This window comes from Pogona vitticeps, chromosome 4 (genome assembly GCF_051106095.1).
Source record: "Pogona vitticeps strain Pit_001003342236 chromosome 4, PviZW2.1, whole genome shotgun sequence".
Taxonomy (NCBI): Eukaryota; Metazoa; Chordata; class Lepidosauria; order Squamata; family Agamidae; genus Pogona; species Pogona vitticeps.
Window position 1 is genome coordinate 28266460 of NC_135786.1, and position 72089 is coordinate 28338548.

Below are 72089 nucleotides of genomic sequence, written 5' to 3' on the forward strand. Positions count from 1 at the left end.
CAAATAAGCTGTTTGAGGCAAATGGAAGAGAGGATTCATATTCTCATATTCCTGCACATCAGTCCCATACTCAGAAGATTTTCCAGGGATACAGGTAATCAACAATAATGTACAGCATCATTTTTAAAATGGTGTTGTATTCTAGTTTTGAGATTTTGAGGCCTATTGTTTCATTTCTGGCTGGTTGTTTGTAGTAGTAAGAAATAGCATAAACAGGAGTGAGTTCACAATGTCATTTTATTGTAGTAAGATATGAATTTCTCATGAGTGCTGAGAATTTTGACAAAAAAACTGTCATAAGACACTACTGACTTATTTTATTTAAAATTTATTTGTTTGTTTGTTTGTTTGTTCCGCCAAATATCGTGGTCCTAAACTGTTTAGGGCCTTATAGGTAAGCATTAGAACTTTGAATTATTTATTAATTATTAATTAATTAATTATCCCACCTTTCTCCTTAAAAACGTCCCAAAGTGGCTTACAATATTTAAAGCTAAAAACAATGTATATACAAATGCTAAAAAAGGATCAAACAAATACCACTTTGAGGAATGGTAAACAAAAGCAATACTAAAAACACATTCAAAGCAGGAAGGCATAAGAATCCATTAAAAAACTCCACTCAGGCAGCCTGCCATTAAGAGAAAGCTTGCCTGAAGAAAATGTATTTGCCTGCATGTGGAAGGATAGCAAAGATGGGGCTGGGCTGGCCTCCTGTGGGAGGGAGTTCCAGAGTCTGGGAGCAACAACAGAGAAGGCCCTCTCCTGTGTCCCCACCAAAGAAACCTGTGAAGGTCATGGAACTGAAAAAAACCTGATGATCTGAGCAGTCTCATAATGAGAAATGTGTTATTTGAAATAGCTCATACCTAAACCATTTAGGGCTTTATACGACTTATTTAAAAATACATTACTTCTGAAATCTGAATAGATTTGGATGACATTAACTGCCCCGTTCTCTTTGCCACTGCATATTTTAATTAGAACTAAACATATGCATCATTTTGATACATGCAATGATTTTAATTATTCAGTTGTAACCGTTTTATATTTCCTGACACTATGAGGTGAGTTTCCTTTACTGTTGTGTCTCTCCTGTCCACACACACACTGTGGAATAAAGCATGATGTGAAACTGAATAGAGACTCACTACAGAAATGCCCAGGCCTGAAATTCCATGCAAGCAAAGCAACAGCAGTTGTAATTGTGTGCAGTTGCTTAATTTGTGCAACTTAAATAAAAATCATTGTCAGCAGTGCAAGAACTATCATTGAAAACAAAAGCCAGCATCTCCCTTTTTGCAGAATTTTGAATTAGTGGTCAAATTCCTCTAGCTGCACAGCAGAAATGAAGGGATTCAGAGAGCAAAATAACTTTACATTCCACAGAATAATCCACTCCTTTTCTCATTAACTGGCACTTACTGTCTCGATAGCTCAGTCTGAGACATTAGTAGGAGAAAGAAAATACAATTTTCAAATCATTACAGTTGAACAGATCAAACAGCAAGCGACAGACCTCAACAGACTCACTATTTTCAATGAACTCAAGAGTGGGGAAAAGAGACGGAGCAAAGAGGTAGGGCTATTTTTTGAATTCAGAGGGAGGGGAGAAACAATTGGTTAGTGCTGGATAGATTAACAGTCACCCCAGCCAAGAAAAGTCCCTCAGCCACACCTTCTCCAGTCAGCATGTGAGATTGTAAAATCACTAACATCCACCTCTTGAGCAAGGATGAAGCAAGGAAGGATTTAAATCTTTAGAATACATAGGAAACAAAAGCAGAAAGGACAAGGTGAAGGTTTTCGCACTTTGCATTTTCTTGTTCATGTTTAATTCTGATTTTCGAAATCTATTTATATTTACTGTTACCACTCAAAACCTCTGTCGACTGATTGCACTAAAAAGACACAGTCGAAACAGGAAGGCAGTGGTTTGTTTTTATTTCTGTAACAACACATCAGTGATGCAACAGTTAATGAGTTTGGAAACAATCCTTTGTTAGAGACACATACGTGCATGCGCGCACACACACATTTTATCAATCATGCCCTTCTTCCTTCAATCTACATATTTGTTCTGAAACTTCCCTTTAAAACACGCAACTCCTTAAATCAGTGGCACGCCTGGGAAAAAAAAGAAAAGAAAACACAAAAACCTTGTGGGCTTTGTTTCCATAGCAATTAGAACTAAGTTGGACAAATGAATTCACCAAACAACAGAACACTTAAAATATCAAGCAGTGGAGAGGTTAACCGACTCTTTCAGGGTTATGGTAATCATCATCTCCTTCAGAGTTTAAAAAACAGCAGACCTTTTGTGCTGCACATTCAGCTGTAGTTTTGACAATTTAAGACTCTGTAAACTAGAGCATAATGGGCTGTGGGGTCAGTTCCAAAGACGATGTTTTGAAAACAAAATCTACCCATCATGGAAAAAGAACTAAAAAGTCATGCTCCTCCCAGTGGAGTCATAAATAAGAAGAGATAAGGGTACAAAAGATGCTGAAAATATGCTCTTCTCTGGGCAACCACATGCTCTGTTTATCATCGCCATCCTTCATGTGCAATCCCCAAGGATTCAGTCATGTGCCACTGACTCACAGGATGTTGATGTTGGTGAAAATTAAGAAGGAATTAATGTTCCCACCAACCTCCTGCTGTTAACCTCTGTTTTGTGTGTGTGTGTGTTGGCTTTTTTCTTTCTTTTCTTTAAATCCTTAATCATATGTAATGCACTGAGTTGATGACTGTGAGCTTCCAGGAGCTAAACTCAAGTTCATGTGTTCATGATAAACTAGGGATGCTACTTTTCTGTATTTCTGTGTGCTTTCATTCAACTGGCTCCCAATGGGGTGTTCCTTTTTATTACTAACCATTTGCATTTCTTGGCATACGATGGAGATCCTAGAAGCCACCAACAGGCTTTTATTCCCATCATAATCAATGAATGGGCACTCCTGGAACTGAATGCAGAGGTATAGCAGCTTTGATGTGTTTTTACCCACTATTTTCCAATTTAGTCCCATCACATGATTTGGATTTACAGCATTTGATTCAACTAACTCAACAGAAAGTCACCTAAAACAGCACACACAAGTTTGTTTTTCAGCATTAAATAGCCATGGTGGGGAAAGCTGGACCTAAGTGGGACCAGGACCATCATGCAGAAGCTGTGTGGAGGGTAAAGGTAAAGGTAAAGGTTCCCCTTGACAATTTTTGTCCAGTCGTGTTCGACCCTAGGGGGTAGTGCTCATCCCCGTTTCCAAGCCATAGAGCCAGCGTTTGTCCGAAGACAATCTTCTGTGGTCACATGGCCAGTGCGACTTAGACACAGAATGCTGTTACCTTCCCACCAAGGTGGTCCTATTTATCTACTTGCATTTGCATGCTTTCGAACCGCTAGGTTGGCGGGAGCTGGGACAAGCGATGGGCGCTCACTCCGTCGCGTGGATTCGATCTTATGACTGCTGGTCTTCTGACCCTGCAGCACAGGCTTCTGCGGTTTAGCCCGCAGCGCCACCACGTCTCTATATAATGTGGTCCCAGTCCTAATTACTCTGACAGCAATTACAAAAAGTAAAAAAAAATAAAAATAAGGACAAAAGCCAGCTAATTTATTTATATGGTAATGATGGGACAGAACAAAGAGCCTGGGGTTCTTATGGTTTGGAGTAGCAGCCCACACAGAGCACTCATGTTAAATTCAGAATTTGTGGAGTTAAAAATGTTAAAATAATAATTTAAAAAAGACACCATAATTTAAGAGCAGGAGAAAGGAAATCAAAGATATTGGTATTTCATAAAGAAGATACTGAGTTGGCACCAAAGGGGAAAGAGACTGATAGCCCCACCTCCCAATAAAAATAAGGACTAGAGATGGACATGAATTAAAAAAACTAATTTGTCCCAAATTGCTAATTTGTTGATTCGAATCAATGCTCCGATGAATATGAACCAATGAAGTTTTAGTGATTTTTGATTTGTCAATTTGTTGGGCTACTAAGTGATTCTCCAGGCATCTAAAGACACAAACTTTTTAGAGAAGCCTTCCATGACTCTCCTCTACCGTCCTTCCAAGACTGGGGAAGGTTGGGTTTCAGATGTCCAAGTTATACACCCAGAAAGGGTGCCACCCAGGAAAGTTCCCTCCAGGAATGTAGAGATACCAAAAATCACAGAGAAGCTTCCTTTGACTATCCTCCGCAATATCTCCCAGTTTGGTGAAGATTGAATTTCCTCAAGCCTGCTACTAAAGGGAACTTTCCTGGGGTGTCACCCATTTTGCTGGTGTATAACTTGAATGTCCCAAACCCAACCCTCACTAAACTTGGATGGCTTGTAGAGTAGAGTTGGGGGAAGCTTCTCTATGATTTTTGTGTCTCTAGGTTCCTGGGAGGTGGACTTTCCTGTGAGGGCCCTCTTTGTGAGTCTGTATCTCAGATGTCCGAAACCCCAGCTCTACCAATCTTGCAGGGCTTGTAGAGGAGTGTCAGGGGAAGCTTCTCTGCAATTTTGGTGTCTCTATGTTTTTTTTGGGGGGGTTATAGGGTTTTGAAGGCAAAAATGAATTGACAAATTAATTTGTCAGTTCATGAGGGGAAAAATCATTTATTTATTTATTTATTTATTTTTCTTTTATTAGACTTCTACCCCGCCCATCTAGACCAAAGGTCTACTCTGAGTGGCATTACAATTTTTAAAAACAGTAAACCCAATAAACATATGCCATAAATCCAAGATGGCAAAAATGACATAGTTTAAGATATGGCAGGAGAGAAAGCCTGCCTAAATAGCCAGGTCTTAAATTTACTCCTGAAAACACCCAAAGAGGAACCCAGGTGGATCTCCACAGGCAAGTTGTTCCAGAGGCAAGGGGTCACTGCCAAAAAAGCAATTTTCTTGTTCTTTCCTTTCAGACCTCCCTTTGCATTAGGCCCATCAGCCACTCAGCCTGGCTAGAACGAGTGACTCTGGCAGAATTGGGTGGGAGAAGGCGCTGTGCCAGATATCAAGGTCCTAACCCATTTAGGACTTTATCTGTCATCATTAAAACTTTGAAATCAACGTGGAAGCAAATGGGCAGCCAATGCAAGGCAGCCAGGGTGGGCAAAATATGGTGATACTTTTCACCCCTGTAAGAAGTCTGGCCACCATATTCTGCACCATCTGAATTTTCCGCATCAGTCTCAAGGACAGTCCCACACAGCAATCCAATCTTGAGACTATGAGCACATGGACCAAAGTCGTGAGTGCCCCCACATCAAGATAGGGATGCAGTTGGGCAATCCACCGAAGGTGGAAGTGTGTGGAACGGACCACTGATGCCACCTGGTTTCTCATGGTGAATGTCGGGTCCAGATGTACACCCAGACTGTGAACCTCACTCTTGGTGACAAGAGTCACCCCAAAAAAAAGAGAGGGGGTTTCCCAAGCCACTGATGTCTGGGCCACCCACCCTAAGTATCTCCGTCTTGTCCGGATTCAGCCTCAGTCCATTCTCCTGCTTCCATTGCTGAACAGACTCCAGGCAGCAGTCAAGGGACGAAACAGCATCCATTGTAGTTAGAAAAAAAGGAGATGCAGAGCTGAGTGTCATCAGCATACTGATGACACAAAGCCCCACATCCTCCAATGACCCTTCCCAGTGGCCTCATAGAGATGTTAAATAGAATTGGGGAGTTAATCGACCTCTGCGGAACCCCACAGTTGAGGCTCCATGGGGCCGAGAAGCTCTCTCCAATCTGCACTCTCGGGGGTGGGTGGGTCCTCCAAGAAGGAACAGAGCCAGGCAAAAGCCAAGTCACCAATTCCTAACTCAGAGAGCTTCCGCAGAAGGATACAGTGGTCAACGGTATCAAAGGCAGCTGAGATATCAATAAGAACCAGCAGAGACATTTTGCTCCTGTCTGCCTCCCTCAATAGGTCATCAAACGTGTCGTGGTGTGGCCTGAAGCCCGACTGGAACAGATCCAGGGCACTGGTTTCCCTCAGAAGAGCCTGTAACTGGTTGGCCATCACTCTCTCCACTACCTTGCTAAGGAAAGAAACATTGGTGACAGGCCAATATCATCCGCAGCCAAGCTTGGTTTCTTCCTAATGGGCCTAATGAGTGTCTCCTTGCCCTCCTGTAGAGACCCATTAATTATCATTATTTTTGATTTGTCACCCTTGATGAATCATAAGTCAAATCAAGTCACAATTTTTCTGATTTGTGTCCATCTCTAATCAAGACTTCTCCTGCTAACTTCAACTACTGAAGCACCAAAGATTTTAAGTGAGGTTACTAGGTTACATCTCTCTTTGTAGCTACAACTGGTGGCACTTTGCTTAGTGAAGTAAGAGACTTGTGTTGTTATAGTATATTGGCCTTGGTTTCCTAAATTTCTTCTAGTTATTATTGCTAATATTACTAGTTATAATATTATTTTTAATATTACTACAGTACTAGTATTACTATGTGTGTGTGATTGAATGCCTGCACTACTGTGTGGTTTTTGAGGGGGAAGGTCAGGACTTCAGTTTAAGACATTAGAGACTATATTTTTGTCCATTCTCTTCTTCCCTCTTTCCAGAGTGGCTGGGTGTGCAGGGAGCTGAGACTGTGACAGCCAGACTATTGCCACGATTGGGACACAGGAGATGACATCGGCCACACGTGCTGTACAGTAAGTGGTCCAGCAGGTTCTGGCGGTGGTTGGTAATTGGGCTGGCCATCTCTGCCGGCAGGCTTTGTATTCATATACGAATACAAAGCCCCCATGTCTAGCTGGAAGTTTGATTTCCCACTCTGCCCCCAGGGAGAAGAGCCAGCCTGTGTGGCCTTGAGCAAGCTGTACAGTCCCAGGATGCTCCCAGAAGAAGGGAATGGTAACAACTTCTGAGTACTCTCTGCTGGAAAGGGCTGCCAAAAGTCACTATTAACTTGATGGTACATTACTGTTGTTATTATACAGAACAGATTGAGCACCTTTATTATGTTCAAATTTTTTAAATGCCTTTGTAGTTCTCAAAGCAACACATTCTAAAATATCTATATGAAAATGGGCATTCTGTAAATGACGGGAACGGTGTTTCTTTGCTAGCAACTTGTAATGACACTCAGTTTTAGTCTAATAGTCCAATTCCATACATGTTTACTCAGAAGTAAAGTCCAATGGCTTTAATAGGGGTTCTCCCACTTGCATTATCATGGCGGGACATAGAGTGATGGAACTGTCTAGTGAAGAAGAGAGAGAAAATATTTTGTGACTTACAAGCAAACTGAGAGTCTGTTCTTAAAAAATTGGTCTTTAAATTTTAGATGCATTTGGCGAAAGAAAAAGAGAAAAATAAAAGAGGAAGAGAAAATGGACAATACACAATTATGTGTTAGACATGTGAACTATTCATTCATTCATTCATTCATTCATTCATTCATTCATTCATTCATTCATTTATTTATTTATTTCCATTTCTGTACCACCCCATTAGGATTCCTAGTCTCTGGGTGGTTCATGTTGTTATCTTGGTTTTTTGTTTGTCCGTTTGTTTCTCAGTCACCCTGTTTTCCTTGTACAGTACAACCATAATAATTCAACACTGAAGTTTTTAATAAGTGTATATGGTGTCCTACAAGTATTCCGAAGTGCTATGGTGGCACAATATAAAGTTAAGCATGCAGCCCACCCCATACACCAATGAATGAATGAACGAAAACCCCAAATATCCTATTTAATTCATTTGTCAGTCATGGTTTTTTACTTCTACTTTATAATAACATGAGTTAGCCTTTCTCATATAAATGGAAGTGACATGCTATGGGTTAAACTGAATTTGAGCTATGTAAGAAACTGAGGTTTCATTTCCTCTTCTGCTCTCCATAACGTTTACAAATGACTGTTCATTGCAGGAAATGTCCAGCCGTATGCACTGAAGAAAAGCAGCCATTAATGCTGTTGACAGGCTCAAGAAACACCTTGAAATACTTGTGATTATGGTAAGCCTATCATTTCTCATTGCTTTTCAGGCTCTCACAGTCCGAATGACCTCGCTGTCTATTGCCCTCAAATGAAACTTCCACAATGCTTTTCATGGGAAAACAGCCACACTCACTGGTCTCACTGATCTTCAGCATTGTCTCCACCTTCATATTTTTCTAAAACCGAGTCCTGCTTTAATTAGGCATGGTAGATTAATTTGTTCCTTCTCATGTTAATGAGGGCATATCAAATGGACGGTGCCTAAACCCCTATTTGAGCCAGAAAACCATTAAACAGTTTTTTGAATTTAGTGGCAAAGAGAACAATCCTGACTAGTTAGGATAGCTGAGGGCCAGCTAAACTGTTCTGAATTGAGATCTGTCCCAGTTTTGGGATGTTGGAAACTGGAGTCCTCTGGGAGTTTTATTTCCAAAAAAGTAACTTTTAATATTTCTGGAAATCAATGGGGCATTAGTCATTAAGTTAACTTAAATCTTGGTTGTTCTGGTTTTTTCGGGCTCTTTGGCCGTGTTCTGAAGGTTGTTTTTCCTGGCATTTCGCCAGTCTCTGTAGCCGGCATCTTCAGAGGACAGAAACCTCTGCTCAGAGCACAGGTTGCTGTCCTCTGAAGATGCCGGCCACAGAGACTGGAGAAACGTCAGGGAGAACAACCTTCAGAACACGGCCAAAGAGCCCGAAAAACCCAGAACAACCATTAGATCCCGGCCGTGAAAGCCTTCGCGAATATATAACTTAAATCTTATCTATGTCAATAAGAATGAAGTGCACATAAATTAATCTGGGCCCATCCCCTACTGTTTAGGACAAACTTTGCAGAAATATGAATCCTTATCGACAACAGAACTAACGTTATGGATAAAACTGTAAAATTACAATTTCTAAAGGGTTAATTACATAATGAATTATTCCCTTCTTTTAAAGACACTTTTTGCATTCTTGGTGGCAAGCTGCCATTGCAAACTTGATTCACTTCAGACTCATGAAATGCCCAATACATTCAACCCATCGTTCTGAAATTTTGCAAGTGTTTAGCCAGGGCAACTTCTATTATACATGTCAACAGTTGTTCACAAGAACTTAGCAGGATAGGTGCTTCCTAGGTGCATCCTTCTTTGGAAGCCCTCCAGACCATAGACACTGGTTTTGCACAAAGTTCCCTGAACCTTTTTCTCTAAAACATGGTGGAGGGAAAAACTAATTTACTTGCAAATTAGCCATAAAATAAAGAAGCTTTAATTTAAAAAAAATGAGTTGGGGAAGATTGTTGGTGCATGCTTAGAAATAGACAACATGAAACACTAGTCAGAATCCTCTTAATTAGCCCTACTGGTCTAAGTCCCATAATGTAAATATCAGTCATGAATTGCTGCCAGTCAAGCAGCAAGCTTACTTTTAAAAATTCTTAGATGGTGTCAGTAATAGGATTCTGACCCTTATTTCCGTAACTCTCACAACTGAAAGGGTTAAATCCTAGAAGCTCCTTCCATCTGACTCTCCTTTTTCAAATCCATTCCCCACCTCCTTGGCTGAAAGATAAAGCCTCCCTTGAAAGAAGATGAGACCACTGCTTCCTTTCTCTGCCCCAGTCTAGTGTGTGGTAGAGACTTCAGAGGTGGCGCACTATTTGGGCATATGTCCCAAGGCAGCGTTTCCCCACCACCACCACTTTCCTTCCCCTTTCTCCTTCCTTGTTTTCCCAGCTGTTGCTCCTGCTGCTTCGTGCTCATGACTTTTGGTCACAGAATGAGGACAAACATCAACTAAGAGAAGGTGGGAGAAGAAGGAGGTGACAAAAGGTTCCAAAAGGCTCCATTTTGTCTTGGTCCCAGTGCCAGCTGTTCCTGGACCTATCTATGATACAGTGCACACAAAGTTATACAAGCCTTGCTATTACAGAAACCCAACTGTTCCACTAAAATGTATTTGTGTTGTCAATGCCACCGTCCTGTATGTGCTCTGCTTGATTAAGCATGAATACACCAGTAGAAAAAAAAATTTCCTCACACATTCTCACTGACTAAGATTCTCACTGGAAACTGGGCTTCAAGGAAAATGCAATTGACATCCATCGTTTCAGTTGCCACTCCACTAAAAATTGCCAACTGGAGGAAGAAATTGCAAAGATTGCAGGGGATAGCACACACATGGGGCTTTAGTTGTGGCCTAAATCCAGATGTGGTTTGGCAATTTCTTGGCTGCAGAATTGGCGTATGGTTAAAAAACAACAGTAGAATATGTAGCCTCAGTGTATTGCCTCTGATAATGCTGCTGTTCACTTTAAATGAACATTTGCAAAAAACAAATACCTTGTAAAAGTGTGTGATTTAAACTTGTGGTTTCCACACAAGTTTATACAATCATAGTTTAAACTATGGCATGTTGTGCGTAAATCATTATTATGCCAACATAGTGGGAGGTTGACTTGCCAAACAGTGTTAGGGTTGGCTGAGGCAATATTACCCAGTGATATTGAGGCCAGTGTTTAGATTTTGTTCAAATGAGCTCTTTCCAAAACTTAAGGATGCACCCCAAATTACAATTGAAACAATATATGCATTACCATTGGAAAACAAAATGCATTGGAAACTGGGTATGGACAAACATGAAACACGAAATTTGCTAGGTTTATCCTGGCCAGCCTAATGGGGGGAGAAAAAGATGTAAATACAAATGCAAAGAAAAAAGGATAGGGTTTAAAACAAACATTGGGGAATACCTTTAAAAATGGCAATCAGAAAGCAAATCCACATGTGTAAAAAATAAATAAAAGGCAAAAGCTCTGAAAAGAGAAAAGGCAGTAGAGCCAACGGCAAAGAGAGCAGTTTGCAGTGTAGAATAAATATGTTGGAATTCACTCAGCTCTTCTTCTGTTTCTTATATAGCCACTGAGTGCATGCTAGTCAACTGCGACCCTTGATGCCACAGCAAAAGCCAAATAGTTGCCACTCTTGAATAGCGTTTGGGAGGTGACCCTTTACTCAGATATACTCTTGTTGAAGAAAATGTAGGAGAAAATGTTAATTGATTAATTGCCTATCCAAGTCTTCTTAGATTAGAAGCATTACTGTATTTGCTGGCATATAAGACTACTTTTTTGCCCTGAAAAACATGCCTCCAAGTGGGGGGGTTGTCTTATACGCCGGATGCATTTCAGTTGGGATAGCCATAGCTGCCCATAGTGGCAAGGGCAGGTCGGAGGCACTGCGGTCGCGCTGCAGCCGTACAATGGTGACAATGAATACCACCTTTTATTTGGGTTTGGAAGGTGTGCGGAAGAGGGGGTAGTATTATATGGTGAGTATATAACAAACTCTATATTTTAAGTGGAAGTGTTGGGAGGTTGTCTTATACGCCCAGTCGTCTTATACGCCAGCAAATACAGTAATTTCAGCAAAACAGATGCCTTATTTAGGCCCTTAAAAAGTGTGCAGAGCAAGGATCCCAACTATGGCCTTTCAAATGTCCTGAACTGCAACTCCCATAATCCCTTAGCATTGGCTAAGATTATGTTCATGGGGCTTGTAGGCCAAAAGCAAATGAAAAGTCACAGTGTAAGGTCTATAAGTAAGAGGGAAGATTGGAGGTGAACACGCTTTTTCTGCCTCTTGCCTGTCTACCTAAGCCTCTTTATATGTGAATGGGAAAGATCCATGAACAACAACCAAAACTGATCCAGTCATGTATTGTTTGGCTCTCCGTGGCCAAGAGATGTGTTAGATGCCAAAATATTTCTGCTTTCCTCTTTCATTCTCACAGTTGCTGAGGGGGGAAAATGATATGTGTGTAATGTTTTCCCTTAACCAACACTTTCCAGATGCAACCCTCAGTGTAGTAAGCTGTTGTTATAGGGAACTCTGGAGCCACTATCTGGGACACTCAAGTGAAGAAATGGGAACAAAGGTAATGGAAAGAGGGGAACTTCCATGGTCAGCTCTGTGGGTAGAGGATTAATGGTTTGGTGTACACTTGCCTCTCAGCTGAATTGTAATCTTTTAATTGATGAGAAGAATGCCAGATATTAAGTGAGTGTTATTTGAGGATCAAACGTCTTTTAGGGCAACCACATTCTTTTTCAAAAGCCTGGCTTGGTTTTATTTATTCCTTTACCATGATTAAAATTTGAAGACCAGTCCTGGCTTGTTCTTGCTGTTCTACCTTAAATGCTTGGAAAACAAAACAAAACAAAACATTATTTTGCGGGCTATTTTAAAAGCTCCCACACAGACAGAGATAAGCATGTCTCTCCAAGAGACAACAGGCCCGCTTAATCAGCATCCACCTCCTCCTCAATTTTAATATGGACAAGACCTAGTTTGGTTGCCAAGGTAGGCGAGGAAAAAGGTCAAGAAACTCCTCGGCTGCAAGTTAGTTTGTCAAACCCGCTTTACAGCAGCATGACTTTACATGTTAATGTGAGTGTTTGCCACTGTGTCAATAGCCCCTATTGTGAGCATTTGTAGCACAAGATTTATAGTAAAGCTTGCAACATTTTTTCCCAGGCATAATGAGCATTTATTCACCATTCCAGGTCTATAAGCAAAAGCCCTGACAAGTAATTATTGACACATTGTGTGGAATAAAAGTGGTGGGCGAGCTGCTGTTTTCAAATGCCAGCGTGGGTAGTGGGGAGGGTGGGCCCGTGTCAAAAGAGTGACAGCCTTGGTGCCCAACATTGTCAAAGACAACGCTGAACTGCACTGTTCTGTGTGCCTGGCTGTATTTGTGCTCCCTGTCACTCAAATATAACATGCCAAAACAGAATGGGTGCTCCTTTTTTCATGCTAATGCATTGTAATGACAGCTTTTGGATCCCCTGGATTGTGTTAGCACTCAGCAAGCCAAGGTGGGACAGGTACTAGACCCCATTGTCTCTCTGCTCCATTAGCCAAGTGTTTTACTTGCAGTGTTACTTTCTAGAGGGGTAAGTAGTGCTAGTCTCAGCGAAGGGGCTGATTCACACAGCCCCTTTGGCCCATCAGGAAATGGGTCAAAGAAACCCAGTGTTGCCTTTTGGCTCACGGTGAAGCAATCTTTTGGACGATTCATGATATATCAAGTTGCAAAATTGGCCAGCATGTTCGTAGTATTCATTACAAGCTAAGGTGGGGGCTTCACTTATGAGGAAAACTGCACTCCATAGCATTATTCCAAGCATAAGTCAAAGAGAACAAGTCCAGAACAACTAAAAAGAGTTTGCCTCTCAATCCTACATGAAGAATTCTTTGTTACCTGGAAGGAAGTTGGTGGGCCACTGTTATCAGGGTTTTTACAATATCATTTTTAAAAAATTGCATTAGAAGGCTGGGGTTCAATTCTTAGCATTAGTTTTTGTTCTAAACTATGGTGAAATGTAGAGTCCTACAAATTGAACATGGGAAATAATCCTAAATTTAATTTAGAAATGTTGAAACTGAAACTTGATCTTTTGGTTTTAAGGGGACCAAACCTTCTACAAACCCAAAAAAAGTGTTAGAAATATAATTCAAATTGACATTTCAGCTTAATGGGATTTCATTTTTTAACATGCAAAAGCGAATTGTGACACGTAAGGCAATCATACGATTTAATATATTTGATGTGACATTTCCCATAACAAAGTGTATTTTTCATGTTTAGTGCTTTGTGAGTTGTATTTCTTTTTTTAAAAAAAATATAGTTATCACGGGAAGTTGGGTAGGGTAAAATTCTGCATTTTGTTCCAAGGATTTCCAGGGAAAAATATTCCATCCCGAGGAAGCTTGAACTTCATTTATGTTACTCTAAGTATGAACATTTTACTAGTCTACAAGCTCAGTAGTGTATAAACAATGAATTCTGTTAAAATAAAAACTATTACCTCTGAAAAAATAGAAAGAATTCACATCAGGGCCAGAAAGAGAACTTGTTGTGAGCATTAGTTTGAAGAACTCTGCAAGCAAATTCTGCTGCTTAGCTCTATCCACTTCTCTCTGTTACTTAAAGACAAACTGTTTAAATGTAATTGAATATGGGTAAAGAGGGGTTAAAGTCACCTCAAGGACATTTCTAGTCCCAAGAGGTCCATCATCTAAGGCTGAGAGTTCAGACAAGGCTTGGAAAAGGTTACAAGTTCAGCTACTGGTCTGAATCCTCTTCAAGCAAACAAAATTTCAAAGATCAGCAAATGAAATCTTGCCAGAAGTATCTTTTGCATGATTTATGGAGCTCATTCTCTGGCAAAATCAAGACTAATTTTCTGGCAGACAAATGTGTTTTATTATTAGTATTTACCATTTTTAAATGTTTGAAGAAAGCAGTCCAGCATAGTAACTCGTGCCCTAAAGCATTTGACCCGTAACAAATCCAGTCTTTCCTCTAAATGGGCAAAAAGGGACGTAGAAGAGTGAAGAAAAACATGTTTTGTGATTCGGGTGAACAAACTGCAGCAGATAAAGCAAGAACCAAATGTCACCAAAAGGCAAGTTATCCCCCCTCAAAAGCTTTCTGGGGGGACAGGATTGGCAGTGTGTGTTCAAAGCTGCTGCCTCTTCTAGAGCCTGCTTCAGATTTTAAAAGGCTGTTTTTTAAAAAAACTAATTCTTATAAACAGGTCAGTTTAGCCGGAATTCAATGAGTTCAACTAGAGTAGCCCCACTGAATCTGTATAAACTCAGTAAGACAACACTTATGTAAGCTCCACTGATGGAATGGGTCTTCTCTAACTGAGACCTACAAATGGATTTAGGCCATCCTGTTTCTAAAGACAACATCCAGGATCAACGACAGCATGCATTTGAATTCATCTTGGCTTAATGCCACAAAGAGTTTGGAGGCAGCTAGTTCCATTTTCTGATATCTGTAGTATAGCTAAGGCCCTGGTCACATGAGGGAAATGTTCTCTAGTTATCCCCCAGTTAGTTTGTTGGGTTTTTTTTTCCTGGTCACACAACGCACAGTCAAGATCAAGACATTTTCCCAGCCAGCAGTATAACTACAGAACATTTCCCCATTGCCAGGAGTATTATGCTATTTTGTACCTTTGTTGTGCCGGTGCATTCCTTACCAGGATTGCCTGAGTGCATGACCTGCCCCGCTTCTTATCAGAGGTAAAGCCAGGAAGGTGGCCTCCATTACTGTAGTGCTTATATTATTATTTTTAATTTTATGCCCAATACATCGGTATGTTGGTAAAAATATGCCACCAAGGGGCTGCCACCATTACGTTCCTGGTAAGTAATATATATCTTTTATTTCGATGAGAAGATACATTGAATCTGCTGTGCAGATATATCCCATGTCCATTGTGTGCAAAATATTTCTCAGGAGCAGCCAGTGGACACTTTCCTAAACAGAAGCCTCTTCTAGAGCAATACTCCCTCTAATTTTCAGCCCCACTGGGTGGGGATCCACGTGGGATTCCATTGTGACCAATGAAAGAGGCTGGAAATGATTGCTGTGGGTAGATGGGAGATAATAAAAGCTGTACAGAGAGGGCATAGTCACATGCACTTACACAGTCACACACCTTAGAAGGAACCTTATTCTATAACCTTATATATATAAATTGAGATGTTCAGTACGTGTACACACACACACACACGCACACGCACGCACACACACACACACACACACACACACACTTCAGGACAATCAAGTGCCGAGACTCATCCATTTCTTCAGAACAACTGAAAGCTTTCCATGATCCATACAAAGGCTTTGCTGAGGTCTATAGACTGATCTTTTGCAAAAATGTTTTGGTGCTCTCCAGTAGCCAGCAGAAATTTGCAATATGATCGTCAGTGACTCTTCCATTTCAGAATCCAGTTTAAACATCAGGCATTTCTCCTTCCATATAAGGTAAAAGCCTTTGTTGCAACATCTTGAGCATCACTTTGCTTGCATGGGAAATTAGAGCAATAGACCCGTAGTTAACTGCACTCCTTGGCATCTCCTTTCTTGGGGACTGGTATATATATTGAATGTTTTCAGTTTGTGGGCCATTGTTTTCCATATTCTGGTTAGAATTTTGATGGATCAGAGTCAATGGCTTGGAACAGTTCCATCTGTCTCCTGTCTGTCCTTGGTATTTTATTTCTTCCCTTCTTGGATGCACACCTTAATGTGGTGGTGGGATTGAATGTATCATAGAAGCTGAGAGAAATGCCGTCAAAGGCTGGACCCCCATTATGAACCTGGACTCCTAGCAGGGTCACCCATGGCAGAATGTTCTCAGCTGAGGCACCAGACTTCAATGTACTTACCCTCTTCAGAAGTGACAGCTGAATCACCAGAAGAGAATGAATAGTTCCAGTAGTGAGGGGAACTGAGAAACTTCTGGAGGGCAGTCACTGGACAGCAGCAGTAACTGAAAGTGGGACTGGTGGAGGATCTTTCACAGACAGTGGCAGTAACACTCATGCTAATTTTTGTTAGTACTGTGCAGAAGGCAGCCATAGTAAACAATACTGAAACTTTCTTACCTTGAAAACCTTTTGATGAGACAGTTCAAAATGAAACAAGAGATAGTGCTAGAAGATGATGAGACCCCAGGTTCATAAATATTGTTATCCACATGTCCCCACACATAGCCTAATCACATAAATAAAACTGTCCAAAGTATAACACATGGAGATCAGTCTCTTGCTTTGGGAGAGGGATTATCTTCATCACTCTTTAAAAAACCTGAAGACTCCTTCAACATTCTTCTTGAATGGACAAAGGCCAAGAAATGTGTATCACTGTGGTGGAAAATGTGGGTTGAATTTTGGCAGGAGGAGCTTGAAGATAACATTGCTGTGAAGCCCAACCAAGACAATAACAGTTGTGCTAGTCAAAACCCATCAAAAATTCAGGATTCAGTACTCCAACAAGTAATCAATGGAGTGATAGAAATCAACTCCAGGCTGTTCTAAATTGATCTTCTAAATAGCCCTATTATTAAGTATGCATTTTCCATTTCCAATAATACTGCAGTTAAAACTGTCAGAGTCTTGAGTCTCTCTAAACAGAAGGAGTGGAAGGAGTGTTGCAGTAAAAAGGGCTTCAAGTTGGGTTTGAAACACTAAGCCTGAGCCTTGGGACAGGGCTTTTAGGCCAGTGGCATGAGTCAATCTCCCCCCCCCCCAAAATTAATCCAGGGTCTTTGCCACATGAGCACCAACAGCATCCATTAAACTAGGCTTTTGAACTCTCTGTGAAGTTCTGAAAGAACATGCAACCAACTGGGCTTTAAATAAGAATATATATTAGCAAGATTGCTACAATGGAATGGATCCCTTTAGCAGAGCACCCTCTCTCCCTGGAGCTGCTCCTGCTGTTAACTGGAGAAAGGATAGCACACTTTGCTACTGGTGATTGTCAACAGAGTGGTGTCACAAGGTTGTCACTTTTTCCCCAGCCGCCACATAGCCAGTACAATAGAGTATGTTAAGCAAAGACATTGGTCCCCAAGGAGATGACTAAGTATACATACATGCAAAGAAACACACAAACACAAATGCACATCCATCCATCCAACATAGCACACCAAGCATGGACATGGTTTCTTTTTTTCCTATCCAAAGCTTTCTGAGACTTCTCGGCTGCAGAATCCCGTTTGAAACGATGACAGTGATTGATGGGAAAGGTCCCAGAACTGGCAGACATGAGATACACAAACAGAAGAGCTGAAGGACATCCCCACTTGTACTGTAATATCTCTACAGTAGGAGAAATGCTTGGAGTCTATTGTTGAAGAAGATTGCTTTTCATCAAGCTGACAGGGTGCAGCTGCTTGGCTGCTTGGAAGCTGTTCCATTTCCTCTTGGACACAGACTCCCCGGGGGGTTCCCACATGCTGATCTGACATCGATAGCTGTACAGATTTCAGGCCAAAGCAACATGCTTTCCAATTAATGGAGGGATTTCCTCCCCCCACATAATTATGACAAATGTGTCTATCTATTGTCAGTGACATCAATGGAGCTGGAGCAGTAAGAACCAGTCCGGCAGGAGATTGTCATTGTTAGCCAAGGTGATGGATGAGAATGACTTCTGGGTAGTAGCATAAGGCTGCTGTATTACAAACTTGGTGCGGCAAGGGCTATTGCAGAGCCCTAAGGGAAAAAAAAGGCAGTGAGCAAGGGAAAACACTACCCTTTTCACATTGGAAGAGGTGCCATCTGGAGAACAAGCAGAATCTGTCACTAACTTGGAGAGCAGGAGCTACATTTGCCTGCCCCTTTGACAAAACAGTGTGCATCTTACACAAGAATATACTGTAATTCTTGCTATAGTATTGCAGTTCCATGGATCATTTCCATTTAAATGCTCAACTGTGCTGATGCTCAATAGATTTGCACAGGATAGAACAATGCATAGTTTGCGCTGCGTTCACATCAGATGTGCATTGAGTGCAAATCACCCATGCTTTCTACACTGCAGATGGGTAAGAGGACTGGTGCAACAAACAGCAGTGCTGAATCCTGTTGGTATAAAAATTATGCTGTGTGAGCCAGATGATGTCATCATCTAGTGAAGGAAATCTTTAATTGAACTTAATTGAAAGCTTCCTACCCTCCCCTCTTTCAGGCTCCAAACTTCACAAGTGTTTCTTTTTGTCCTGTCCTTTTGTCCTTTGGAAGTCTCAGGATTGGATGGAAAAATTATGAATCTGTTGTTTAAGGGGTATTTAGATACCTCTGCGATTTACCTGTTTCCATACTACAGCAGCCCCCCCCCCACTTTGCCAAATGACCGGTAAATTTGAATTACAATTAATAAAGTGTGGCCTGTGTTTTAACCCATATTATTTGTTTCGTGTCTTTATTCCAGGGTTCGGAGGGCAAACATTCTTGGCAAGATGAATTCTGCCAGGCACGTCTTTATTAGGTGTAAGTCAGGAAAGATGCAGGCAGCATTAGAGCTGTGTTGTAAAGTTATAGCTGAGACAGCTGTGGATTGGATATCACACCCCAGTTCTTTAAACAAAGAGTCAGAGGCCATTCACATACACACCTTCACAGATCCATGCATCTGTTCTTCATGTAGCAGTTCTAAGAAAAGATAGAGTCCATATTTACAACTGATAATTGCAAAGCACTAAGGACTTTACACTGCCAGGTCATTAATAGTGGGTAACACACACAATCCACATTTACCATTGAAATAGTTTGAATGCCTCTGCTGATGGTACACTGAATAAAAGCCAGTCCTTTTATATGATGAAGACAGAAGCAGACCCTGTCATGGGTTAGCAACATCAAAGTTTGCAACCTCTTTATGACTGCCAAAGCAGTACAAAGCAAAGGGGGAGCAGAGGAAACAAAGGCTTCAAGGTGTCAGCAAAATAATAAAGAAACAACCAAATGAGGGGGATCAAAGATTCCCAGCCCACAGCCCAAGCAAGGCTCAGGAGCGCAAGGAGATGCTTTGCTCAGCTCCACAGAAAAAGTTCCCTTTGATGATTGCAAGGGTAGAAAAAACAACAGCAGCAGAATTTGAACGAGAGACATTTTACCCTCTCCAAACCACTTCCTCCAGAGAAGGACTCTGAACTGTACAGAGCAGGCAGGAGACTTTGGCTTTTTAAGCAAATTATCTGCATTGATTCTCCCCACTTCCTGCCTTTGCAGCAGTTTCCTTCACAGCTGTTTGGTTGTGGGATTCCCCCCCCCCAACATTTTTTTTCTTGTTTCAGAAGAGGATAGGAAGCAGACTGGACTAATATCCCAGAACTATAAAGAACTAAAGGTATCTGATCTCTTTGCACTTCCAGGATAGAATCCGGGGAAAGGGGAACTTCATTTGGCTGGGTCTGTGAATGGTGCACCCCCTTAGCCTTATTTTGCAAAGGCAGTCTTTCATGCTGCTTATGCATGTGCTGTGAGAGATGGGGATTCCTTAAGGGTATGTGCAATGAATTTCAGTTTTTCCCTCCCTACTTTGAAGAAGAAAGTACCCAGTTTTATACTAGTCACAGGTCAAGATTAGGGGTGGGCATAGAACGAACTGTGAAACAACAACAAACCTCAGAGTTAAGCTGGACTTGAATAACTGTTGGACCCTTTGCAAGTGACCTAATCTATCACCAGTGAGTGAAAAGGTTCACCCTGCTTGTCAAGATTCTCTTCCGTGTGCAAGAGCAGACCAGGCCATTCTTTTTCACATACCCACAGCTCTGTTTTGAAGCTACCCTCAGTTTCAGAAACAGCTTGGCATGCTAAATATATATGAGGATAAAAATAGGTTATCATTTGGCATGCTGGAACACAAAGGCAAAACTCTTATCATGAATTTGGCCAGAGATTTGGAATTGTGTACACATATGGCTGTGCATTCGCTCATTCATTCATTTTGGATCGTGGCCAGTATCTACCAAATAAATTGCAGATGTTGATAGTAGTGGCAGTTGTAGTGATTATAGAGAGAGGTTACTTTTTAAGACCTTTTTCTTAACTTTCTTCCTATTTTCATCACGTGTCGAGAGATAGGTAGGCCAAGCAATGGGATGACAACTGATCAGCAACACAGCAACACAAAACCAGACCACCCTGGCCTCTTCTCTCTCCTTAACAAAAGTGTAATCTACAGAAATCAGCTGATTAAGACTTTCCTGGCTGTGTATGATCACTCGTCAATTGCAGCAGATCGTGCTACTGTGAAAGGCTGTAGCTACAGGGCTTGGATAACAACCCGACAATCCTGGCCAAGAATTGGCTATTTATCTTTCATAATCTTCTAGAGCTTTTTTCAAGAGCTGAAGCCAAGACAAACAGAAAAGAGAGGGATATCTGACAATAACAATATACTGTACTGGTAGGAGATCTCTCCCTCCCCCTCTTCCTCACCTTGCCCAGAGCCAAACCTTTCATTTATCTTTCATTTGTCGATATTACCTCCAACCGATAGAGCCTTCACTCCCCTGCTTCCTTTTTCTCCTTACCCTCCCGCCCACACACATATTTTGCCCTCTGAACTGAGGCAATGATCCATTCCCTGTGATTAAATTAGCGTAAGTAATAAGATATCATAGAACTGATTGATTTCTCCAGCAATGGTTATTAACCAGCTCAATTCAGAGGCAAGCAGGGCCATTATTCTAAACATTGATTCCAGAACAGGATGGCAGGAGAGCTCACAAAGGCCATGAAGAACCAGAACACAAGCTGCTACATAAGCCATAAGCAAAAGATGGTCCTGCTACTGTTCCTGTAGGAATGTCAAAAGAAAAACGTACATTTTTTTATTGCCAGCTTCAGGACTATGAGAGATGGGCAGAAAATGGAGTGTGTATGGAGTATTTCCATATAATATTGGCAATCTGGAAAGACTCTTCCTTATACAAAGGTGATGGTCAAAGCCTATTAGCCTTCTGATTGTGAATTCTAGCCTGAACATGTGAGAGACTGGAAACTAGTAGTGGCCAAAAGCAGCTGTTGTCACAATGTTGTCCATGCTGGATAGCCCGGTGGTTCAGGTATCTGCGGAGTCAGAGGTTGGGAGTTTGATTCCCTACTGTGTCTCTCTGACAGGGACTGGATTCGATGATCATTAGGGCCCCTTCCAGCTCTGCAGTTCTAAAATTATATTATTATTCAATCAGATAGGAAATAAACTGCTTTTGAACATAATGTCAACTGAGAAGAAATTTCTCAAAAACTCTCATGTTTTTGAGTATTCTTATTTATGGTTTTTCTGTGAATATATTCTGCCTTTTATGTAACACATGGCCCCCAAGTGCTTATCTTACTTATGAGGTGACTTAGGATGTAGGTCCAGTCTTTCACAGAAAAACCATGTATGTGATAGTCAGCTGCCTTCCCAGCTCCCCATGCTTCAGTTAAAGACCAACAAAACCCATCATGAGGTAACTCCTCCTACTTGGCCCTTTCAGAGCAGGGAAGGTAGACTTCTCGAGGAAGCTACACAGTGATGAACAAACATGTAAATGATAGGGGAAGTGAACCTCCGCACTTTTGGTCACCTTTAAATGTTATGGTAAACTCAAAACTAAGATGGAAGAGATTATCCAGATTTTTGGAGTTCACTGTCCTCAGTATGCTGACGACATGTAGCTCTCTCTCCTTTTCCTCCTCATCAGTGGAAGGTGTGTGGACCCTGGAGAGTTGCCTGGCCATGGTTATGGATTGGACAAGGGCTAACAGGCTGAAACTGAATCTGGATAAGATGGGGTCCTGCTATTAGAAGGGACCCCTGATTGACTGGGTGGTAGTCTGTCTGGTCTTGATGGGTCCAGGTTATTTACCTGAAGGATCAGGTAAATAACCTGGATGTTCTACTTATTACCAGCTGAGGCGGATTGCATACCTTTGCCCCTATCTCAACAGGAAGTCCCTTATAGCACTGGTCCATGAGGTTGTAAACTTCAAAATAGACTATTGCAACACTCTCCATGTATGACTGCCCTTGAAGATGGTTAGGAAGCTGCAGCAGGTGCAGAACACTGCTGCCATGTTGGTCTCTGGAACATCACTTTATGACCATATAATTCCTATCCTGACTTTTGTTTAAGGTGCTTATGTTAACTTTTAAAGCCCTAAATGGTTTAGGACCTTGTTACCTGGCTGAGTGCCTCTCCCTCAAAAACATTTATCCATCCCACCTGCACCCCTCATATTGGGAGGCTCCAGGTGGCCAACCTGAGAGAGACCCAGAAATCAGTCACTCAAAGCCAACCTTCTCTGTGGTGGGTGCTTTACTTTGGAAGTCCTTGCCACCACAGGTGCAATTGGCCCTATCCCTCCTGGGTTTTAGGAGGCAAATGAAGACCTGGTTGTCTTCCCAAGCCTTCAATAGTCCGCCCCTAATTCAGCAATCTTATGCATTCCTTCTGTCACCAGCCTGCCATTAATTTTCACTGTTGTTTTATTGTTTATATCATTATCATTATATTGTTTATGACCATGTGTCCTTTTGTTAGCTTCCCAGAGTAGTAGCCTAGCTATTAGTTGAGTGAAAAATAATAAATAAACAAACAAACAAACAAACAAACAGAAAAAAATACTAAGAACCTTTAGAATAAGGCAGAAAATGGAAGCCTTTTCTCATGGAGAATCGAAACTGATAGATTTTACTTTCTTGGGCCCCATGATCACTGCAGATGGTGACAGCAGCCCCGAAATTAAAAGATGCCTCCTTCTTGGGAGGAAAGCGATGACAAACCTCAACAGCATCTTAAAAAGCAGAGACATCACCTTGCCAACAAAAGTCCGAATAGTCAAAGCTATGGTTTTTCCTCCAGTGATGTATGGAAGTAAGAGCTGGACCATAAAGAAAGCTGACCACTGAAGAACTGATGCTTTTGAATTGTGGTGCTGGTGGAGACTCTTGAGAGTCCCCTGGACTGCAAGTGAACAAACCTATCCATTTTGAAAGAAATCAACTCTGAGTGCTCAGGATAGATCCTGAAGCTGAGGCTCCAGTGCTTTGGCCATCTCATGAGAAGAGAAGACTCCCTGGAAAAGACGCTGATGTTAGGGAAGTGTGAAGGCAGGAGAAGAAGGGGACAACAGAGGATGAGATGGTTGGACAGTGTCATCAAAGCTACCAACATGAACAGATCCTGCCCCTCCCTCTGTATGACATTCTTTCACATATTTGAAGAATACTATTATACCTCCCCCCAGTCTTCTTTTCTCAAGGCAAAGAATGACCAATTCTATCAGTCCTTCTTCATAAGGCTTGGTTTCCATCCCCTTGATCATCTTTCTTGCCCTCCTCTTGGAGACAGTCATAAATGTAGTTGCTTTTGTTGATACTCACAGTGGCAGTGCCAAACCCAAACATCTTTAGGGGACAAAAACAATGAAGCCATACTACAACCACTCTTGATGGGATCCACTTTAAGAAGCTACCAGAGCTTCACCTTGGAGACTATGAATTGACCTCTTCTGCCAAATTTCTTTGCCAAATAGTGTGAAGATTCTGAAGAGACCATTTGTGCACAGCTACACTGGAAACACTACAGAATTTATTGTCACACTGAAATGAAGAGTCTGTCAGCATGACAGGGGAAAGGTTCCAAAGGGAATTAAAAATGCCCAGGAAACATTTTTTCCAGGCCTCTTACAAATTTGTATTATGCTCCACCCCAACCCACTGTCTCTTTTGAACAACTAGGAGGAAGAGGTCTTGTTTATTTTGAAATGTTTGAAGATTGATTAGTGTCCCTGAGCTTCTTTCACTTCACTTTGTTTAAGCTTTATACATTTCTGGCTTCCTGAGTCATGTTTATAGTCAGATGAGCCCATGCTATAGAGAAACAGTGGTTTTACTGGAAGTGTGAAAAAACCATGAATCTGACCCAGGAAAGAGAGGGAAAATGTTTGCCTGACATGCCAACCTCTTAACTTTGTCCAGCTTTATTACACTGAGTCATTCTGCTGATTGAACAACATGTTTACTCTGCATGTGGAAAAAGTCCCACTGAACTCAATAAAGCTTACTTCCAATTACACGTGCTAATAATTGTGCTGCTAATAGTCGAATAGTCAAACAGCTTCTCCAAAACAAAAACAAAACACTTAAGATTGCATAGGATGTTATGTAAAATTATGAAATAAAACATCTTTGTTTTTCTCCAAGTTATTTTTAAAGGAAATCCAACATATAAAAAAGTTGTTCCTCCTATTTCACATCTTAAAACATGTTTTTCTGAAGTACAAACTATAATTCTATATTTCTTCCTTTAATTGCTGCTCTTTCTGTGATGCATAATTTTAACCCAGTGCCTCTCAAGTAAAATGAACTGTAGAAGGCATGACCTAGCGTCTTTGTAAAATAAATATTTCTATAGATATTCAAGAATTATGTGACTGTGCAATAAAATGGAGGCTTCAAAGAATCAGCCACTGTAATAGTGGCAACATTTTAATTTCCCCAAATTCCAAATCACTTTGGATCAGGTCTTTCTGCAGAGATGTGGGGAAACTATGTGGCTACCACAACCCTCTTATGATCCTGATTTGTTCACCTCTTAAAATAGTTGTGCTATCCTTGAACTGTGTTAAATTCAGCCAAGCCAAAAGTACAGATTTTAAGATGGGCGAAATGGCTGCAGGGAGTTTCTCACTTATTTGCCACAGCCAATATTAATTTGTAGTTTAACTAGGCTCACCTTTTTCAAAGCCCTTTCAAAGCATCATTAATGTTTTAGAAACAAGTAGAAAGAAATGGAAATTTTTCTCTCTCTTCCCCTCCATAGCGGAATGAGAAGAAAGCTTTCCATTTCTCAAGATCATCAAGCAGCTCAACTACAGGAGCAGCTCAAGCCATCTGCTTTGGTTCATTCCCAACAATCAGACATGTTGGAACAGAACCAAAGCAGAACAATTGTACCCACAAGGAAGGAAGGAAAGGGCATTTCCCTTCATAAGAACATAAGAAGAGCCCTGCTGGATCAGGCCAAGGGCTCATCTAATCTAGCTCCCTGTATCTCACAGTGGCCCCACCAGATGCCTCTGGGAGCACATGAGACAACTAGATACCTGTGTCCATTCCAAACATACAAAAAGTAGAGAACAGGTTCCAAATCCACCACTGAGTAGGGAAAATGCCCTCCGAAAATCGATTTAGGAGTGACAGGGTCTTGAAGAAAATCTGAGGAGTGTTGTGACTATATCTAGAACACTGCAAAGAAAATAAAATGCCAGGAAAAGGAGATCCCAAGAAAGGGCAGTCTCATAAAGTCCAAAAGCAGAATTTTTTGAAACAAAAGTAACCTAACAAGTTTCTCTTTCTAAATCCTGGATTTCGACAGCTGATTAAGTGATTCTTGTTAGGCCTCATCTCTAGGAGAGTTCAGATCTTTAATCAATTCAAATCAGAAAGAAAAATCTGTCAATGATTCTTCAGTCAAGAGGCCCTGAGCAAAATGGGTTGAAACAAACATCAGGAAGAGATGGAAAAGGTAAACGGACCCCTTGGCAATCTACTCAAGTTATGCATGCTGCTTCCTCTTCCTTTCTCAACGTTCAGGGACTTGCACAGCTAGTTAATCATTCTAGATGGCCCTGCTTTGTCCAAAGGTAGGGAAATACAAAACTATAATAAGCTTTTCTTAGGCATACTATTGGCATATTTTAAAAAGAGGCTGAGCACTCTGGGCTGATTGCCACTCAGGAGAAGTTAGAGGCATAACAAAAGCAAGGTGGTGCCCATCTCAACGTATGTCTACATCTGTGAGCAGAGACTCTCTGTCTGGGGCATCATGTCTCAATGTTAGAGATTGGCACAAAATGGCGGCTCAGCTTGGTTCATCCACGAACCACAAATCATGAATTTACAAATATTTCCCCAACGAACCATGAATTGGGTTGTTGGTTCATGCAGGAATATATTTTTTTAGAAAGCCCAGTGGCTGTCTAAATTAAAAACAACAACCCAGCTGCCAACCCACCCCCCACAGCCTGCCTTGTATCCCTTTCCGACTGCCATGTTGCCTTCCTACTTTTTCCTGCCTACTTTTTCCTCCACTGCTTTCATCACCATGAGAGCCCTACCACAAGCCAGTGGCCTTTGTGCATGTCCCCACCTCTCAGTTGGGAGGCTGGGAGGCACACAAAGCCTCCCTTCACTGATAGGCCAGATAACTAAAAAACTTAATGAATGAATTATTTTGTCAGCCAGATGGGGGTCATCTGCATATGTACCTGACTCTTAGCTGAGAGGTGGGGACATGTGCAAAGGCCACACCAGCCTGTGGTGGGGCTCTCAAGATGGCATGAGCAGGGGGAGGAAGAGGAGACAGCAACAGAAAAATGTAGGGAGGCAACTGGGGCAGTGGGAAGGTGTTGTGGGCAGGCTGTGGGGGAGCAATGAGCCAGGAAGTTCCTAAATTCATTGGTTTGGGAAAGTTTGGGTTCTTCAGTTAGGACGAACCTGAACCAACGCAAATCAATAATTAGCAATTTTTTATTAATTTCCTGGTTCATTTTTACGTTCATGTCCATCTCTACTCAATGTACATTTTAACATGAATATTTTGGAATTTCATTCTTGTCAAATTCCATGTCATGGAAGTTCATTTGATCTCCCAACCAGCACAGTCCCTTTTCCTCCTCTGTTTCCGGTTACTCTTGTTCTGGGACTGTGGTATTCCTAACAGCCTCCATTCTTCCAAACAGGTTTACCATTTAACCAGCAACTATATACATATTTCAAGTACATTTGTAGAAATCTAGACACTTTGTAACAACTCTTAGAGTCATAGTAAAGGTAAAGGTTCCCCTTGACTTTTTTTTTGTCCAGTTGTGTCCGACTCTAGGGGGCAGTGTTCATCCCGTTTTTTCAAGCCGTAGAGCCAGCGCTTGTCCGAAGACATTTCCATTGTCACATGGCCAGCGTGACTAGGGAACGCTGTTCTACCTTCCCACCGAGAGGGTACCTATTTATCTACTCGCATATACATGCTTTCGAACTGCTAGGTTGGCAGGAGCTGGGACAAAGCAATAGGAGCTCACTCCGTCGTGTGGATTTGATCTTACGACTGCTGGTCTTCTGACCCTGCAGCACAGGCTTCTGCGGTTTAGCCCACAGTGCCACCACATCCCTTAGAGTCATATAATGAGCCCTAATTAGGGTTCACTCTAGAGTCATAGAGTGAACCCTAATTATGTATAGCCACACATTTATAATTTCAGTCTGGGAGCTGAGCCTTCACAGTGTTCCGGATCACACAGAAATAATATTTGCTGTTGCATAAATATTTGCACCTTTGGACTACATAGAAAAATTGGATAAATGGTCAGTTATTACGCTTCCCATTCCCAACATCTTCACTGAATGCATGAAGTAAAGTATGACTGGGTCAACCGAAAAGACCTAAAATGTATATGACTTACAGCCTGTTTGCTTGAAACCAGCCTCCTGAAAGGAAGAAATTGCATCTCTAAAAGGGAGAAGGGAGCAGAACCATGCGCTGAAGTAATTAGAAACTTTAATACATTCCCCTAGCTGTACATTTGTAGCTCGATCAGCTGTCATTCCTTTCCCATTTAATATCATTCTCTTTTTCCTTCCCCTCCTCATTCCGGAATTCTAAATGAAATGCATTATGCTTTAAAGAATCTTTGAGAGTATGTGTGTGCCTATGGGACTTTTTCAAGTCACTTATTTGTCTGAATGCCATTGATTTTCCTCCTAATTGATATTCACTATGCTAATTTCCCTCACAAATCTCACACACTATTGATCAAAAAGTAATAAACTCTCCAGCAAACAAAACAAGCATTATTGCAATGTTGGGAAAACATCATTTAATATCAATACCATATTTACAATTATCTTTAACCCAAATTTCACCTGTGATGCAATGCATAATCAAAATCAAAATACTACAGGCATAAACAGCCAGTGGGGAGTTTTTTAAAAAAAACATGAGTGGGACAATAGTGTTGTTGCTTTTTTTGAATGAAGTAGGATAAAAGTAAGCAGCTTTTACAAAATATAGGTCTTGATCCTATGGACCAATATTCCACTCATGCAGTGGAAGACTAGTAATATCTATCTACCCAGAAGATTTATTGAATCAAATATTTTCCAGATGACTCTTGGATAGAATTGTCAGGCTTCATGGAACCAGCTGAAGTCTCAGGAAGTTGCTGGGTCTCCAGCTGAGGTGAGAAATCAAGGATAACAGTCAAGAAATGGAATTAAGCAACAACGCAGTCAGACATTGCTTTAAAGATAATTTTATTCAGCTGAAAAAGTATGAAGAAAGAGGAACGTGACCAAAACTGTTAAAGCATTTACTTCCACCATGACCCAAGCTTGGAAATAATGTGTTAGAATTCACATGTTAAAGTCATTGTTTTTTGGACCAATATTACCCAAAATACTGTCCAAAACTCTCTGCTGAAGGTACACAAAAATAAGCATTAATACCTAGTTTTGGAATGTGCAACAAATTATTTTTTCATCCAAAAGATTCCAGGCTCTGTCCATAACCTCACATTTGTAACAATAATTCTCAGAACAATTATCCTCAGTTGCCATGCTGGCTAGGCAATTTTAGGACTTGTTAGGACTACTGCAATGCTCTCTATGTGGGACTTCCCTAGTTTGGAAGCAGCAGCAAGTGCAAAACTCTGTGGGCAGGCTGTTAATGGATACATCTAAATTTGACCCTATGCTTCCATGCCAAATTCATGGTGCTGATGTTAACTTATAAAGCCCTTTATGTCAGAGTGCTTCTCCCTCAGGTCAGTTTCCCATCCCATCTGCTCCTCCCAGTCTTTGTTGTTGCAGGTAGCTACTCCAAAGAACAGCCAGACGTCATCAACCAGAAACTGGGTCTTTTCAGCAGGGGCTGCCCTACTCTGGAACTCCGTTCTGGTGAAGGTGCCATCCTCCTGAGCTTTAGGAAGCAAGTTAACACCTGGTTATTTATCCAGGCCTTTGACAGTTTCACCCCTTTTTAAACTTAAGTCCATTTTATGATATCCATATGGTTCACTATCTTGAGTTTTGTAATGCTGGTTAGACTGGAGGTTTAGGATGGGTTTTTGCTTTTCTATGTTTATTATTTCAATTGCATCTATAGATTTATGTTATTTTCTTGGAAGCCGCCCAGAGGAGTGGCTTGTCCACTAGATGGGTGGGGCACCTGTTCAGACAATCAAATTATTCAAAAAGTAAATTTCTAAAGCTCTGATGGAGGCTCTAGAATGATCTATGGACCCTATGAATGGGATATTCCACATTTCTGAATAAAGCTGCATTCATTTCTTAAGTCAAAAACTTCATGACACAAAGCAAGTCAGTAATGATAAAACTAATCAAAGTTTTAGCAGCAGGTCTCATCACAATGAGAAAAACAATCAAGTACAGCTAGAATCTGGTTGCTGGCCACTTACCTTGTTTATGATCCTAATCTATTTCTAAATCTCATATGTAATTATTTCATTTTTAATGCTGCTTTCGCCCAGCATTGCTGTCCTACTCACCATTTACCAAATTCCTGAACATATCTTCTTCATTTCTCCCCTATGCAATTGTAGACCGAAACAATGAGTTTGTTCATAGAACTGAAGTCTAAAGAACTGTTTACACTACCTTTTTGCTTTCAGGCACATGTTAGGATGCTGGTGCTTGCCTTTAAAGCCTTGAATGGATTGGGATCCAAACATCAGAGGGAATACCTCTGTTAATATCAACCTTAAGTACTTTAACATATTGTACTGAGGCCCTGTACCAATTACTTTCTTTATCAGAACGTAAAGGTAAAGCTTCCCCGTTGTGTCTGACTCTAGAATATGGTGCTCATCCCTGTTTCTAAGCCATAGAGCCAGCATTTGTCTGTAGACAGTTTCCATGGTTACGTGGCCAGCATGACTAGACACGGAATGCCATTACCTCCCCACCATGGTGGTACCTATTTATCTACTCACATTTTTACATACTTTTGAACTGCTGTGTTGGCAGCAGCTGGGACAAGCGACGGGAGCTCACTCTGTCGCGTGGATTCGATCTTACGACTGCTGGTCTTCCGACCTTGCAGCACAGAGGCTTCAGCAGTTTAACCCGTAGTGCCACCACATCCCTTATCAGAAGGGTATGATATAATTGATGTAGTTCAGTATCACACTGAGATCCATTGTGGTGTACTGGATAGAGTGATTGACAAGAATCCAGGAGACCCAGGTTCAAATCTCACTCAGCTGTGGAAACACACAGGGTGGTGGGGAGTATTAGAATTGGTAATTTACCAAACAATTGCCTTTGTATTACTGTCACCCCATCCATTTTCAATAGATTATTCTACAAAAACTTATACTCCCAAATAAATAAGCTCATTTTAAGTGCAGCAATGGGTAAGTTTCCCTGTTTTAATAAAAGAGAAGTGACTCTGCACATGAACAATAATTCTCCTTTTTTCTTCACCTGTAAAACACACACACACACACACACACACACACACAGAGAGAGAGAGAGAGAGAGAGAGAGAGAGAGAGAGATGTATTATCATTAAGCATTGTGCTCTGCAAAGTATTTTGCAATTAACCCTTTACGTCTGTCTTCCATCCACAAAGTTCTATATAACTTCACTTTTCCCTCTTTGGCTTTCTAAAGCACTTGGAAGGCCACCTTATACCCACCTGCCTCATCACACACACCCCATGCAACCACATTCACTTTGAACGAAACACTCAGCTAGAAAAACAGAAAAAGATAAGAAAAATTCTCAAGATATATGTCACCAAGTGTGATAAACACAGAAATCTGTACAGTGGGTAGATTTGTAAAAGAGGAGCCATTGAGTGTGGCCTCCCATTCAACTCTGCACCTGGCAAAGAGTGAAAACAAACCTGGTCAGCCAACCAAAATAAAGGAGAAAGCAGGAGTAGAATCAGCATTCTCCAGGCACCTCTTGCTACAGCCCAGCTAAAGTATCAAGAAGCCCACATATACTCAGAAGCCAGGTTTCTGTCAGTATCTAAAGCAGTGAACATATGTATGTGTGGTTTACTGGATTTAGCTCTCTGCAAGTGGAAACCATCCTCACAACTGATGTTGAAACAGGACAATTCCCTTGAAATATCAACATAGGGTAGAGTTTCTCAGATTTTATGAAATCCCATACCTCTTCCAAACTTGCTAAATATTCCATGTTATACTTGGGGTTTTTTTTTTGTTTTTGTGTTTGTGTTTTTGTTTTTTGTGTTAAATGTGTACAGTCACTGCCCTGTTTTCTACCCTGTTTCCCCATTTACCTACTCCTTATACAGGCACACCCTTGCCATAGATTAGCTCAGTCTCTTTCACAGTGTCTTCTCCTGATGTCGTTGCAACTCCAGTCTGGGACAACTGGTTTTGTAGAAGAGACATGCCCAACCTCTACTCCTCCCTTTTGGTGGTTCTAGGCAGGTTCATGGTGCATACTGGGAATTCTTGGACCTAAACTGTTTCTCAGAACATTATCCAATGTGTGCTTTCAGCACTGATATTCTGCAATACTCAACCTGGCTGAAGAAAGTTGGAATGGAGGAAAGTGGCTTGCTCCTATGCCTTATTTCCAAATGTTAAACTGCAGGCAGTTCAAGCTTGTCCACTGATGATGCTCATTGAGTTCATCATCTAAATGAAACTTTCTTTATTGCTGCATTTCTATGAGCTTCATTGGTGCTGCCAAAAGTGATAGGCTGCTTTTAATTTCTTACTCTGTATTACCATACTGTATTCACCTTCAGGTCATCATATTCTTGCTGAAGATTTAGGATAGATCAGGGTGGATGGGCTCAGTAGATCAAGGGGAAATCCCTCATGAGTTCCCATGTAGGCTGCAACACCCACAAAACTAAAACCAGATGTGGGTAGTTGTCCCACTGTTAGTATCCCAAAAACCTCTGCCCCCAGTCAAATGAATGTATGCTTTGTTTAAAAGGAGAGAAGCACTTCTTGGAGAATTCCAGAGTGTGATTCTGCTTATTAAAATGATGAAATGGACAGCAAGGACATTCAATTATTAATTAATTATGTGCCATCAAGCTGATTTTGACTTCTGTTGACTCTTTCCAGGATATTTTTGGCAGAAAGTAGAGATGGTTGGACAGTGTCATCAAAGCAACCAACATGAATTTGACACAACTCCAGGAGGTAGTGGAAGATAGGAGGGCCTGGCGTGCTCTGGTCCATGGGGTCACAAAGAGTTGGACATGACTAAACAATGAGAGATAGTTTACCAGTGCTTTCTTCATGGGACACTCTATGATTGTACACATTGTCCAAGGCTATATAGCTTGGCTCTTCTGCCTAAAGGCATAGCGGGGAATCAAATCCCTGATCTCTGGCTCTGCAGACAGGTACCCAACTCACTGAGCTATCCAACTATCACATTGAGACTGGGTCCTAAAATGGCATGTTCCCCGTGCCTGGTGTATGCATGTGTATGAGAAGTAATTAGTGAAGGGACATCTCTGAGCAATGTATAAGATGGTTTCATGGAACGTCTAGATCAGGCTTGTTCAACCCGCGGCCCGAGGGCCACATGCAGCCCAGGTCAGCTCGTAATGCGGCCCAGTGCAATTTTTTATTTTTTAAAAAAATTCCGAAGTTTCAAGATACACTTCTGGCACTTGCGGCCGGAATGTGGCCGGGGCATGTCATAACAGTAGAGGGGGAGAGAGGGAAGGAAGGAAGGAGTGGGAGGGGAGGGGACAGGGGGGCTGAGTGACTGCATTGTGCCATCCCCGTCAATAGGTGGACCCCCACCCGGCCCAATAAAGCCTCCGGAGTCAAAGCTGGCAGCCTCTGCTGTCTGAGATCACAGCTGCCGGTAAGCGCGCTTGGAGCGGAGGATGGCTAGGGCTGCCCCCCATGCGGCCCAAACCAAATTTTCATCTTCTAATGTGGCCCAGGGAAGGTGAAGGGTTGGACACCCCTGGTCTAGATGATATATGGTCCTGACATAAAGCTAGGTTAGCCAACAGTCATAAAACAGTTCAAGGACTTGATGACTTGATGTATATAAGAAGGTTTATTTATTTTATTTATTTTATTTCTATACTGCCCATCTGGCAAGCCAGATCACTCTGGGCTGTTTTACATTGTCCAATAAAACAAAATATAAAGACAAAACAATCAATACCAGAACAGTAATAAAATAATCAATACAATATAAACAAATAAAAATAATACCAGGTTGAAATTACATTCTCACTGGTTGAGAGTATAGCTTGATTATTTATTCGTACTTTGTCTTAGGTTGGTCCTGAATTAATATTATCTGCCTCTAGTATAGACATGATATATGTATTTTAACTCTAATAGTATGTATACATACACTATCCATTTGTAGACCAGAACTTGCTGGCCAAAGTTCATTGATGTTCCAGATATTCTAGATTTTAAGGTGGAAAAATTATCACATTCCAAAGAACAAATTTTTATCATTTCGATTCTTATCTTTGATTCACTGGTCATAATTAATCTTAGTTTTTATTCCATACTGTTTAATAATAATCTTAGTTTTTAAACCAGTGGACATAACTATTTCCATTCCTTACCAGCCAAGTTACACTAAAAGCTGGTTTTACATGCCCAGCACATCCCAGCTTAGCTAAAAGTTGACTTCAATATAGTTTAATGGCACCACATGTTTCTGAAATCTCAGCCCAAGTTACAAAGACTGCCTACTATTATTTTGTTCTTCGCATACTAGGAAATGAAGTGTGTGGGTTTTGGATTCTAAGATACAGACCATCTGCTAAACCTATTGGAGGGATTCAGTGAATTCTAATTTACTGTTGATTTAAAAATAGCCCCAACATTACCCTGTCATTTTCTGTAAATTATATATTATTTTGCTTGCCATTTTTAAATATTATAGCTCTTCTTCTCTGGTTTAATTTAGACTCCTTATCAAATGCACTGATACAACTCCCCATCACAGAAACTGATACTATTCTCTCTTCCCCCCCCCCTCCACCCCTGTGTGTTAATAGCTATTCAGTACCTAATGCATTTGGAAGCTGGCTAAAAGGAAGAGGGAGCAGCTACTCTGCTAAGACTGAACATAGAGTGCTTGGAAATATTTGAAACTTGGCTGTAATCCTCAAACCACTTGCTCTGGCACAGAGACCTATTGCAGTTGAAGAGGGTGCTCCAGGATAAGTGCTTTGATGACTGTAGCCTCACAGAGATACAGAGAGGCCATGCTTAAACTGAAGTGGATAGTGGCATAAGTTAATTGCTCAGTTCTCCCTTGGTAGCATACCAGCACTTGTTATTTTTCTGCTGCTCTTCTCAAACAGAGTCCCTTATAGCTGGTAGAAAATAAATATATATGAGGATGACAATGCAACAATTAATGGGCCGCAAGCTGTGTGTTTGTGTCAGTGTGTGCATGAATGCATCTTTACTGGCCAACAGGAATAAAAAAAACCTGAACCTAGTCTAACATAGCCAGGCAAAGGTAAGATGGCTAGCTTTAGCAGTCTTGTAGTCACTAAGTCATACAATTCAGACAGGATCAATGGGTCAGAACAAGGGAGTTTAGGGGAGGTCAATAGCTACTTCTCTCTCTTTTCTTCATGTTTCACGCCACATACTATAAGACTCCTATATCTTCAGCCTACTCAGAGATGTTATTATACACTGAGTTGCAATTGCTTTACATTCAAAATCCCTCAGACTGTGCATGCATCACAAAACCACACATCCTTTTGCTATACAAATGGTCCCCCACTTGTCTATATACTGATAACTTAAGGTGATGCACTTAAGGTGATAACTTAAAACGTATGTTCTTAATGTCTCCACTTTTCGAAATTAAATATTTATGAAATTCAATTCACATTCCACAATTTCCCTTTGAATGATACATGACCAGAATCCAATTGCTATTATACCTTCAAGATCCGTCATCACCATCATCTCAGGGTACAATCAACATTTAGCCTGCTGTTTGGTCCACTGTGGGATGGACTGGTTCACACCCTCTTCCAGTGATTACATAACATAATTGCTGGAGTGAATCAACCCATCTCCAGAGTGTTCTTTCCCACACTTTTCTGGATCCCTATCAAGGGACTCTACTTTTTTGATGCATGCAGAATTTCTCTGTTTTGGTTTATTTCCAGCACATACCATCACTGGAAATGAACCATAGTGAGCCTTCCTCTTTGAATTTCCAAGCCACTTCATGATATTGAAAAATTAAACATTTCCCCCTACTCTGCAGAGAGGCAGAGGAAGTTAAAAATGTTTTCGGACTGTATGATGGCAATGCAGACATGCTGCGTCACTTTTTTTAAAATATGGAAACTTCTTCCTGGAGGTGGGACACAGGAGAGGGCAACAAGGGAGATATTTATTTGCTTTTTCTGGTTTGTCTTAAGGGTTTGCTTTTTGTGGTTGTCTTAAGGGTTGGGTCGAGAACCTGTCCCTAGCTAAATTCACCATGGTTTTTCAAGCATGTTCTCAACCGAAACTCTCTGTAGGATTTTAAAAAAAGAGTCTGTGAGTTGAATGGAGGAAGGAGAAATTTAAACTAATACTCAGGCCAAAAGAGAGTAAGTGAGGACTGAATCTTCTCCACCCTCCATGAGGCCCCTGGACAATCCAACCACAGAGGTGCTATGGAAGGCTCAGATTATATCATTATACACTATCTGTTCTCTTACAGCTATTCAGCCAGGACAAAGTGAAAGACTTCAGTTTGGAATAGTCTTTTGCTTTCTTCTCCCATTCAACCTAGTTTACTAAACTTTTCTGAAATAATATTACACTTTAAGGACTGAATGTGTGTGATTGTGGAAGGATGCATTTTATATAGGCTTTGGGTGGGTGGGTCACATAACCGTTTGTACCCACCACATTAACAGATTTTTTTAAAGGGAGAGACTGGAAATGCACAGAAATATGTCACAGACTCTGGATGAAATGAATCAGAATGTCCTCATCTTTATACCCAGTATTTGGTTATACAGCAGGCCAGTGGGCTTCTTTACCTGTCTTGAATGATTGGTTCACCAGAAGACACCAAAAGGTTGAGAACCACTGGTAGTAATCGCAAGTATGCAAAGACCAAACTAGCTAGGCAAAGGGAGATTGAATTATACATATAGATATGAAGGAAGATTGGGACAGGATGTAAATCATAACTGTATACCTAGATATATACTGTAGCACTCACTCCCATTCATCTCTTGATGGACAGAATAGGTATCTTCTACCATCACAAAAACATTTGTTCTGTACAGTAATAGTTTGTAGAACCTGTTTGTTTCCGGACAAGGTATATACAATATAAAACTATCCAAGATTATGGTTTTTCACCACAAATAAAGGTAATAATATGAAGATATCTTACTAAATTCCCAATTGCAACACGTCTTGGGCTCCATGAGTCACAATTCTTTTGCTGTTCTGTTCTTGGACTTCAACACACATCAGTTGAGTTCTATTAACAGGGCAATCAAATGATCATAATTTCTGGCTGCCCGGCTATTCAGCTTCTCAGAGTATATAGAGACCTGTGTATTTTCCATACTACTAATAACACAAGACTGTCTGTATATGTTAATATCTTTGAATAATAAACAGTAAAGTTGAATATGTATTTTATTTATATTAACACATATTTCTGCCCAGTGAGAACTGAATGGATAAACAAAGGGCTGTGTGAGGATGATCACTGTGAGTAGTTTTGTATGGAATACCAACCTCTTCCAACACCCACACACCCACAGGGAGAGAGAGAGAGAGAGATGGGCGAACTCATAGATGGATGAGTGCATATAGATGGGCACAAAGACAATGAAAGATGAAAGACCCAAATTGTAGAAACTGTAACATCCAAAGTCCTTAGAGACCACAGTTTAAGAAGAATATTGATGAGCTGGAAAAAGTCCAGAGGATTGTGGGCAAGAGGATAAAGTGTTTTGAACCAATGGAATCAAGTTACATGAGATTTTGATTAAACATCAGCAAGAACTTCCTGTCAGAGGCAGCAGCCTGGCTTTCCTGCTCAATCTCCAGGTGCTGAGTGGGCGATTAGCCAAGGAGGCAGGGCAGGGAAGCTTGTGCTCCTGCCAGAGACTGATTGAATAGCTGAGGAGGAGAAGATCGTGCATCAGCTGGTGAGTGGGGGTCCGGGGGGGGGGGAAAGAGAATGCACAGGAACTTTGTCTAGAAACTGAAAGTTCACCACATGCCAGTAGTTGATGGCACTGCATTGTATCCTCCATTGCAAATCATAGCCATTTGTTTCTCACATTTATAGATTTCCCCTCCCCATTTCCAAAATAAAAACCTACAAATATCTGCAAAAACCTGAGAACAAATTGGTTCAGGCCACTTCCAGTTTGGGGTAGACTGGGCCTGATTAGTAGAGAAAAAAAAATTAGGATGCACATTAGATCAAATAATCTTCATGCACCCTGACCTACAGTATTTTATTAATGATTTTTTTTTCAGATGTAAAAGCTGAACAAGAAAAGTTGCCAAGAAAAAAAAGTTGATTCATTTGAAATATGGTGTTGGAGGACAGAGTTGCATATGCCATGGGTTGTTATGTAGGCAAATCAGTTCTTGATGAAATCAAGTGTGAATTCTAACTAGAAACTAAAATAAGCTGCAGCTGTTACATTTTGGACATATACTGAGAAGAGAGTGCTCTCAAGAATACATAATAATGCTAGGAAAAGTTGAAAACAGTAGGAGAAGAGGAAAACTTAACATGAGATAAATTGACTCAATAAGGTAACCACAACCCTTAGTTTGCAAAGCTTGAGCAAGGCTGTTTAGTGGGACCCATTGGAGCTCATTAACTCATAGGTTCACCATAAATCAGAAGCTACTTGATGGCATGTAACAATTAGTGGCCCCAGAAAAGAAATCTTAATCTCACTAAACTGATATGAGGCCTTAAATGTCAGCAGCAGCACATTAGAAATACCTGGTTGTGCAGATTAGTCAGTTCTTTGATGTGGTTTGTCGGCTTTGTTACCTGAATCTACAAATGTCCAAAACCACACTGTATGTCCAAGGCCTTTATAGAGCAACACTGGACTCTAGTGGGCAGTAGAACTCTAGCAATTAGACTTATCTGCATTGAAGACGCCTCTCTATAGGTTTATTTCAACAAGCCTTTACCCTGACAAAGCCTTAAGATCTATTGCAATATGATTATAGAAAGAGTGGATATTGATACTGTAATACTAATGTACTTGCACATGCACAAAAATATCTCTCCTAAGGGAAAGGACTCCCAGCAACTACCCTGAGTGATATTTTTCCCTGGTATCATTGCTACCATACACCTTAAAAACCTTAAAACCTTAGTCATTTGGACAATTGAAACGTGCAATATACTCTTCTGAAGAAGGACAGACCTTTTCATAGGTTTTCTTCAAGCATTCCTTAAAAGTTTTATTGAAATTTTATTTATTTATTTATTTATTTATTTATTTATTTATTTATTTATTTGATTTATATCCTGCCCATCTGGTATATTTATACCACTCTGAGCGGCTGAAAGGGTGAAACTGGGCAACAGGAGAAATACCCTATCTGATAGTTGTGCAAAAACAAAATCAACTTCGAAGTTCAAATTGAAGCAGACTGATTTAATTTGAAGCAGTCTAGGTGAATGGAGAACATATAAAGTTAAGATGAAATAAATTAACACAGAGAACTATGATTTCCAGGGCAAGTAGACTTCCAAAATACTATCAGCTGACATGCAAAATGGTGTTAGATGCTAGCTCCAATTGGTCCTAGTTATCCTGGCCAATGAGTTTAGCAAACTGAAGTGTCTTGGGGAGGTATGAATGGGAACTCCCTCTTTTGCAAATCAGGTTTCCCTCATTTTGTGTGTTGTCCGTGCATTGTGCAATTCATAGCAACATTTTTAGTATTGTGCAAATTGATTCTGATGTATGTGATATGTGTGGAGTGTGGGAGGAAGTAGACCATATCTTATGAGATTGTCCAAACTAGAGATGGGCACAAACCAGTTTGTTGCAGTCCGTCAAGGCAGCGGCATGGGTGCTGCTGCTCCGCTGCCCCTCCCCCACCTCCTCTAGCTCAATCAACTATTCACCAGGCTAGTGTGCTAGCCTCCTTTACCTCTTCAACAGATCTTCAAGTCCCAGCAACAGTTCAGGCTTCTCTGCCCTGCCCTCTTGGCTGATATCACACTCAGACAAAAAGGTGTGGCAGAGAAGTTTCTGCTCTTGTTTGTAATTGAGAGATTAGCTGAGGAAGTGGAAAAAGCAAGAAAGCTGGGGCTGGTGAGTGGCGGATTGACCCTGAGGAGGTGGGCAAGGGGAACAGCTGTGTCTGTCCTGACACCTTTATGAACTGGGATCAACCAGTTCATGCCCATCAGTAATCTAAACCAAAAGCTGTGGTTCTCAGCCTTGGATCCCCAGATGTTCTTGAACTAAAACTGTGAGAATCCTTCACCACTACCTGTGCTGCTGGCCAGTATTTCTGGGAGTTGCAGTCCAAGAACATCTGTGGACTCAAGGTAGAGAACTACTGGAAGTACAGGAAGGAAAGAGAGCCTTTTTTAAGGTCTCATGGAGATTAAGGGTATTGTGGCTGGTAACTGGAGGAATCATAATTTGTGGAATTCAGTCTTAAAAGACTTACAGTCTTTTTTGTGATCATGTAATTTAGTGGGTCATTTATAAATAACTCTCCTTTCCTCCTTCTCCTCACTTTCTCTCCTTTTTCTTTTCTCTCCAGATCTTTCTCTGATTACAAGCCATCTGTAAGTGTTGGTAATAGGGACATCAGCCATGTTCCACCATTAAATAGCAGAAGAAGAAATATCTGATTCTTCTGGGGGTTTTTTCTATCAGATGACAGAGGACATCCCTGTGGGTTTGAGGTCTATGCTTTGGACACAAGTCATCTTCTTCTTAATAGGACACAGCAAGTTTCTGGGTGCAGAGAGGGTCTCTTAAAGGGTTAGGAAGAGGAAGTTGATATGTATTAGTAATATGAATTGATTGGATGATGTTATACTTTATGCTCTCCTATCCCCCAAAATCATTTTTCCTTCTCTATCCCCTCTTTCTTTTTGTACCCTTTATCCCTGTTTCTAAATAAATATATAAAAAAGGAAAAAAAAAAAGGAAGAGGAAGTGCTCCATTTGATTCATATTCCAAGTCAGGGAAAGGTACTTAATTGATTTCCAACCATCTTGGTCAGGTCCTCCTCCTTTGCCTGTACCATTTCCCAACATTTTTAAAAAATCACTGAGCAGTTTATATACATTGAAAATGAGTGACAACTAGATTTTACCCCATCTCACCCTCAGTGTGTATGCTGTCCGTACTGGCCTTAGCTACAACAAATTGTAGGGGTCGGTGTTTGTACCCTAAAAAGGAGTTTGGAAACTTCCTATAATCAATCAGAGCTGAAATGGCTTTCCAAAATAATTCCTTGAAAATACTTGGTGTGCTAAACATAAAACTATAGCTTGGAGCTACCAAGCCTCAGTTAAGTGGCATTTGGCAAGTCTCTGCGATAAATGCCGTATGCCTTAGCTGCTCTACTTTTGGTTATGCTGAATACCTGTGCAAGATCCAACCACTGCCCCGTCCTCATTCTTGCGGTGGGGTCTGTTTAATGTCAGAGGCAGACATGAGGAACTTGTGCCAACACATGGTTAAGGGCCCACAGCAGACTCTTCAAAACCATAACTGTGCATTAAGGCTGTGTTTTGGCTAGACTCTCTCTCGGGTGGCTTATTTTTACTACTTTTTAATTACTCTAATTGAAGAGGAGAATATTTCCCTCTGTTTCTCTAGTTCACTCAGAGCTTGTAGTCCAGCTTTACTTTTTCATTCCACCCCTCCCATTTCAGCAAAATGGCTGCAAAAAAACCCTTCCAGCTTGTCATGCAACCACATAATGATGGGGGTTGCTCGAGTTGGACTTCTTTTTTTTTTAAACTTCTTTTTCTTCTTCTCATTCTCCCTCCCTTCTCCCTTCCAGCTGGAAGGTGGAAACACATGAATTTCATTAGTGAGGTTGGCTCTGAAGTTGACACACCCTACTGCACATAAACATGAGGATTGGCTTGCTCTCTTTTAATAAACACAGGCCTTTAAAAATATGTGTCCCTTGCCATATTTGTTTAAGGAATTTAATGTTTACAAAGGGAGAGGGGACCCATGTGAGAAGAACAAGCCTACCATTTAGCTGCAATTGGGGTGGAGGAGTAGCAGGAAAGGACGGGGCTAGTGGGAGGAGAACTCCATTCCTTACAGCTTGGAATGCCAATATTCTCCCTCCTATGCAAAACTTGGCAACTCCACTGGAGTATATGTAATCAGCTTCTCCATATACAAAGGCCTTTGTTGCTACAATGTAAGGCCTTTGGACAGTGGAAGCTATACTCAGACATGGACAACAGGCTTGTTAGATGATTGCTCAGATTTAAAAACAAAACAAAGCCAAAAAAAAAGAGAGTGAGCACTCTTATAAAGAAAGTAAGAAAGATTCTTATTGGAGGGGGTGGCAGTAGGTCTCCCTCTGTTCTGAAACCATACTCTTGAATCTATAAAAGCTTGAGCTAATGATGACTGGATTTATTTCTGGAACAATTGAGAACACTTCTGACACACCAAACAAATTTCTAGGCTGAAAAGTATTTACTTCTAAATATAGTATTTACTTTTGCACCTAGCTCTGGAATTCTTGTTAAGAAGGTGAAATACCTAGGAAGTCTAAAATTTGCTCAACACTGCCGTCTCATAATGACACTGAGCAATACAGATAGGAAATCAAATGTTGAAAAATTAAAGAACAACATTTATGTATAGTTCTATTGGCTGCTTATTTTGTCTCAAGCTAATGCAGTATTTGTATCTAATGCTTACGCTGGTTGGCTCTCTTTTTCTGCTCCACTTCTGATGTACCGTGTCTTTTCTCATGGGGTGACATTGGTTGTGCTCATTCTTTCTTTGATCTGTACCTGGCATATGCTAACAGACGTTTCTTCTCTTGGCCTCCAATTCTTTTCCTTTTCAAAATATTTCCACTGTAATGCATTTTTGCTGCACAAGAACAAGAAAACCATATGACAGAGAATGGGCATGTAGGCATAAGAGCAGAATAGGATTTATTCCTAAACTGATTGTATAACATAATGACCACACTATAATACCGATTGTATAACATAATGACCACACTATAATAGGCTCTTGAAAGAGATCTGCTGGTGATTCTGTGCAGATGCAATGGTGGCATCAAAGAATGGCTTCTTTCCTGCCACAACTGTCATGAAGGAGACCTTCCAATGAGCCCTAGCCATGTCTTGTTGACATGTACTGTCAAACTGCTTCTGATGTACAGCAATCCTATGCATCAGTGATCTCCAAAAGGTTCTGGCATCAACAGCCTGCTCAGCTTTTGCAAGCACAAGCCTGTGGTTTCCTGTACTGAGTCAATCTATCTCTTACTTGGTCTTTCTCTTTTCCTGCTGCCTCCCTGTTGCCTTTTTCCAAGCATTATCGTCTCTCTCCCTCTTGGATAACTTTAACATGGTGAAAAGGTTTGAGTGTGTCTGTGCAGCTGAGAGCTATGCTATGCTGTCTGTTATGAGTCTGGGCTCCTAGAAAGGTCACCCAATGCAGACGAGTCAAAGCTGAGACACCAGACTCAATACACCTACACTCTTCAGGATTAACAGTCACCTCAGCAGAAGAGTATGGACAGTCCCAATGGTGATGGGGGCAGAGAACTCTTGGAAGGCACCTACTGGGCGGCAGCAATAGTGGAAGGTGACACTGGTGGAGGATCTTTCACAGAATCATAGCAATGACATTCAACTCACTCAGATGGGGGGGCAAGCATCCTTATCAGTTGAGAGGCAGGCACATATGCAGGAGGCAGTGACTGACTTCCCTTTCAGGAGCCCAGGCACTGCTTCTGTGCAGGTGCCTAACCCCCTACTGATCACCCTGATCAACTGGGAGGTGGGTGCATGCACAGAAGGCAGCAACTGGCTTCCCTTTCAGGAGCCTGGGTGCTGCCTGTACATATGCATCTGACACCAGCTGATCACCCTGATCAGCTGGGCTGAAGATGCTTGCGCAGAGGCAGTAGGCTTGGCTCCTGGAAGGGAAGCTGTCTTGATGTCTCTGATTATGGTGGCAGAGGTGGAGGTGGCAGGAAGTTTCACCACCTGTTATGCATGATATGTTTGCAAAACTCATACATGAATTATCAGTTCTAGTGTAGACTAGAATGATGTGGGGAGATACGGTAGCGCAGTAGTTGAGCCCCTGCTTTGTAATGTAAAATGTCCCAGTTTCCCTCAACCACTTCTCCAGGTAGGGCTCCCGAAAGCATTCTGCCTAAAACTCAGGAAAATCCCTGGCAATCGCAGTCAACAGCACTGGGCTAGATGAACCAATGACCTGACAAAATACAAGGTGGTTTCCTACTTTGCTTTTTAAAAGTAACATATTTCAAGCTTTGGAATAAGTCAGCAATGGTGGATAGATGTGATCACTGTCTATGAAACGCTTCATTTCCTTGTAGAATTCAATGAGTTTGAAACCAATGGCAGTTCTAGAAAAGCCCCAGTTCTTAAGTGTGTTGGTTGGTTCCTCTAGAGAAGCTGAAGTGTGATTAAAACCACATTGTAGTAATTTTAATTTACTTCCCCTTCACACACAGTCCCCAATAGGAGGGCTAAATTTTACTGTACTATATCCTCTAATAGTTCCCAGTAGTATGCACTATTGCCCAGAGACCTCTGGGTAGAGTGGGTGGCATATAAATTCAATAAATAAAATAAACTCAATAAATATTGGAACTGTGGTAAGGATATATGGATTCCCAGTGTGTTGCAGTGGATAGTGATGGACTAGGACTCTGGATAACAGAGTTCAAACATTCCTTAAATATTTATTTATTTATTTATTTATTTATTTATTTATTTATTTATTTATTTATTTACTTATTTACTTATTTACTTATTTACTTATTTACTTATTTACTTATTTGATTTGTACCCCGCCTATCTGGACCAATGGACCACTCTAGGCGGCTTCCAACATAAAATTTAAACAATAAACACAACATTTCACTTACCTTGAAAACCCTATTAGGGTCACTGTAGGTTGGTTCCAATTTGATGACACAGAGAACTCAAGATTATGTGGGGTTACATTGCTATATTTTGAATAATTATGTATTTTAAACAATGGAAGCAATAGTCACAGTCTAACTGCTTCATTCAGACCTCAGTTGGAATACTGTGTCCAATTATGGCCACCCCAGTTTAAGGAGAATATTGAGAAGCTGGAACATTTCCATAGGCAGATGGTCAGCATATAAAAGATTTGGAAACCAAGCCCTATAAAAAATGGTTGAGGGAATTGGGCATGTTGGTCTAGACAAGAGAAGACTAAGAGGTGACATGATACCTGTCATCAAATATTTGAGGGGCTTCCATGTGGAAGATGATGCAAACTTGTCTCTAGCTCTAGAGGGTAGTAGAGGAAGTAATGGATCTAAATTACAAGAGAGGTGATATCAGCTAAACATTAGGAAGAACATCCTGGCAGTAGAAGCAACTTGATAGTGGAACAAACTGCTTCAGGAAATGGTGGATTCTGCTTCATTGGATGGCTACTCACCAGGGTTGCTTTAGCAGTGGATTTCTTGCTTCTGCATGGATCAGTGACCCTTCCAGGTCCACAATTTTATGATTCTAACATGAGAATATGGCAGTATGTATCTTGAGATTGTTCTCTTTTGTGGTCAGTTGTGATAAATGTCTCTCTAAAGAACTCCACGTCTTCCTCCTCTTTGTCTTCCTTCTTGTATATCTTAGTAGTCAATCTCTGTGTTACAATTAGGTAGCACCCTTTATGTGCCATTCCCAGAATGCTTAGCAGACACTAAAATCAAAAGAAAGTAAAGGACATATTTTACAAAAGGAGGCAAACTGAAGGACTTCTTCAAAGACTTTATTTAAAAAACAAACAAGAAAGGGAAGACATGCCAGTGCAATCACACAATTGCCACATACATAAACTCAGAGATGGAGAACATGTGGTTTTCTTGAACTTCATCTCCCAGACTTGTACAGCCAACATGGCCACCTGACTGTGGGATTCTGAGAGTTGTCCATTAAAAAAAAAAAAAAACAACTGTTTCCCATCTCTCTGGGTTTTTTTAATCAGAGTTACCTTGTGCAATATTCAAAGCAGTTAATAGACTGCCCTTTCATCCTGGCCAATCTGAAGTCCAAACATTACTTAACTGGAAAGCATGGAAGATTAAAGATCTAAGTACAGTACTTAGGAAACATTTGTCCATGCAAATGACTGCTATGTCTGCCAGCTACTGGTGAGACACCAGAGGGATTTATAAAAATTAGTCAGGAACTCTCCCCACACAGCTGGACTCACAGGAGTCAACTTTTTAATATACTTTCACAGCCAAAGAGAGATCTGGTGTCTGTGTGTTCTGCAAGATATGATTATATCCAGAGAATGACTCAAAAAGAAACTCCTGCAGGCACAATTCATTTAGGACCTGGTGCTCTGCAGCTGAAGTCAATGCAGAGCATCAGTGTTGTCTAATGTAGATGCAGATATTCAGGAACACTACTGCATTCCTCTAAGTCTGAGTTACATTTCAGACTAAATATCCTATGGCACAGGATCACAGCTAAATTGAGGCTCGCAGTCTAACGATCTGCTCATTCTTCAGTGCAGGCAATAGAAGTAGACTACTTTCCTGCATTTCATTCTGTTTGATTTTCCCATGGCTCAGAAGTGGATGATTGTGCACATTTAATAAAGGAGCAGTAGCCATGTGCCCAGTAAAGGGTTTGCATTTATTTGGTATTCTACCTACTACAAAGCATGGTTGTCCCTGTTTGCCTAGCACTGGTCTTAGATGGGACACCCTTGGGGAAAAAAACAATGCTTCTCCAGGGTATAAGGGGCCGAACAGCCGACTGTGAAGGTTTTGAAGGTCACATGTGTGTGCTGTTCTGTAAGGAATTAGCATGTCTTTCATCTAGGTTGGATAGGTGATGGGATGCCTGTAACAATGTTTGAAGCATTGGCTCATGAGCCACACTTGGAGATGTGAAGGAACCATGTTAGAACCATGCTGGAATACTGAAGAGAAGGAGCAAGAGGACTAACCGATATGTAAAAGAATGGGATATCTGATTCAATCAAGTATTACAATGTATCTCCATGTTATTAATTGGAAAAGGAGGTCTGCTCATTGCCTCTCCTCCCCCACAGTTCATGCACATCCATGGTGGGGAAGATGTGGCTGTCCATCTCCTGGACTCTATCTTTCCTTATCTCCAACCAGCAAAATCAATGGCCATAGATATGGGAACTACAGTCCAGAATCTGGTGAGGCCACAGCTCCATCACCTTGACTTAGACAGATATTACAGACACTGCAGGATTTTGTTTATCTAAATGTACAATAAAAATAAAGACATATTCCACAGGGCTATTTTTTGGGATTGGGGGTAAGTACCTGCATCTTTAAGAGCTAATTTGTACACTTCTTGTTGTAGAACGCAGCTTGACTGGTCTCAGGGCACCACCTTAAGCCTCAAGGTCCTGCTGTGTTTCTCTGGTTCTCATCATGGGGGCAAGGCACAGGCATTAAATGAAATAAGAAAAAGAGAATAACTGTGGGTTTGTTCTGCTTTTTTGTGAAGTCAAATCTCTTGTTAGATTTTGTTTTGAATTGTAGTAGATTTTAACTTTACCTACAACTTGCCTTTGCTATAACTGACCCTAATAATTGCTAGCAGGCAATGTTTTATTGAATGAATTTTGTTAACTATTTGAAGCATTGTCTTCCTGTATGGAATAAGTAAATACATTATTTCACAACATCTCTACCATCTCGCCCCTAAAAAAACAAAAGGCAAGAGTCCTCCATTAACCCTCTAAAAGTAGCATCTCTGTAAACAAGGAACATTGCTATGGCTAAGGTTGTTCTGCTTATCTGCATTATGTCTGCCATGCTGGGGACCAGTTCTGTTTTAGTTTGTTCCCTCATAAAGAGCTAAATTATTTAAAAAAGAAAAGAAACATTTTCTTGAGTGGTTGCAGGTCACTCTGGATCAGTGAGGTTTAACTTTAGTGTGTTGCAATAAAATATTAATACTGAGTCAGTGTGTTTATTTCTCCAAGCGTCTGGAGCCCCCGAGTGTTTATGTGCTGAGATTAGTCAAAAGTGTGTTCATGCATAGCTGTGTTGTACACTGAAAGTCTGAGATTTCAGGACTCAAAGGGTGTGCATGGGAAATCAACGACATAACAGTCTTTGTGTTGTCTGAACACAGGAGAACACACCTTGAAGGATTTGATCTCACGATATAGATATATAGATAGATATAGATATGCCTTAGTCTATATATATTACTAATGAAAGCAAAATTTTTAAGGCCAGTTCGCACAATTAAGTGGCATATTGATAATCTAGGTTGAATGAATTTAACACATTCACAGTGACATTTTTCTGGCTTTCAAATTCCCCCCTCCTCTTTTGTGGCTCTTGAAGGCTCCCTCATGATGAAGGGGATCCCTAGGGTGTGGGGGAAGGGAAAGCTTTTAATTTCTTGGAAGAGCCATTGCTTAGCTGCAGCTGACAACATCACTGGAGATCCACAGTGTAACCTACACCAGCAGGATTTGGTTGAAAGAGATCAGCTGAGTATCCAGTGAAATGGTCACATGAAATTGCCCATGTCCATAAATTCCCACCAATAAAGAAGGAGCAGTTCAGCTTGCCCATATGGCTATGGGCTAACAGTAACACAAGCATTCACAGAGGTGTTTGCCTGTCAGAGGTTACCACAAATCTATGATAACCCCTGACAGACAAGCATTTCTAGTTTTCGCTTTCTGTCTTGTCGAGACAGAAAATTATGGTAAAAAGAGATGTTAGAGGTAGCCCATGACTGGAAGAGGTAAATTCTTAAATAATATGGGGATCTGAGTAACACAGCATGAGGTCTTTTGACCTTCAGGGTAATATAAATTAACTTGCATCATTTGGTGGTTGGTCTTCGGGACTTAAACATGGAATTCTTTTGAAGTCTGACTTCACAAAGTGGAAAGACTGCTTCTCTGAAATATCATAATGCTTTCAGCTTACCTTCTGTTCAGCTGTATTTATGGGCTATCTCTCACATCTGTTTCTGACCCAAGTTGCTTGTGATGTGCTTCCTACTGGACTGTACCACTTGAGACTATTGTAGGGGATGCAATGTATGAATATTCCCTTGCATATTTACTACATTATTGAAAATCTTCTGAACTAAGTCTTAGAAGGCATTCTTTCTTTTAAAAGTTCTGAGATTTTTCTTTTTCTTATTTTCCTTTTTTTAAAAAAAGACAATGTGGGGAATATGAATGTATGCACACTATCTATCTTCCCCCCTCCCTCTTTCCCTGGAATAGTTCCATATTTGGGGCACTATGGAAAATGCAAAATGGCAAACTGCCAACAGTTTCTATTGTCTATGCTATCTCTTATACTGTATATACCTACAAAGAAGTAACATTAGCAGATTAAAAACAAAGAAGGAATAATATTGCCATTGCAAATGATAAGCAACATCCCAGTGAAATGTTTGGATAATCTCTCCCTTACTTGGAGAAATTTCTCTGGCCATAGAGTGAAAATTTTTAAGAGGCAGTTTTCATTCCAAATTTAAGAGGAATTTTTGTTATAGTTAGAAGTGTTTTGATGAGAAAACATTTAAATTTAGAACCTCATGAGCAACATATATGTATATGATATCAGGTAATGTGTGCTAGAGCACTCTCTGGGCAGTTTACAACATAATTATGAAAACAACAACTTGCCCCCCGGCAGGCTGGGAACCCATTTTACCGGTGTCGGAAGGATAGAAGGCTGGGTCAACCTTGAGCCAGCTACCTGAACCCATCATGATCAAGCTCATGTCATGAGCAGAGGCTTGTCTGCAGTGCTGCAGTTTAATCACTGAGCCACAGGGTTCATTGTGGTGGACTCTCCATCATGGAAGCTACTTAGACAAAGTTGAGTGGCCATTAGAGATGGGCATGATCCAGCTACATTATGGTTTGTCTTGGTTCATGGAAGTCCATGAACCACGGATTGGTTCATTGGTTAATTCAGTTTGTTAGACAGTCCAGGGGCTGACTTTAAAAAAAAAAAAAAAAGTCCAGCTGTCTTACCATCCCCACAGCCTGTCCCCAACTCTTCCCACTGCTCCATTGCCTCCCTACCTTTTCCTGTCACTGCCTCCGCTGCCACCATCTTGAGAGGCAACTGGCTCCCGCAGGCCATCTTCCTGTCAGGATGGCAATGGTGGTGGAGGAGGCAGGGGCAGTAAAAGGTAGGGAACAATTGGACAGTGGGGAGAGGGCAGGGGGCAGGCTGTGGAGGTGAGGACAATGAACTAGGAAGTTTGTGAAATTGCACAAAAGTTCATTGGTTAGGGAAGGTTCAGGTTCTCTGGTTTAAACCAACCTGAACTGACATGAACCAACGATTCAGTGATTTTTGACAAGTTTCCTGGTTCATTTTTTTGGTTCATGCCAATATCTAGTGGCCACCTCTTAGGGTGCTTTAGCTGTAATTTTTTGCTTTAGCAGTGGTTGTACTCAATACAGCTCTACAGTTGTGATGATACTGCTATAAGTCAACCTAAGATGATTGTAGATGAACGTGGGCAAGCCCCATGTTACAGTGCCAATTTTTTAAGTACAGGTACCCATATCCCATTTGGCTGGGTTAGTCACATTTGCTAGGTGCTTTGTTTATAGACTAGCCCCATGTAGTGATAATTAAAGCAAAAGTTCAAGAAAATGCATATTTCCTTTTTTTTACAATGTTTTCCTTCTAATGGTTCAATCTCCTTTATTATGCCTATCTATGTAATTAGACCTGCAAAGAAAGCCAGTACAGTAGGACCCCTGTATCTGCAAGAATTGGTTTCAAGTTGAGATGGGGACAAATAAAAAAATGGCAATTCATTTTGATTTGTCAAGGTTAACGACTCAATGAATATGAATATTCTTCAATAATTTGTCTTTGCTTTAAACATCTATACAACTGGCCCCTAAGCATCTAGAGATGCCAGATTTGCAGGGAAGCTTCCTCAGATACGTTTCTAAAACTCCTGAAAGTTTTGTGAACATTGGGTAATGGACCTTTGAGTTATATAGTCACAAAGAGGACACCCCCAGGAAAGCTCCCACCAGGTACAATGGTGCCCTGCTTAATGATTACCCCGCTTGACGACGAATCCGCCTCACTACGATGTTTTTGTGATCGCTATTACAATCAAAAAATGATGTTTTAATGGGCAAAATCCGCTTTGCGACGATTGGTTCCCTGCTTCGGGAACCGATTATTCGCATTACGATGATCAAAACAGCTGATCGTCGGGTTTCCAAAATGGCCACCGGGAAGCTGCAGCTGCCATCTTTGCAAAAGGCAGTCTGGGCTCCCTTAAGGCAGGCTAAGGGAATCCGGGCTGCCCTTTGCAAAGATGGCAGCTGCAGCTTCCCTACCCTAAGTGAAGGCACAGCCACCATCTTTGCCAAGGGGAGCCAGTCTCTCTTTTTACATGTGTGGCTGGGAGGGCATAAGGAGACCTTGGCAGCAGCGATTAAGGTAAGGAGGTGTTGTTAGAGGGTGGGGTGGCATGGTGTTGTGGCTAAGGTAGGGAAAGGAAGGGGTGTGGAGTAGGCCGTTGGGGTGGCTGACTGTGGGAGGGCAATGGCTGCCTATCTGATCAGCTTATTTGCAGCCAGTAAGCAGAATGGTATTTGTTGTTGTTGTTGTTTAATAGGAAGGTGGTGTCAGTGGGGGTGGTGGAGGGCTAAGGTAGGGAGAGGAAGGGGTGGGAGGGTAGGCTGTGGGGTTGGGTGGCTGTGGGTAGTGGCCGCTGCCTACCCCTGCCGATCAGCTGATTGGCGGCCAGTAGGCAGGATAGGGGGTGTTTTTTGGGTTTTTTAATATGAAGGATCAATAAAAACGGGTAAATATTCATGTCTCTGGAACTCACAAATATGAAGGGACAAATATTTAATGAATCAGCTATTTTAGTCGAAAATGCCTATCCGTTTTTATATTTGTCCCCATCCCTAGTTTCAAGTCCTCCCATAGGTACTGAAGAACACTGATAGCAAACCCTATATACTCCACCTCAAACAACAATAACAGGCTGTCTGAGGTTGACTCAGCCTTCTATCCTTCCGAGGTCGGTAAAATGAGTACCCAGCTCGCGGGGGGGGGGCAATGTGTAGCCTGCATAATTAAACTGTAAACCGCCCAGAGAGTGCTTGAAGCGCTATGGGGCGGTATATAAGCAGCACGCTTTGCTTTGCTTTTGCTTTGCATACCATGCAACAGGCAAAATATGAGCCACAGAAATGGCAATGTGATCGAATTGCTGAATGCAATTTGCTTGGGTATAAGACTCAGCACACTACTGCTAGTGCAACTTTGCAGGATTTCAGCCATTGTGTCACTTGTGCAAATCTCCTAAAATCAAAACCTTCTCCTCTGTTCTATAGACTTAAAATTTTGAAGCACTAGATTGCTGATTCACACCTTGCCAAATAATCAGTCCTAGCCCAGATAGAGAAATAACTTCTCTCCTCCTCCCGGCTTCTAATTGTGGGGCTGTCATTTAGTATATTTCTGCATTGTGTTTAATGTTATAGACTGGGCAGTTACTGAATCTGCTCAGAGCAGGAGGAGAAAAAATACAGCCAAAGGCAGAAACCATGCTTTCTGAGGGTTATAGCTCCCCCAACACCTAAAAACCCTAACTTTTTCCAGCTGAAGTGAAACATATTGTTGTTTAGTTGTTAAGTCGTGTCCGACTCTTTGTGACCCCATGGACTAGAGCATGTCAGGCCCTCCTGTCTTCCACTGCCTCCCAGAGTTGGGTCAAATTCATGTTGGTAGCTTCGGTGACACTGTCCAACCATCTTGTCCTCTGAAGTGAAACATACCAAATGCAATTTGAAAGACAGAAATAGGATAGCAAATAAACAGATGGCAATGGAAGCTGTTGTTCCTGCTACTTTAAAAATGAGAGTCTAATTCTACTCCTTGCTGAATTAGGTTCAGATCCAACTCTTTCCCACCCAGTCTAGACTGGTTAACTCAGTTCGTGTCCAGATGTTAAGAACAGGAAGCCACTCACTTTCTGCATTCAAAAGGTTAGCGGAGGAAGGACAAGAAGAGCAACTCCGGGAATGACAATGGAAAAAGGATACTGCAGTGACCTTCAGTACAGGTTTTGAGGAGGTCCGCCATTTCCCTTGTTCCTCTCCAAGTGGGAACAGTTCCTGCCTCTTGGCTGCCAACTCCTCTTACATGCCATGTGCAGTGGCAACATCTGAGATTCATTGTTGTTTGCAGCCGCCGCTCTCCAAAAGATGAGTCAGAGAACGGAGGTCCCAGCCCTCCTGCCTGTACTGTCTGTCTGGATTTCCTTGTTATGCTTTACAGTCTGCCAGCGATCATCAAGTGCTAAAGGAATGATGCTGCTTGGAAGGGAACATGGGTTACTGGACCCCCTTTGGCACTGCTGCATGCAGGAAACACTGTACGACACATTTATGAGCACTTTCCACCGCCATGCATCTGAAGAGTGCCAATTAGCAAAAGAGAAAGAAGATGCTAGAGGAGAGATAACAATGGCCTCTTACATCTCTATTTTCTCCAAGTGTGTCAAGCCAAACATTACTCTCCCTTTTCCCTTTGTAAAAATAACACAGATTGTCCAGGATATGTTTGGTTTGCTGTCAAATGCACGGTGAGTCAGGAAATCCCTGGTCTGAATGTTTCTTCTGCCATAAACTAACTTGGTGGCTTAGGGCCAGATACCATCAGCCTCCATTTGCTCCATCTGCAATATGGGGAAATAATAATACTGATTTGTCTCATGGGGTTCTTGTGGCTATCATAAGACAGTGCATGAGAAAGCAGCCTTAATACTTGTTCAGACAGTGATTTGAAACTTTTGGCCATTTGTGAAAGGAAGAAGTAACAAGATCCTCCCACCTTTCTTATAAAAGTACAGGTATAGTAATTGACCTTACTTTTCAAGAGGAAGCCAAAGTAGAGGAGACTTGGATGGAAGAATCCTGCCCCAAAACCTGAAAGGCCACTGCTGTTAGTCAGAATGAGGGTGTGACCCTAGAGAGATCAATGCTCAGAATAAAACACATTGTTCTGTTTCTGTGTTCCTACATTCAGAGTACCTTGAACACCAGGTGCTGGAAGTAAGTAATGAAAGTATGCTGTTGTCTTCATGCTCTGCTTGATCACTCACTGAAATCATCTGCACTTGTACATCTGAACATAGAAGCAAGATATTAGTCTACAGGGTTCCTTATTCTGATCCAGCAGTGAGTCTTCTCATTTTATCTCTTATTCCCAGGACTGAGGCTTAACCCATGGGCAGTAATGGCATCAAGAGGCTACAAGATGCCAGCCACAGAGACTGGTGAAACATCAGGAAGAACAACCTTCAGAACACAGCCAAAGAGTCCGAAAAACCCACAACAACCATCAGATCCCAGCCATGAAAGCCTTCGAGAATACTTCACATTTCAGTAAGACATTGTCTTCAGCTGCTCTAAATATGCTGAAGGCAAGGGATTATTCCCAGTTTCCCCATACCTGTGCTGTGGTTAGAATTTTTTTTCCTACTCTGGGTGGCAGGAAGGAGAGGAGGAGACAATGGTGTGCCTCTTTAAGATCCTATTCTCTCAACGGTTGCCCAAGACATTGTCTCTACTTGATATAAATACGGGCAGTAGAAGCAGTAAGCCTATCTCTCTACACCCCGGCCACAAAAATAAAAAGAAATTAGATAAGTCGTAATACTCCCATAATAAAACTATAAAAGCCAGAGACTGCTTCAGGCATTTGACATGCATCTTGGCACTTTTAATGAGGAAGAACAAAAGACTCCGAGTGCGCCTCCAACATATGTGTCTGCCTGTTTGTGTGTTTGTTTGTGTGTGTGTGTGAGAGAGAGAGAGAGAGAGAGAACAACTAACAAGGAAGCAAGGAAAGACTGTGGTAGTGCGGGGTCTTTGCTTGTGTATGCTCACTAAGCCCCACTGTTGTCAAGGGTTGTTGTAAATCTCCTCGGCTGAGTTCACCCTGCCTAAATCCTCATGCTACATTAGGCTCATTGTATTCCCTTTGGTTTATGGAAGATTGTAGTGGTAAATGAGGTAGAACAGGAACTGTGCTATCAAGGGATAGGATGGCTGTCTTTACCAGCCGGTTACATTAAGTGAGAATTTCCCTCTTTTTCTCTCAACGTTATTCATATTTATCACTTTTAGTCAGAGAGCTACTCTTGAAAGTCATATCTATCCCTCATCAATATGTGCGGAAAATCATTTGTCTGTAATTCATAGTCACATTCAGGCATTCAGAGTTGGGAAGAAGGAACCATCCACACATCACTGACCTCTGCATTTGGAAATAACTATCACACCAATGTGGAGATAGAGACAGACAGTGCCTTTTTAAAGAGCTGAAAGTGGTTTGAGAGAGAAGTGCTTCCTTTAATAAACCTTTTTTTCTATTTTTGTTTTAAATTTTTTTTGTGTGTGTTTTTCCCTCAGATACAGGTTTTTGTCACCTTTGGCATAAGCTTTAAAAAGGAGAAGCTCTAAAAATTGAAAATTGAAACTGTTCTACAGAGGCCAGAGAGAGGTAAATGTACATACATGCACCATCAAAAGTCGTACTTCTTTCAAGCTTCCACCTGAGGCTCCTCCACATTTTGCCCACTCCCTTCTATTATTTGGTATTATTTGATTTACAAGGATTTGTGTCAAAACTTACCCTTTGGACACCACTTCTCTTCTCTTTAAGGCGTCAGTATCTCTTTAAGAAAGTTTTTTAATATCTTGAAGAAATATTTTCAAAATTAATTTCTATGCTAAAATTTGTTATTTTTATTTTGGAATGGCAGTTTGGAAGCTTTCAACTGGGAGGTTTTTGTGTAACATCCAGCAAACCCTCTTTTGCTCTCTTTAAGAAACTGCATATTTAAAAGAAATGTTTAAGAAATTTGGAAGACATATTTATCTTATATGTGTCTTTGCTGGATTTTCCTATTCTTACACATTTCCACTCCAGCTGTGTAATCTTTTTTGTTAGCCATATCTCAGCAATCAGATTTGCAAAGAAAGCTAGTGTTCACATTCCAGTCAATCACACTATGTGATCAATCACACTTTTGACATGCTTTTACAGTTAGATGTCCCTTGCCATTTGGGAGAGCATTTGTTGTAAGTATGGGATGAGTATCACATCTGGTTTGGTCAGCATCTCCCAATTCACTGAAGATCAAAGAAGACAGGATTTCCCTGCACTTTCTTCTCAGACAGAAGGTAGTAGATGAGTGAGGAAAGTTGGTCCAGTTTGGTCTGTATTGTCTCAAACAAAAATTGCACAAAAGTGAAGAATATATCTGTTTTCATTGCCTTCCTAGACCTAAAAAAGAGAAGGCAAGCCATCAACTACATTAACAGACCACAACAGAAAACTGCAACACAGAACACAGCCTATGAGTTTTTATTCTGGTCTGTCTTGCATCCTGCTTTTTGAAATCATCATTATCATTGTTTGACATCAACTCAATTCTGGTTTAAGACATTCATTCATTGGAAAAGTCCATAGTGGCCAATGTGCAGCCCGAAGCCTTCATATTGTTGCCTCCAGGCTGTTTTTGTTTTATTTTTATTCATTCATTCATTCATTTATTTGATTTGTATCCCGCCCATCTGGTCTATACGGCCACTCTGAGTGGCTTCCAATATAATACAATCAATTAATAAAAACACATAGTTACATAAAATTACATAATCTACAAATGAAAATGTGAAAACCAAGAAAATAAAATAAAAGTAAATAAAGGAGAAATGAGAAGAGAGAATCAAGTATTGACTTGTTTTAGTTGGCTTTTTGCAAGCCTTCGCCCTTTTGTCCTGCTGTCCTTAAAGTCCTATGACCAAAGTCAAAAGTTCCATGGCACTTTCCTCCAAAACTGAACTACAACACATGCTAAAACTAATATTTAATTCGACTTTCTTGATCCTAATAAAGGCATTGACTGCTTGCCAGTTTTGGATTACTGTATGTTCCTTTAATTCTAGTTGCTTTATTTATGGGTATTATTCATGGTTGCTGCTACCCTGCTCTCATTTCTGGCAGACCTCCTCCTCATCCTGTTCTTTGCCATACTTATCTTCCTGTTTCACCAGAGCAGCTCTATGATATAAGATGACTTTCTGGCAGCTTTGGGTACCATAGAGAGCTGCCATGGTTGTCAATGGAATTTCACTCACAAAGACATCTGCAGCAGAAAATTCAGTGGCCACCCTTGAAGTACAGCTGCCAATGTGGCATGGAGCTCAACATGGTTACCTGTTTTGTGATGTTGTCTACCTATGGAATAGTCCTCGACTTTCACATTTCAGCTACAGTCATATACAGTCAAATCAGTAAAATAAAGGAGAAAGCAGTTTTAAAACTGTGCTTTGATAGATCACATTTTTCTTCTCTGTTCTTTTAAATCTGAAACCAGTGGGTTAAACTTCTTCCATGAGTACCCACTTGGCCACACCTCATTCAACATTCTTTCCTGACCAAATGGGTCAGGTCTTTGCAAAGCTCCTTTGGTACACCTTAAAAAAAAAAGATGAACGGGTTGCCTTTAAAACAAATAAAGTTTGTAAAAAATCCCTTCTGGCTGGCAGGAGTTTGAATCCAGATGTAAGGCTTTGCCCCAAAGAAAGCACTCTGCAAATGATCTAAACATTAAGAAGGCAGCTGATGTTTCCTGGCTTCCTTGAGAAATCTCAGAGATCTGTGAGGGCCTCTGGTATTTCAAATCCCTCCCCCTTCCACTTTAATCAAAACCACTCATTAAAACAAGAAAGCCGAGGAGCCCAAGGGAATACTTATCTTTTGCTCATCAACTACAACATCCTCTTTAATTCTCTATTGTCCTGACTGCTGAGGATGTCGTACAGACATTCAAGCCAGTTGTTTCCACACTGTCTAATGGAAGCTGGAGAAAGGCATAAGCCTTGAAAAAGGTATAAATGCACCACGTTTATCTTGAAATGCTAGAATAAGGCTCTGTTATGTAAAAATTCTGCTTTTCATAAAGAAAGACATTTGGAGATTACATGTATATTGTCAAGCAACTAGGCAGAGGCCAGCTAGTTTTCTCCAGTCACTTGACTCTGGATGTTAAGATGGGGTTCGTGTTAGTTTGGTTTGGAACTGTTTGGGCTCATGTTTCACAAACAGGGTTGCAGATATTCAGAGATATTTATAAACTTTCATTTAAATAAAATCTCCTTCTGGCAGTACAAAAAAAAAGGGAGCAGTGCAGTGAGCAAATTAGACTGCTGTGCACAGCGCACTCTTCCGGGCATCTGTCTAAACCTAGACTATGACTACGCAGTGGGGAAAATATGCTTGGATCTGCTGTGGCCTGCATTTTTCAAGTTGGGTTTCTGCAGGTGAAATCACTGCAATCACCCGCACTGCCTTGAAATTCTTTTTTATTATTATTTTTTAAATACTGACAACAGGTGCTCAGTTCAAGGGAACTACTTAACTACTTGTGGGAGCATCCCTTTGTCTTTGGATCAGTTGACTACACCGGGGAGAAAGCAGACAAAAGCAATGACAACCCAGTCAGAGCATAATTAAACCTTGCAGACTGAACTTTAAAAAGATGATTTCCACTTAAAATATATTATTCTGCAATGAGCTGCCCTGCATTCAGCATTACATCATGTAATCACCAGATTTTAATTCAAATTCATCTATGCCTAATCCATTTCAAATTGCAAGGTAAATAGCCAAAGTCTTATTTTCGGGGAAGCAAGGTATTTCTAGATTTTGATCATAGACATCTATTTTCAGAGCTAGTTATTACTTACGTTATTACCCAAACCAGTAATAATTGAATGATGAGGATTATGTTTAATATGATAACAAGTAGATGCATTTACATAGTCCTACAACAAGCTCTTTGAGGGCAAACATAATGCCGATGCGACCAAGATGAAATTAAGTATCACACCTCTGATGTTAACCATTGTTTTCAACTTTAAATATTGTCTTTCATTGTTGTAATCTGCCTTGCATCCTTTAAAAGGAGAAAGGCAGAGTAAAAACAAACAAACAAACAGTAGGGGTGGCTTGATCTGATGGTAAGCATGGCCCAGATTAGAATTCCTCTACTTCCCAGAACATACACAAATGCAGGCGCATATACATAGCCTTCCTTCTGTTTACATTTCCATTCAGGCACATAGACAAACTGTCTTTCGATCTCTCACATACAAACACCAACTCACTCTCTCTCTTTCTTTCTTTCTCACTCACACACACACACACACACACAAACAATCCAATGAAGCCTATCACACCCAAAGTGAAATTAGAATATATAGCCTCCTAGTGGCTACATTTTCTCACCACTAGATATTGAGAAATTATGGACTATTTTTGTGGACAAATCAATGACACCAGTTAGGTTTCACAAGACAGTATCCTGGCCCATATCCTAGTCATGTTTGAGTTTACAGCCGTTAAGTGTTTGAAGACGAAATGATGCAAAGGATCCTAGGGATGGAGAGAGGGAGGGAAAGGAAGAAAGGAAAGATAGCAAAATAGAGGATTTGTGTTCTCAGATACATGAAAAAGCTTTCTTCTTAGAAAACATTTTAGGATTTGGGTACAAAACATGACTTGTGAAATTGTGTCTTATACCCACATCCCACAATATTTTCTTAGAAGTAAGTCCACTGAATTCTGAAACTACTCTGATGAATTTATACATAGGATTGTAGTCTTAACTCTTAGACTGTGAGGGATTAGGACTATGAAATATTTGGAGTCACTTGCATTTCCCTCTCCCCTTTAAATTTAGTTGTTTCTAGCCTAAGCTCCTTAGGGAAGGGTTGAGTCAGCTGCCCTTAATGAGAGTACCTAGCATTTATCAAAGACCAGCAGCATACCCCACTCTGCACCCAGCAGTGGTGCTCTAATGGAAAAGCAGTCAAGTAACTCCACTTCTTATCTCCCACTCCGTTGTTTAAGAGAACAAATGAGAGCCACCAAATGCTCATCAAAATTAGACAGCCATTTTGCTCTGAGGCCATTGCAGCACTGCCACCAGCTAAACCTTCCTGGGGTTAAAGGTTGACTGAAGGCAGTTGGGGGTCAAAGTGGCAACTGGGAGTGGTGGCAAGATCAGCTACACCAGATCTTGTGGGACACAAGGATCTGGGTGCTGCCTTTAATACACTGCATGCACTAACAGGGCCTCCTTGCCCACCAACACCCCTACAGCATGTTGTTCATAAGTTCTTCATAATACAAAGGAGAGCAACCTGTTACCTTGTTACTCCTACCTCATCATCCACCTCAGTTGGTTGTGCTGGTACTAGCCAACCTTTCATTGGCCAGCGTATATTTGGTAGCTACCCCAGCTGCCACCTCCATCACACAACCAACTGGTTATTTTAGCTCAACATATTCTAAAATGGAACAGAATAAGAACAGGTGGCCAATGGGTCTTTAACAAATTTACGGGATATCTACAGAATGCACTTCTAATAGCAGTCACTAAACACGTGGCTGTCAAGGGCACCTTGGAGAAGGGGGATAAAACACTTTCTCCTCCATGAGTTCTAGCACACTGTGGAGGTATGCAAGGCAGTGTGTTGATTGGCTAGAGTGTTGGTAGTGGCTCTTGGGTCCCTGGGTCAAGCTGGCATCTTCAACAGCATCTCCAGCTGCAACACTGCTGTGCCTCTCAACAAGTCTCTCAGCATCTCACATCATCACGATGCACCCTGGATGCCTCTTCTGGTGGCACCAGGAGATTGACCTGTCCATGAGTCCTTCTGCCTGACAACCTCCCAGTTCTCTTCTCTGAGGTAAACTAGGTCCAACTTAATTTCCACTGCTAGCCTACAAATCTTGGGCAAACTCTCACAAGTCCTCCTTTCCAGAGCAGGTGTTCTTATATGGAAAAGTCTGGGTGATACCTGTTGCCTCTGCAGACCTGTCCCCTGTCACTTCTTCCATCCCTGGATGGCCTCAGTTAATGGGCAAGCTGCAGGTGGAGAACAACCTGGCGGGCATGCTCAAGGTGGACAACCCACTCACATCTGCCCTGGCTGGACCCACAGTATTCTTCCCTAGTTCTGGGGTTTTTTCACCTTTGATCAATTCTGACATGGTCATAGGTCACATATACAGTGTGGGAAGAATTAAAGAACTCCAATGTTTCTGCACTGAATGAGAGAAGACTTCTAAAAGTGGCACTCCAACACATTTTATGGAATTGGGGATGTCTTCCCATGTAGCCTAAGGGCAGTAATAGCAGGAAATGTAAACCTTATTCTTCTCTATATTGTCTCCTCTGTGCAAACCTTTGGGGGCAGGGACCTGTCTTCCTGTAATTTTATAAAGAAACATGCACATTAGTGGTGTTAGAGGAAGGAAGGAATATCATAATTGGCGGATACATGCATGGACCAATTTTGGTCTGTTAGAAGTATTCTGATGTACATTTGTATTATCAACCACACCCCTATTAACCATATCACTTTTTCCCCTTCTTCCTTTTTCATTGTCGTATGTTTCTCTCTTTTGATTACGTTATTACATCCTCATTGTTGCCCACCTACTTGGCTTTAATGATACCACATGGGATGTAATTACATATTGTGTGCATAGCTATGTAAGAAGAATCCACTAACAGATTCTGTCGGAGAAAGATAGCTTTAAGAATGAATGATTTTGTGCCACAATGACACAGTAGTTATTGAATGCTTAACGCTACATGGTGCTTTGCCTGTCATCACCACATAGCACACTATTTGGGGTTAAAATGCATCCTTGTAAGGTGGCACCCTTCTAATGCATCCATTATTATTTTTCAGAAGGAATTTCTTTATTCGTATCAGAGCATTGCATAATTCAAAATCATTGATGCTCATTAAATATAGGCAAAATCAAAAGCCAATTAAAATATCAAGACAATCAGATTCTTTTTGACCAAAAGTGATCACAGCTTGAGATTTGTGCAGAAACCTTTCCTTGTCCTCAGCTCTCATCCAGGGGGTTGGTATACATGAAGCAGGTGGATAAAGTGTTTCAGAGCAGCACTTCCGAAAGTGAACAATTCTGAAAGAGTTACACTAAGGACAGCAGACAATTTGGCTTTCAAGGAGCCCACCATTTCTTTTTGTTGTCTTTTGCAACATATTGCTGTTTTAGCATCCATCCAACATCATTTGATACGATACTAACCTTTGAAGGATTGATGTTTAACTTTTGCCTGCTGTATCCTGAGACTTTGGAATATAGATAATTTGGTGTGAACTGCCAGTCAGTTGTTTGTCAGTGACCTCACCAGTTACTCCCTGCCCCACATGTTTCTCAACACTTAAGCCATGACTCCTGGCTGCTTCTGACCAAACCCAACATTTACGTAGTAACTGGAATGGAATCTGATCTGGAAAATATGGACTGTCTATCATGTGTGGGAGAGGGAATACCAGTAATGGTGGCTAACCTCCCTGTACATCCCAATGATGCAACAGACCATCGTTTTAAAAAAAAATTATTTTAACTACATGCCCCTTCATCATTTATAGAATTAGAGGTTTGCAAAGGAAGAAATAATATGTTTACCTGAAAACCCCCTTAATCTTAACTAGCAGATAGGTGTCAAAAGCTTCTACTTTTGACTCACACCCAGGTATTTGTTTTACATTGTGTCTATAGAATCAACTTAGTACAGTGGTTTCTTTACATCCTTAATTTTGTCAGTATGTAAAGATGAAGATAGTTTGCACTGTAAAAGTTTCCATCATTTCTCACCACTTTTTCCATTATACCCTGGGATTTTCTTTTCTTACTTCCCATTGATTTCAACAGGAACATTTTCAGGCTTCTATTTCCAGGCTTTCTATCCAAAGCACATGTAAATTTGGGGGCATTCTGCTACTACTCCTTTCATTGGGCACTGGCTCTGAAATATTTAAGATATAGTGGATAAAGAGGCTCTAGTCTGTTATATACCATTTTATATCTGAACAAATTTTCATTCAAAACTTAAAATTAAAAGCAGAAGAAATAATGCAATCATGCAGTTGCTTTCAAAATCTCTGATTTCTAGACATTAAAAAAGTTTTGAAAGATCCATTTTGAAATCACAAGATGTCCCATGCACACTCCCTAACAGGGTATAATGCTATTTATCTGGAAGCAAGTTTCAACTGATAGGTTTACACAGGATGAAACTGCATGAAATACAGAAGCAATTTACTAGCTTTTAAAAAGTAAGCTTGGTGGCTCTTATCTTGTGGGTGGAATTTCCAAATTGGGTTAGACATGTGTCTATGTTTCTCTGCTTTTAGTCTCTATTGAAGCCCTTTCTCTTTCTTGAGTAATAAATGCCAATGTTGTTAGTATATACACATCTACTGTAACAGAAGCAGCTGGAGCAGCTGACCCATTCTTCGTAGGGCTCACATCGTGTATAGTCTTATCCACAGAATATATGAGATGTAGAGTTTTTTCCTAGACCTTGAGCTGCTACCAAAGCTTATAAAGATCATCTCAGACCACAGATGCCAAGGGACTTGCAACTAGAAAGCTCACAAATCATGGTGCTAGCACTCTGCTCTCTGTTGTGTTCCAAATCACGCAATGCACTCACTGGCTGTATCCTCAATCCCCTCCTCCTACTCTCAACTTTTTTGTTTCCCCACAGTGCCCAAGGGCAATACACTTACAAATGACTTCCTAGTGAGCCACTGATCCCTGCTTTAAAACGACATCTCTCACATACAAATCCAACATTCAACTCATCGTATCAAATGTTGCCTGCCTGCCTGGAGAACCAGAGAACGTTAGCAGTCTCTTGAGATTCCAGAGGGTGCCATGAGACCTAGGATGTGTGGTGGGAAAATGTCAAGAAAGAAGGAAGGGAAGTGTGTTCTCTTTTTTGGTACGGTTTGCCTTTATAACATAAGCATATTTGTTCATTTGCGTACCTTCTCAGGCATTGCAACACAGTCTAACTCACTTCTCATGAATGCTAACATGATTTCCTTTCGAATGGTGGCATGTCTGTAATAAATAGTCTGCCCTTTAGACTAGGTGCATTGAATCTATAGCTGAACATCACTCAATGCTTGTGGAAATCACACTGCTTCAGTGGGTCTACTGTAGTTGGGACTGCCAGTTGATTTAGATGTTATAGATCCACTTTAATTCTGATATTGTCAATTTCTCAGTATTTTGTTCAGGCTGGCCTCCCCAAAAGCATGATCAAAGAACAGCAAAACTCAGGTTCTGCCATTTTACCATAAAATGCTTTCACTTCTTTAAAACCCATCTTCAGGGTATTTTTCACCTCTTAAAAAAATTTATTCAAAATAAAATTTAAGTTTTAGGATGTTTTTTACTGCAGCCATGTCGTGCTGAGCACCATTTTTTTCTTTTGCCTTAACATAGGAAATATACTTGTTTCCCTCCCCCCCCCCCTTTTCATTCTTTCATAATTCAGAAGTGTCCAAACAGATTTGGCTCCAACATTCTGCAAGAAAAAAAAATTCCTTAGGCAGCTTCCATTTGGAAAGTTCTACACTTCGTTAGAGTGGGATACCATGTAGGAAAAGCTGTCGTGCAGCCTTAAGAATTGAGTGGTTGCTTCTGACGCCAATAATATCATATGTAGCAAGAGAAAATACATATAGCAAAGCAATGCTATGGATTAGGGTTCATTTTTTTTTTACACAAGGTTAAAATTATATACTATAGACTATCAAGAGTACTCCCTGGTTAAAATGATACTTTCAGGAAACTCTGTCCTCATGCTGTAGAAAGGAAACCAAAATAGAGGCTTTGGCAGTTGAGAGTTTTCCTAGCAGCCCACTCATAATGAACCATAGGAAAGGACATGGTGGCCTACTTTTCAGGGGACCTTCTTGCCAAACCCCCAAAATAAGGAGAGTGGAAAATAGGGTGAAATTTGTAACAATCCCTTTAAGCCATGAAAATGCTGGCTTTACAGCATCCCTTCTCTCTTTCATCTGTGCTATTTAAGCATAGGCAGACCTAATTAAACTCTCCAACCGCAGATCTTTTTTAAAAAATTACTTAAACTTTGGGGGAATTATTAGTCCCCCTCAGCACTTCCTAATACGAACAAATTCCACAAGATTTACTAAACCATCTTCAGAGTTGGAAACTCTGAGCCCTTGTTATGTCAATACAGTTTTTCTTATCGATGGATGCAGCTCCTTCTACACGCCATGGCATTACATACTTAGCAAAGCAATAGTGTTCCATAAGGGTTTAGGATCGTTGTGAATGACCATGACATGTACTTTCATGTGGAATCTTTTTTTTTTTTTTTTTAAATCATTTTGAAAGAGAGGAATTTTTAAAAATTGTAACCTTATTTTTGCTTTTCTTTCCCATGCCTAAAGTCCACCAAAGTAGCTCTGCCTGACAATATACAGGGTAGCAGAGTAATCAGATGAAAGCAGAGAGAGTCTCATTGCTTGTGTTACAAATCTGTAGCTGCAGTAACAAATAATATCTTTTGTGGGCAGAATAATTTTTATCAGTCTGTTTTCCACAGATAGTGATGGCTTGTGTTCTAGTGCAGAAAACCCCACAATATCAGCCCTGAAATAGAAAGAGGGGAAAGGACCTAAAACCTGCTGTTTGTTAGGTCTAGTAGTTTGCTCAATATCAACATCTGGATGCTGTTAATATTATTTTTCAACTTTTCTTCCCTTTTGTGTTCTTTCTTTTTCTTTTTGTATAAATTTTAGATCTATACCTGTCTATCATCATGGCCTCTCCCAATTTGAAGAGACCCTTGTCCAGCAGGCCGAGGCAAAGAGGAAGTCACAAAAGCAGCAAAACCAGGGAGCTGGACAGGGGACAGATTGGATTTGTCTTCAGTGTGGAAGGGATTGTCACTCTCGAATTGGCCTCCTCAGCCACACTAGACGCTGTTCCAAGTCCTCCATACAGAGCACGTTACCATAGTCTTTCGAGACTGAAGGATGCCTAAACTAACCTATCTATCACCATATTGTTGAATATATTCTCATGTGGGGTTTTGGAGGGGGGGTTAAGTTTTAAAGGCTAAACTGTCCAGTGTAGTGGACAATCCATCCCCTACACTGATCAATCCATCCATCAAACAAACAAACAAAACATCATCTTGTGAACTCTTTTAGTAAAGGGCTTAGAATGTCATTTATAACCTTGTAAATCTAGGTGAGAATCGTATTATGTGTACGTCAGAGCATTCTAATAACCCTAGAACTTTTCTTGAACCTGTCTTTCCTTACAGCCGAGACCAAAGATAGGCAATCTGGCCACTGTGATACATGCCCTAATTACTTCCTGGCTGGATTACTGTAATACACTCTATTTGGGGCTGCCAATGGAAAGTGTCAGGTAACGTCAATGGTTCCAAAATGCAGCAGCTAAATTGCTAACTGGGGCTGGTTACAGGGATCACATATAACCCACCTGTTACAGCAGCCCCACGGGCTGCCAATCAGTTACCACACACAATTTAAAGTGCTGGTTTTAATATATAAAGCCCTAAATGGCCTGGGTCCAAGCTATCTCAGACTGTATCTCCCATTATGACCCAGACTGGGTGTTAAGATCATCAGGAGGGGCCTTACTCTTTGCCCCACCACCTTCACAGGTGCATCTGAGGGGGACACAGGAGACAGCCTGCTCCCAGACTTTGGAAATCCCTCCCACAGGAGGCCAAACAGGTCCCATCTTTGCTATCCTTCCACAAGCAGGCAAAGACTTTTCTCTTCAGGCAAGCCTTCCCTCAGTAACCAGCTACCTATGTGTGATTTTTAGATAGATTGTTATGATGGCATTGCCTAGCAGTGGCCATCTTCCCCTCCTCTCTCGCATTGGCTACAAAAGTGAGTGAGGATCCAAGTGATAACGAGGGCTGAGGGCCCTGGCAAGCACGAGGGAAAGGCGGGAGACTTCCATAAATAATTAACAAAACAAACATGGGTGAGGCTGTGGAGCGGGCGTCAATGTGTGTTACTAAAACTCACTTTCAATAAATTGCACAATAGTTGTACACTTGAATATCTTGTTCAGTTACCCTGTTTTCCTCAAAATAAGACCTAACATGAAGATAAGTCCTAGTAGGATTTTTCAGGATGTTCATAATATAAGCCCTACCACAAAAATAAGCTCCACGTAAGTGAAACCCCACCCCCACCATTGTACCGCATTGTGTAGCAACCAGAAGATGAGATGACTGTATGTGAATAAATGTAGATTGTTGTACATGAAAATAAAATAAAACATCCCCTGAAAATAAGCCCCAATGCATTTTTGGAGAAAATATTAATATAAGACCCTGTCTTATTTTCAGGGAAGCATGGTATTTCTAGACTTTGATCATAGACATTTACTTTCAGAGCTAGTTATTACTTACGTTATTACTAAAACCAGTAATAATTGAATGACGAGGATTATATTTAATATGATAACAAGTAGATGCATTTACATAGTCCTACAGATACAACAAGCTCTTTGAGGGCAAACATAATGCCGATGCGACCAAGATGAAATTAAGTATGACACCTCTGATGTTAACCATTGTTGTACATTCATTGTTTTCAATTTTAAATATTGTCTTTCATTGTTGTAATCTGCCTTGCATCCTTTTAAAGGAGAAAGGCAGAGTAAAAACAAACAAACAAACAGTAGGGGTGGCTTGATCTGATGGTAAGCATGGCCCAGATTAGAATTCCCCTACGTGGTGGCGCTGCGGGCTAAACTGCAGAAGCCTGTGCTGCAGGGTCAGAAGACCAAGCAGTCGTAAGATCGAATCCATGTGACAGAGTGAGCTCCCGTCACTTGTCCCAGCTCCCGTCAACCTAGCGGTTCGAAAGCATGCAAATGCAAGTAGATAAATAGGGACCACCTCGGTGGGAAGGTAACAGTGTTCCGTGTCTAAGTTGCACTGGCCATGTGACCACGGAAGATTGTCTTCGGACAAACGGTGGCTCTATGGCTTGGAAACGGGGATGAGCACCACCCCCTAGAGTCGAACACGACTGGACAAAAATTGTCAAGGGGAACCTTTACCTTTACCTTACTTCCCAGAACATGCACAAATGCAGGCACATACACATAGCCTTCCTTCTGTTTACATTTCCATTCAGGCACATAGACAGACTGTCTTTCACATACAAACACCAACTCTCTCACACACTCTCTCTCTCTCTCTCTTTCTTTCTTTCTCTCTCACTCACTCACACACACACACACACACACACACACACACACACACACACACACACGTCAGAGAGACATGAGATCTTTTCTTCGGCATAAGCTTTTGAAGACTGCAGCACTCTACATCTAGTGCAGGACGAAGTCCATAAAAGTGTACGCCAATGTTCCACTCGTCTCTTTGTTGTTTTCAGTATGACAGAGTAACACGGCTACCCCCTGGAAACTTTCATGTAGTATTCAGATAGGCCTGTAAGTCTGTTTCAATAAAACAGCAAATTGTTCCATAGCACCTTAAAAGATTTATTGTAGCATGAGAGTTTTGTGGACTATAGCTGACTTGATCAATTCTTCCCAAGAAGGGTTGTGTTGAGTTAAAGAACGCTTTTTTAAAAAAAGTTATTGTTTGTATATAAAAGAAACAGAAATCATATTATCAAGAAATTAGTCAAATTACTTTTTAGAGAGCCACGGTCAACTTCAGAAGTGCCCAGACTCCAGTAAGAGAGAAATGAGAAAAAGTCAAATTATATTCATCCTTCAGACATCCAAATTTGTTCAGTCAATTTGTTTGCCAAGGTTAAATGCCATATCCTTGTGTACCACTGAGAAAGGACCTGCCAAAAAACCATCAATAGGATTGAAGTTGAGTCATGAGTCTCTTAAGTCCCATTGATTTCATTTGGTGAACTCTAAATATAACTGAGTCAGAATCCACCTCAATGAAAATACAAAATTAAATAATCAGCACTAAACACAAAAAGTAAAAATCAGCAGTAGAATTCAGCATCACAAAACATTCATATGGACAATTAAGTAGAGATGCAGATAAGGATTCTATCAATGTAAACTCTTATGATCATTCTGCAGAATGGGATATTTTGTCACCCAGAGTAACATTTTGTTGTGGAATATAAACCTAGACAGAAAGATAGACTGTAAAAGTTAGACGTTGCCACCTGAACAGTTGTAAACAATAGTTTTACTCAGGTGTCAAGTCTGAAAATATGTAGAGTTGAAAGGATGGCAACATGAGGGTGTGAATGAACCCTGCTCCCTCAAAAGTCATGCAGACCTTTGGCTGCTCATCACAAAGGTGGTATAGGTGAAGATGATCTTTTAAAAATAACTCTATGTTCCTGGACTTGTCTAAAATAAGTGTTGGAATGCTGGAACATTCACCACTTCCCAGGGTAATTGGTTCCAATTCCATACTGCTCTGATAATTAAGACATTTTTTCCTGAAGGAGCCTCGTGGCGCAGTGGTTAAACCGCTGTACTGCAGCCAAAACTGTGCTCACGACCTGGGGTTCAATCCCAGGTAGCCGGCTGAAGGTTGACTCAGCCTTCTATCCTTCCGAGGTCGGGCAATGTGTAGCCTTCATAATTAACTTGTAAACCACCCAGAGAGTGCTTGAAGCACTATGGGGCGGTATATAAGCAGCACACTTTGCTTTGATATTCAACCAAAATCCAGCTTCTTGTAACTTGAGCCCATTATTACATGTCCTGTACATTAGAATGACTGTGAACAGATCCTGTCCCCCCTCTGTATAATAATCTTTCACATATTTGAAGAATACTATTCTATCTTCTCTCAGTCTTGTTTTCTCAAGGCTAAACATGCCTAGATCTTTCAGGCCTTCCTCATAATGCTTATTTTATCATCTTTGTTGCCATTCTCTAAACCTGTTCCAGTTTGTCTGCATCCTTCTTAAAGTGTGGCATCCAGAATTAGACACAGTATCCAGTTGAAACTCCCACCCATGTTGGACTCCATTATCAAATTTGCATTGTTATTGGAGCCATTGCTCCCATTCCTGAAAATGCTCAGTTTGTTTGAACTTCTCAGCGCACTTATAGGAATATTGCAATAAACTGTCTCTCATGCCCTAGACATTTATATATATTCCTGTGGAATTCTAGAAGTAATCAAAACAAACAAACCACTGTTGAGGTTTGCTATCATCTAGCTCATCCATTCTCTCACTTTTTATTTAGCCATAACCATAAACACAATATGAAAGAAGTATAGGCTGAATCCAAATTGTATAGGAAGCACAATAAACCTTCTAAGATGAGCTTTTTCTCATCTTCAAATGTGCCAACAAGCCACCCCTGGGGAGGCCATATGGCCCCCATTGAGAATTGTTGGCGTAGGTTTAGAGGAAAGCAGAAAAGATATCCTGAGATGAAAAAACAAGTCTTCTGAGGAGTTTCGAAGGAATCAGATATGTTTAGTCTCTGTTGAGACATGTCCTCATTGTAGTCATCATCATCATGTGCTGCCAAGTCAATTCTGACTTATGGCAACTCTTTTCAGGGTTTTCCAGGTAGAGCATACTCAGAAGTGGTTTCCCATTCCCTTTGTTTGTGAGCATCCTGGAACTGTTCAACTTTCCCAAGGCCACACAGGTTGGCTTTACTCACAAGAGGCACAGTGGAAGGACTCAAACTCTCAACTATGAGCTGGCCAGGCAGTGAGACATATAGAAGAGGGGAAATACTTTCATATTCCATGCAGCAGCACTAAGTTGTAAACTGAAGAAAGCATAGACTTTGTGTGTAAGGAGAAACTTATGGATGATATGAGCAGATCAAAAGTGAACTTAATTCCCTGGAGTCTTCAAATATAAGTTGGACAGATAAAGATTTGGTGTACAACATGGCCTACAAACCCCCTCCCGCCAAAAACTCAATTGATCTATATGGGGACAAAACAACTTTGAAGTGAGGTTCCAGCGATAAACTTGAGGTTAAAATAAGTCTTAAAAGCTTTGCCATGAGACCATAGGTATAACATTTCAAAGTATCCAAAGAGAATGCAGCTCCTCTTTGCCCAGTCTTTGGTTTTACTATTGGGTTTTATTATTTCTGAGCAGAATGCAGTTATGCCAAGCATAACTGTCATATCCATAAGAACCAGAACTTTTAACAAAGTAAATAAAAGTCAGTCTTCTCACAATCTTGTTGTTCTTTGGAATTTCCTGGGTGTGTGTTCATATACAACACAACAGTGTTGCAGAATCGGCAGATAGGGAGCTGAGAAACAAGCATGGTTTGGGTTATCTTTATTATTTTAAAGGAAGTAAGGCCAAATATTTGCTTTATATGCAGTATATAAAATATATGTGACAACAGCAGATATGGCAAGTATTAGAGGGCTGGAAAATGTTCGGTGATTGCTGGAAATGCATGGTATGTGTATATATGGGCTGTGAAATGTCTTCAGAGAAACACAGAACGTACAGCCAAACTGTGGTCAGTGTTAGGTTTTCAGGTTCTTTCCCTCAAGGCTTTCCATGATGAACACTTCATTTATAATGTTGACTCGTAGGTTTCTATTTTTACATCTCTGAATAACCTAACAGGGTGATGGCCAACAGATGGAAGTGTAGGTTCATGAGTTTTGAATAAGACCATCTTCCATTCCAGTGGGCTTCTGCTGTCCAGCTGCTATCTCTGTATACAGACAATGAATCATTTGCCTCAAAAATTACACCATGTATCTGAATAAACCACACTCTGTTACTGTCTCTGTTTTGTTATTTATTGGGGGAGAAATGGGACAATCCAAGGCCATAGTTTTAGCACAGAAGCCAGTGGAATTAAAATTCACAGACACACAAGAAAACTGATTGTAAACTATCCTGTAAAATATAGCATCGGGTCATGCAAGGCCTCAAGCTAAGAGGGAATTAGAACAAGTCTATTAATAACTAAAATGCAGATAAAGGTTGTGCCTGGTTTTCTAATAAAAGGGGGATTGTTAAAATTCCAGGTTCCTGCAGTCATTGCCATTGTAATCAGATATTTGAAAATACATTATGATTTATTTCTAGAAGAAATGGGTGGAGTCCAAGTTATAGGTCAACTTCAGGATAAATTCAACAAATAACCAATGTCGTGTAGCTGTTAGCCCTGAAGTAGGACTTCATATATACACTTCAAGTTCCCATTGAGCAATGAAACTCAGTAGGTGACCTTAGGTCAGCCCATCTCTCAGTCTCAGATTGACCTACCATGGGATTGGTGTGGGAAGGAAAACAGTCAGGTTATTCATTCAAAAGAAGGTGGAATGTGAATGATAGGTAAAGATATCTGCTAAAACCTAACTTATTTGGGAACCTGAATGAAACAAATATATTAACATCTCAACATCTCATTTAATTTTCTCACATTAATTGTCTGTATTCCATGAATTTAGTTTCACTATATCTTTTGTTCCCAGGCTATATGATTTCTTGCTAAAAGTGAGATTTTCTTGCTTTCCATGATTATTGTTCAAGCAATGG

General features: G+C 40.9%; 2 long non-coding RNA genes across 2 annotated transcripts; one reads left to right on the top strand and one right to left on the bottom strand.

Annotated features, from left to right (window-relative positions):
- The first annotated feature begins 7346 nt into the window (after positions 1–7346).
- LOC144589134 (uncharacterized) lies at positions 7347–13829 on the top strand. The gene is made up of 2 exons (XR_013545039.1): positions 7347–7978; positions 9683–13829. It is a non-coding gene; the product is annotated as an uncharacterized LOC144589134 (long non-coding RNA).
- Positions 13830–42323: 28494 nt separating this feature from the next.
- On the bottom strand, positions 42324–50634 carry LOC144588987 (uncharacterized). Its single transcript, XR_013544791.1, has 2 exons — positions 46924–50634; positions 42324–45311 (listed from the first exon to the last, which is right to left on the bottom strand). It is a non-coding gene; the product is annotated as an uncharacterized LOC144588987 (long non-coding RNA).
- Positions 50635–72089: the final 21455 nt, after the last annotated feature.